Raw genomic sequence first — 72089 nt, forward strand, 5'->3', positions numbered from 1 at the left:
TCATATGTACTGCAACAGGTGTGTGGTGCCCAAGGCATGGACTGTAGACAAGTGTTGATACTGCAGTGCCATTCCTCCTTTCCAAAACACTGTACCCATTAACTACCACATAGGTAGAGATCTACCTAACAGTGAAGGTGTGGTAAGGGAACATGGGACACAGGTGGACAGTAGCCTCCACTTTGATGAAGAAAGTGCTGCACTACACCTGTAATCAGTCTGTGTGTTATGTATCATGACAACAGGTGTGTCATCTATAGAAATATAGGGTAGTGTTCCCCTCTACCCATCACAATGCCCTGTGTGGAATGTACCTCACATGACAACTGCACCAGGTGAAAAGGCCACAGACATACCTCCCAAAGGGTAATACTGGCCGCAAACAGATGCCATATGCAGACTGACTCACAAAACCACATCTACACTGTATTGCATACCGGCCACACAAAGGTGACCTCTGCCAGACATACAGAGGTATGTCACACCCATAGCTGGGTGACAGCCACCATGGCAACATATCACAATCCCTCCGGGATACACACTCCAGGGCCCTAAACCTTGTCAGGTCACTAAACAGCACATGCTGGAGGGATAGGTTCCCATCTCAGAGATATGCCATACACCGGAATAGACCACCTAGCAATAGCAAACAAGGCTCCTCATTAGCAGTTGTCATAAATACCCCTGATGATTGTCTGGGAGATTGGTAATACACCCCAGGGAACACCTCTGTGGTTCTGGATGGCAGGGGCAAGTGAAATCAAAGTACATGTGTGTCAAAGGCCAGGGTAGCATATGGCTAGGCTGCCATAGGCCCTAGGGCCAACAGCATATTACCTACCTATGACACTATGCACTCACACATGTACTCAATGCAATACCTGCTATGTGAGGTTGAATACGTGTAACGCTGAATATGTGCATGGTCTGTAAAAGTGTGATAGCTTAGTGTGAAGTTGTATCTGACATGGTAGTGTCTATCCTAGCTGTGAGGACAGGAAATGATGTGTAATGTACTGTTAGGCAAACATAGTAGTATGGCATATGATGTGACATAGTTCCTTGTTGACGAATGTGGTGTCTCATTGTAGGCTAAAGCAATACATGTATGCTTAGTGAGTGGTACTGCTGGTGAATACAACTCCCATATGAACTGTAGTACTACCAGAAGCTGTAGGCCTAAACAGCACAGTATGATGTGTAATCACATTGCTTGGAAACACTGTCATCTGTGTTTCCTGTAGTCTGCACAGAGGACACAACTCAGGCATAAGGGTGTAATTAGTGGCACGCAGTACTGTTTGGTACACAGGTAATGCTCATCTGTGTTGGCATACAGTGGGGTGTTGTATGTTTGTCTGATGTGTGTGTAATCATGCCTGTACAATGGCTGCAATCATATGTGTGTTACAGGGTACACATGCGTATCCAGCAACATATATACTCTGTTACGGCAGTATGCCACCTATAGTAACAATTGTACACATCTGTTAGGCAGGGCTATGGCATCAATGACTAGGGTGGTTGACTGGTACTACTGTACCTGTACTATACATCCATTGCAATGGATGACATCTCTGTTCGTGCATTGGTGTGATATACACCCCTGTCTTGAGGTTGTGCAATGTGTCACAAACAATGTGTCGGGTACTGTTGTATAGTGGTTTGATATATTGATTGTGCCAGGCACTGTTAGTTAGTTGTGGCCTGGGAACCAATACGTGGTATTGAACGTGTGTAACCCTGACAATAGGATGGTATATATGTCAGTAAAGTGATATCTGTGGTTAAAGGTGTAAAGTGTGCCACAGGACTCGCTCACACATATTGTTCATATCTTTTTCAGCCAGATGGCCCACCAACGCAATCCATCATACACAGCGGATGAGGAAGAGGTGATACTACAAAGCCTATTGCAGTAGTAAACAATGCTGTTCTCCAGAAGCAGCCAGCACCAGCAGGAGCAGACTGCACTGTGGCAGGAACTTGTTTGTCGAGTAAATGACATAGGCATGCATAACCGGACATATGAGCAGGTACGCCATCACTGCAATGATTTAATTAGACATGTCTGGTGGCATGCGTCTGATATCCAAAGACAACAGCATGCCACAGGTGGTGGGGTAGCCATTCATTCCCCCCTCACCAGAGTGGAGGAGCTGCTCCTAAGCATGGTGGCTCCTGGACAACAGCAACAGCAACCTCTGACATGTGTTGTCATGGAGGCCAGAGCCACCCAGCATGTCCACCCTGAGCAAGCAGGTAACATGCCCTATCTGTAGACGACAGTCAGCTGTATTGTTAGATTATGTCTACGTGAGATGTGTACTGTGAGTTTAGCAGTTCTGCTGCCTAGTGTTGTGCAATACTGATATTTCAAATAATATCTCTACACCTGTGACTGTTGACTGTTGTTATACTGCAGTTTAGCATACCCACTGTAGCAATGCCACAGTTGTGGCCACTGATTAACTCTCTCATATTCTCGTAGGTCCCTCTGGTGTGACAGCAGGTCAGCCGATCCATGCTGGTGAGTGTGTTATAACTGCAATGTTGGTAATGAAATATGCATGTCATAGGTGAGGTGTAGGCCATGTACAGGTAACACACCTACGCATAATGTATGCCGTGCATGTTTGCTGTAAGATGTTGCACAGCTCAGTAATGTCAGTAGCTGCCTCACTGACATGCAATACACAGAGCATAAGACACAGTTGTGGCAACCCTGTACTGCACATTGGATAGGCATAGTTGCAACACCTGTACACAACATAACACGTTTATCATATGCAGTACGCAAAGACATGCTACATATGGCATAACCACACACCCGCTGTAAGGTCACACCTCAGTATCCCACATGTCATCCACACACACATGATGTACCTCAGGGGTAGAGGCCTATCATGGGGCTGTGCAACACTCTTCAACACATAATACAGTCATGTTAGGCAATGCTCCCTATTGGGCACCTCATACACCCATGTACAAAGTGGCTGTGTAATAGTGAACATAGCCACGGCACTGCAGTTCAGGTACAGTATGCTAGGCGGTGGTCTGTCACACAGTAGTAGCCGTGAGTGACCACAAGATGCATGATGATGATGATGATGGCAAATGGTAGTACACCCCATCCAGTTACAGTGACCACAGTACTACACATAGCGGTCTTTGCTTTGCACCTCATTGTTGTGTGTGTGCAAACATATGCACCTATACACAATATGCATAGCATGTTGTGTGTGTGCTTACATAGGCCAGTATACACAATATGCACAGCTGTCGCCATCTGTACAAAGAGTCACATATATGTCCTGGAATGCTATTGGGTGTATAGGTCACATGACACACATTGGGTATGTGTGCTGTTTAGTTGCAGTCGTGTAGCATGCCATGTCATGGCTGGCACCGACATATCTGCAATATGTACCACACTCACCATAACCACTGTACAATGACCATGTCGAGCATTGGGATTCCTTCACATCTACATGCAACACTCATCCCATGTCTGTACATTGCATGCATTTGCTACACCTGTGCCCACTATTATTCGCTATGGACACAGACACTGTAAGCAGTCATGGCAATCTATGTGTCACACAGATAACACATGCAGTCATGGTATGTATACCATTGAGTGATGGTGCACAGGACATTGCAGAGCAGATAATACTTACACAGCAATGTTGTGTCCATGTACACATTGTGTTCCAGGGTGTAGTCAATCACTGAACAACTGCACACATGCATCAGAGCCATGTATAATGTCATTAAATAGGGCCGTCAACGCTTGAACTGCATGGTCTTGAGCAAGACATATTCTGCATGCTGACACGTGTGAGGTGACTGTTTGCCCTGTGATACTGTCACCCACCTTCACCCACTATTGTGTATGTGTTGGATTGCTGGTGTGTGTGTGTGTGTGTGTGTGTGTGTGTGTATGTGCTGCGGTGAGCAGTGTATTTGTGTTCATGTGTGCATGTGTGCACGTGCTCATGTGTGCACATGTGCATGTGTGCATGTGTGCATGTGCTCACGTGCTCATGTGTGCATGTGTGCATGTGTGCATGTGTGCATGTGCTCATGTGTGCATGTGTGCATGTGCTCATGTGCTCATGTGTGCATGTGTGCATGTGTGCATGTCTGCATGGGTTCATGTCTGCATGTGTTCATGTGTGCATGTGTGCATGTGCTCATGTGTGCATGTGTGCTAACATCATGTACAGATTGTGAAGTGTGTTTCCTGTCTTCCTTCCACAGGTGCTGAGTTAGGGGTGTCTGAATGCAGCAGAGGACCTGATGTCACTGCCACTAATAGTGGAGATGATGAGACATGTATTGTGGTAGAGGAAGGTCTGTCAGGGTCTGTCGTTGGTCCACCAGTTGACAGTACACAGTGTTCAACCCCATCTATGTGCACACTCATACTGCCAATACATCCCTCATCACCAATGGCCTTAGCTAAGACACAGCATACACTCGGCATTGACCAGGAGCATGTGGTACCCATGGCACATGCATCCCCTCACAGCAACCATAGCCAGATTACTGGAATGGTACCACATAGGCAGATGTCCATGGGGTTCTCTGGGGAGCACCACTGGTCATATTGCCCCTGGCAGACATGCCCCCAGAGGTATTACAACCTCCAGTATGTTCTGGGCTGTAATGCAGGCACAGGCACGTATGGAACGGTACACCCAACAGGGACTAAGGGCACAGAGGGCCCATTACACTGCTATCAATGACAGCATCTGTGACCTTCCTGGTGCCATACGGAATTACACTGAGGTCATTGATAGCTGTTGGAGGGACACATTAAATGTCCTCCACAATGTGTTACCCATGAGCCAGGACCATGTGGGATGGAGGGGAAGCCGATGCGGATGCATGCCAGCAACAGCATCAGCTGGCAGTCGTCGCGGACAGACCACGGATCACAGCCGCTCGCATAGTGGCAGTACCAGCCCCAGCAATGCTGGGGCTGGCCTGTCCATTGACCGTCCTACTAGTCCACGTGCACATGGCACTGGCCAGTCCCAGTAGGGACATGGGTCCAGTCATCATACCTCTGCCTCTGATGATAGCATCCAGTCAGGGTTGGTACCCGATACTGCCCGTAGCACCCCTGCCAGGCACAGGTACCATGTCCATGGCCAGAGACAGTGATCTGTACAGCCTAGCAGGTACAGTCTGTGGCTGTCCCACAACTGCCCGTATATGGCAGCCACATGGTGGAGTTGTGTGCATGCAGACACACACACATTAACCAAACAACTAGGACTCACACATACACAAACACATTACATCAACATTGGCCCATGCTGTACTGTTGTCCCTCACACACACACACACACACACACACACACACACACACACACACACACACACACACACACACACACACACAGACATGCCGATTGGATGGGTCAATGTCGGGCTCTGTCAAACCAACAACACACCTTGTGCATATGATGACACCTGTGCCACCTCCTGTCATTTGTCACATTGATGCAGGAATAGGCTAACATGGTTCTGATGCACAGGGTGACATTATAGCAGTGTAGCAATAGTAGCAGGTTGCCAACAGAAAAGTGTACTGATATCCTTGTAGGTATATCTGAGCAGGCATTATGCATCACAGATCTGATACTCATTGTAGCATTGTTTGCACCAGTGTTAGGCCTGAGTATGTATTGTCCACCCATGTGCCACTTGGCTGAAGTGTACAGTGTTGCCAGCATGTTTTAGTGAGTGGACAGTACATGTGTGATGTGTGCATTACAAATGAGCAGGTGTACATCTGTGAACATGGTGTGTGCGCACTGTCTGCATGTACGTGCATAGTGGACACGTGGGATGTGCGACACACCCTGTTGTACACATTGTTGACATCTTATGGTATCTTTCAATGGCCAGTATGCATTCTACTACAGATATGTACTAACATGGGTACACATGTGTGTATGACATGGGTTGACACTATGCTGTGGGTGATACTGCTGATATCTGTCAATGATCTGCAGTCTGGTAGTATACACCTCCTCAACAGCATGACTATAACCAATCATTAGATGATGTCCTGACAAATGACACACAGTTGTAGGGAACTCAGTAACAGTTGGATCCTTCTGGTACTATACTATAACAGTAACCAGTAGTATTGACCACCACACATTCCTGGGACCACACCTGTGTGGCATATAACCCTCTTAGGTACATGCAAACACACTAGGGATATGTTCATCCACATCTGGAAATGCATGCATTGGCCTACACTGCATTCCCTGGATGGGACGCATATCCTACACAAGGGTATCATACAGATAGATACCTGTTGTCCAATACATGCTGTATAGTCATAAGCCGACTATGGCATAGTCACCCACATTTACTAGACATACTATCCTGACAATACCACATAGGTGGTAGCCCTCAACATGTATATTTGGTACCAATGTGTACAGACAGACAAGTGCTATGTCATCTGTCCCTTGGTATCCACATATCCATAGGTATTGTGGGGTCCATCGGTGTTTCACATAACACATTAGGGGCCTGCATGCTTATCCATAGGGCTGTTGTACACCTATAATGACTGTCCATTACTGCCAGTCGTTGTTGTGTATGAACATGTGTGACATATACCTCAGGCAATTACCCTCACTCACAGTACTCTATAGTACGTGTCATGGGTGTGTGTGGCACAGATGACCTTGGCCACGGATCACTACAGTGGCCAGGCTTGTCGCATACATACATATGTGACCTATGATCTGAGAAGCAGCGGCACAATCTGTCAAAGGAAACAAATGTATTCATGTAGTATGCAGGCTTCGCACCTATGTACTGATTGAGGTCACATGTACACATATTCATTTGCCACATAGATACCCAATGTGTGCAATGCACATACTGTTTTAATCATATGTCATACCATAGTAAAAGCAAAACCCACATTGCATTGACCACCTGTGGCACAGAAACACACACTCAGTGTTTGCAGGATTCAAACCCCTACCTATGTTATGATACTAGAGAGATATGCATTAACACAGTGCACTATATGCTTTCCTGGGTGATTTCTGTTCTCCTGATATATTTGTAGGATGCTGACATCATCAGACATTCCAAAGAGGGACATACCTCTTTTACTGTGTTTTCCCAGTCTCCAAAAAGGCAACTCCTCTCAAAGGAAATTACACACGTATCCGCCCACACACACACTGTCAGTGTTTGCAAGATTCAAACCCCTACCTAACTATGTTATGATACTACAGAGATAGGCATTAACATGGCACACTATATGCTTTAGTGGGTGGCTTCTGTTCTCCTTGAATATTTGTAGGATGCTGACATCAGCAGACATTCCAAAGAGGGATGTACCTCTTTTAATGTCTATAATAAAACAAACAATAACTGGCAGTCCTTGGGTAAAACTCCGTATTGCAAGTCCAAAAAATTCAATAAATAAAATCAATTAACTCACTATGGAGCTACCACGGCACATAGATCTTTGAACACAAAGTCAACAACGTATCATAGTCCTCAAACACAAAGTGAATCTTCTGCATAAAAACACAGGTTTAATAATTAATAAACCTGTGTTTCTATGCAGAAGATTCACTTTGTGTTTGAGGACTATGATACGTTGTTGACTTTGTGTTCAAAGATATATATGCTGTGGTAGCTCCGTAGTGAGTTAATTGATTTTACCTCTTTTAATGTGTTTTTCCAGTCTCCAAAAAGGCTACTCCTCTCAAAGGAAATCACACATATACACACACTGTCAGTGCTTGCAGGTTTCAAACCCCTACCTAACTATGTTATGATACTAGAGAGATACACATTAACACAGTATGCTATATGCTTTACTGGGTAGTTTCTGTTCACCTGATATATTTGTAGGATGCTGACATCATCAGACATTCCAAAGAGGGATGTGCCTCTTTTAATGTGTTTTCCCAGTCTCCAAAAAGGCTACGCTTCTCAAAGGAAATCACACACATACACACCCCCCATACACACTGTCAGCAAGATTCAAACCCCTACTTAACTATGTTATGATATTAGAGAAATACACATTAGCACAGTGCGTTATTTGCTTTACTGTGGGGTCTCTATTCACCTGATATATTTGTAGGATGCTGACATCATCAGACATTCCAAAGAGGGATGTGCCTCTTTTAATGTGTTTTCCCAGTCTCCAAAAAGGCTACTCCTCTCAAGAGAAATCACACACCCCTCCCCCCACACACACAGTCAGCGCTTGTAGGATTCAAACCCCTACCTAACTATGTTCTGATATTAGAAAGATATGCCTTAACACGGCACGCTATATGCTTTACTGGATGGTTTCAGTTTTCCTGGTATATTTGTAGGATGCTGACATCATCAGACTGGACATGGGAATGTGTGTGCACTTTCTTTTATGCAATTCCAGGAATGATCCATGTGGGTTGGCAGGTATCAACAGCTTGAACAGGACCCTGTGAGTCCCACCTTGTGTGATCTATCTGTAGACACATTGACATCCCTTCATATGTCAGCACATATCTATGCACAGATTGATGGTTTTGTGGATACGACATGTGTCTGTGATGTTGATGAAGAGCTATGCGAAGTCTATGTGGGACAAGTGTAGCTCTGTTCAGTGATGTATGTCCTGGGTGGCTGCCTTGCAAATGGTGTAGCATGTTTGGGAACCATGATCTGCACATGAACATACCACAGTTGGTAGGGTTGTGTGTTTGTCAGCTTCCAATAGCTCTGTTTATGACTACAGCCATGATGCACTCCATAGCCTTGCAGATCAGACTTTATAGGCTCACTGCACTATACTTCCCATGGTGTGTTGTGCACCCACACTTGTGGGGAGTTCCATATGTTGCGGTAACACATATGATGGTTCCAAACCCTGTGGGCTGGGTGAGGCTCAACAGACTGTTCAGGTGCAGGGTCTGTTTATTCTGTATTGCAAGCATGACACATATTGGGAAACATTGTAGTCCAATTGCTGCCATGTTTTTGGCTTTGGGGGGAGCTGGTCAGCCATTCTACACGTGATATCTCCTGGTATGATGTCAGGGATTATCGTCAGTGGGAGGTGGTTATGTATATATGGGCCTGTCTGACAGGATGTCAGCATTGTCAGTAAGGTACAGTTGGCCCTGACTCAGGACATATATGAGTGTACATTACTATTTATGACATAGCTGAAGAACATGTCATGATTCTCAGTCTGGACTCCTTCTCAGCTACTCATTACAAAACACCAACAAACCTGAGCACTAATCCCGGTTATACTCTTTTACACACTTAACCCCTTACTGATCCTTTGTGATCAGGCTACAGAGTATGTCATCATAATATACTGACATGTCCAGGGGTCGGTTTCGTGTGTACTCTCCAGTCCAGCTAGTGAATACTGTGGTTATGGCACAATGTCACATCTGCCTCATGTACACAGACAACCCTCTCCTCCTCCCAACACACTCAGATGTATGTGAGAGATGCAACAATATTGACATACAGGAGGCTGAGCTCTCTCGACCCATGACTGGCATGGTCTATCAGGTGGTGAAGGTGACCACACACACCACATATCAGTCTCACATACACCGATAGCGACAGCAATCAAACCACATTATCACACATACACATACTTGGAGGCTCTACATACTCTCTGCCTAAGCAGCAGAGACCTCCAAAGCAGACACACAAACAACTGCTGCCCCACTACAATACCCAAATATCACATAGTTTACAATGTCAGTGTGCCACACAGTCACTGCCCTTGGGCTAAACAAAACACCTGATACACTTGTAATGGGTGACACTTAATGTCAGACACACTGACGTCCCACTCACTAGGCCAAACAAGGGAATAGTCACTTTGAGCTGTCTCTCAGGTGCCAGGATCTGCCACATAACACATGCACTCAGGTCACTGCAAAGCAAGTCCAGGACTGGCTCCATCATTGTCCATGCTGGTGCATACAACCTCTGATGTTCCTCCCTGGACCACATGACATGATACATAGAGGAATGCTCTGATCATGTAGCCCAGGCCAGTATGACCCTGACCTTGTCTAGCATCTTACACTCACCAAGTATGATGTCTCAGTATACCAACAAACTGATCACGTTTAACAGTTGGCTAACATATTGGTGTTATTCAAAGGGGATACAGTGTCTGTCAGCCTGGGGTGACATGCTCGACATGCCACGTAGCTTCCCTATGGACAGCTTGCACCTGTCACCCTTGGACTTTTGAATACTGGCTAAGGCACTTGCTGCTACCATACTGCCTTATTTAAGCGGGGCTCAAAAGACAGACCCACCTTCATAGACATTACAGAGTACATGACACTGAGGGTAATGCTGCTCAACACCAGATGTATTACCCTCACATTGACCACACTCAGGAATCTCCTCAGTATGGAGAATATCAATATCTGTGCACTAACAGACACATGGTTCAGGCTTCCACATACACACCAGCACTACCAGGTTATATTTTGTACCATGCTTTCTGACCACATAACTTGGAATGGCCAACACAAATAGGGGGAGTAGCCATATACATCACAGCTACACATACCTCAGGGTTGGTAGCACTGCACAAAGCATCACAGACCATACATATGCACCTAACATTGTGCAAATCTGCCTTTTGGTTTGTTGCCTGCTACAGACCACACTCACAAACTCAGCAACCACACTCATCTTTCTGGGGAACACTGGACAATATGACGGTCTCCCCAAATACCATTATATTGTGTGATGTCAAATACAGACACATTGACTGGGGATAGTACTCAGACCCCAACACCCTCGCCCAACAGTTACTACAATTTGTAAACTCATATGCTATGGCATAACCGGTCACTACACCCACAAGAGGGGACAACATATTGGACATGATCATCACCAACATGGGGACTCTATGTTCCACACCTGCGATATACCCCTCATTGGTAAGGACAGAACACACTTTATCTCACTGGACATCCATATCCCATCCCCACACCCATCCTGGGTAATCTTGGTGAACTTCCCAAAAGCAAATGTCACACTTCTCCATACCACGGTGGTATCCTTCAGAGACCCTGGGTCAGTGGTAAGTATGGCTCAGACTGCTGAATCCTTTACATACACAGTCTATGAACACCTAGTGGAATGCATGGATCATGCTATCCAAAATAACACCTGGACTCACTCCTCCAATGGCAGGGGACCTGTCTGGTGGACCCTGGCCATTAATATGCTATACAACAAAAGGAGGAAGCTACTACATGATAGAGCACAATCCCAGACAGGGAAGGCATCTGTGATCAGTGCTAGCAGACAACTACAATCACTCGTGTATTAATGTCAGGCCCGCTTCTAACTGACAATTGCACCAGACACATCAGACACTCACAAGGCCTTCTTCAGTTAATTCAGATACCTGGCTGGACACTCACTGATATGCTGTGTGTTACTGCATACTGACTGAACATACCCTGAACCCACAAACATTGCCAACATCCTGGCAAACAAGTTCAATGCAGATGTCTCCCCCCATCCCCCCTAAGGAGGTACTGTCCATCGCAACAGAGTGTAATCTCCCTGACATCACAAATAAACAGGTGAGTGCTGCACTCCCCACAGCGGACAACACAGCATCAATGAGACCAGACAGTGTCCCGGCCTGTGTTGTACACGATCTTCATGACAGACGTAACCCTCAAATTATGTCACTGTTCTATATCAGGGTTACTGCAGAATTTGTACCCACGGAATGGCGTACAGTGATAGTGGTCCCGCTCCACTGAATACTGCCATAACAGACCACAGACAATATCGGCCTATAGGGCTAACTAGCCTGTTCTGCAAAGCTATGGAGTGTATTGTAATGGGACTCATGCACATAGACACGGGAAACCTACAGACACTGGGTCCTACACATTACAGCATTGTTGTGGGCAGATCTTGCCTGTTGGACCTGTTTGTATTCTTTAAACAGTTACCAGGTCCATCAGTGTTGGGACAGTTGTCCACACAGCCTGCCTGGACCTTGCACAACCCTTCAACACAATACCCCTCATGGCCATTATGCATAGGCTCACAGGCATCAATATCGACAAATATCTCACATGATGGATTGCTACCTGGATCAGGGATAGCACCCACATGCTCAGTGTTGCAGGTGCCATGTCTGACTATACACCAGTTACACATGGCATCCCACAAGGCTCAGTCCTGGGACCTCTCTTGTTCAGTATATATTTGTGTGATGTACAGGCCATCACAGGAGGGATATGGCTGTCCATGTTCGCAGATGACTGCAAACTGGGTGCCATAATCAACTCTCCAGCTGGCACATGCATACTCATACAGGGTCTCACAGAGATAGGATGACTGGTGCCTGAGCCATGGCCTATGGCTACATGCCATTAGTTGCATAGTCATCCCCTTTGAGAATGACAACATGCCCACACATTACCACATAGGTAGTAATCCATTACATATGGTAGTAGTTGTTATGGGTTTGGGGACATGACCTGTCCGTACTCTCGCCTTTGACAATCACATTGCCAAAGTGGCTAGACAGTACTTCTATATAGCCCGCCATATCCCACATGGTTTCACATGTTGATCATGTGAGGTCATTGTGCCCCTATACTCATCACAACCATGCTTGGTTACTATGTCACATTTGGGTTGTACCTTACTTGACACCTGCAGTAACTGTAATGGCCACAAATGTTACTCATCAAGCAGATGTAGGGACTCACATGGATGCCCTGCACAGTTCAGATACAGTAACTCCAGCTCTACTCAGTCACTTACCACCTACACGGATGTGTTGCGTGCCTGTAGTTTAAGGCAATGTCCGACCCAGAATTAATGGACATTTTTATCATCTTTGCTTTCTCACTTTCTATGAACCGCTTAGGTATCTGCGGAACATATTTGATTATGACAGGGTTCCACTATATTATATACGTGTCCGTTGTCATATAAGTATGTGCACAGGGCAGATTGCTGGATAGTGAGAGGTTCCTGGGTTAACACATGCAACTGCCTGATATGTGTGGCCCACTGCTGTACTCCAACATGGCCTAAGTGTGTGAGCATGCCCAGTTCAGACTGTCAGTGTTCTGTTGCCTGACATTTGTCTCATGTATTCAAGTGTGTGAGCATGTCCAGTGTGACCTTTCAGTATGTTGCTGTCTGAGGTCCACTACATTTGTTGATGTATGTATGTGTACATGTCCAATATTAACATTTCTACTGTGTGTGTTGAAAGTCAGGTTCTATTCTTACTGCAGGACTCACCTTTGTGTCATAATTCAACAGGGATTATGCTGTGCCTGCAGGGTTTCCATGGAATACTTTGCATAGACTTATCAACATTTCTTCATACAGGTTAACCACTGCAATACTGTCATGGTTTAGTGGTTCAGTACTATGACTATAGTGTACAGTATCCTGGATTCAAAGACCATCACCGCTTATATTTTCATACTGAGCAGACCAGACTGCTTAAGGGCCAGTAGAGCAACTATGAGCATGTTGGCTTTTGTTCAGCTATGCCCTACTTAGACCCAGCTTGTCCAACATTGCTCAATATTAACCATCATTGCTGGATGTTGGCCAATATTACTCAACATTGACCACATTTGTACTAGTTGGTGTGTGCAATTTGGTTTACATATACTACATGGTGGCAAATGCTGTTTAGTACTGCTTTATATTGCTTAACACATGGCAATCATGCCTCAGGTGTTGATGCAGGGCTGCCTATGTCAGATGCACATACTACACTCCCTATACATGTCTGACTGCAGGTAGTGTCAATGTAGGCATCCCTTTTACTATATGTGCGGGTCAGAGAGAGGTATCATTTCCAGAGTTCCTACTGAGCCAGTGTATGTGCTATGCTTTGCCTCTTTGCCATGGCCAAAGCATACTGGGCACACCTCCTTCTGCCTACTGGGGCAGGCTCAGGTTGTTCCTCCTCCGAGTCACACTCTGCCTGTGATGGCCCTGGGTTGTCCAGCAGCATTTGCATCATCACCACAATCAGCATGTTGCATATGTCACCTTATAATAGCAATGGCAGCCCTTAACTAGTGGCGGCTGGTGACTTCAAATCAAAGGAGGGCTGCAGGAGACAGCTGAATGGGTGGGGTCAATGGGAAGGGGTGCGGTGAACTAGAAAGGGGAGGAGCTATGCTCAAAACCACAAAAAACTAAATATACTGCCCTGGGTGCCAAACCATCACTATGAGAGTCCAATCAAGACAAAATGAAGTGTAGAAGAATAAAAATATTTCAGTGCATTGGCTGCATGACAGCTTAATATCTAGATGGAAACAAAAAAGGTTGTGAGGCATGAAAAAATGAATTACTTTTTTTAAATACATTAATGGAATGCCAGTCAAAATCAAGTATAAGAAAAACAAGCAACACTCAATTCAAACCACTTCTTGCACTGCAGTTCTAATTATAATTTATATTCAGCTTTATTAAAGTACCAAGTAACATGCTGAAAGTAGAAATCTCTGATGCCCCCACTTGTAAAAATGTTCCTTATCCAAAAAAAGACCTGCTGCCTGACATCTACTTGTTTCATGGGGAAAACATGATCAAAGTAATAAATGAAAAGCAAACAAGAAATAAGCTCAAGATACATTGCTTAAAAGGATTACTGTACAGGTTATGGACCACACTAAAAGGATTACTGTACAGGTTATGGACCACACGATTGGCATTCTGTTTACGGGTAAAGCCTGCAGAGATGACTGGAAGTCTCCAAGTGTAATGAGACTCTTAAAATAATGTAATCCTGTCCTTTAATACAAATACTGGCATATGTGTTTCAATACCCAAGGCTTATAAATTATCTAGTTAAGTATTCTCTACATGGCAACAGAAAGGCTTTCAATGTTGGCAATTCTTTAACAGTATGCTTATTAAAGCTTACTTGCATCTTGCAATCTCAGCCAAGCTTAGCTAATGGTCATTAAAGTAATGCTATTTAAACACAGAGCAACAGGCACTTTGAGTAATAAGCATAAATCAACAGTACAAAAAATATGACAGAAACCAGACCATTCTGTAAAAATCAAAGACAGATGAAAAGCCACTCTAGTACTTGTGTCTACCTCGGATTGGGGGATACTCTGCACATTTACACTACATAACTACTCCTTGCCTTGCTTCGACACATCCAGAATCACTACATGGGGGAGTGGGGTGCAACAAGTATGTCACAGTTTGAAATGTCTCTGGCTGACTTGTGACGGCCCTGACACATTTGTCATACCTCTCAACCTCAGAGCAAGAAATCTGGACAAAGCCATACAAAGAAATGGGACAAAGGCCCAAAAATAAGGACAATTTTTAAAATATTGCTCTTATAAACTTAGAAAGATAATAGAGGTCTTGCATTAGTATGAATTTTCTGAATGGTATGAAATCTGAAACTCAAATGTCTGTCATTATTTTCTAACTTCAGTCTTTAATGATTTGTCACTAATTTGCCAAAAACACAATTTTATGAAAAATGGACCAAAAATGTGATGTAAAAATATAAAATAGCAACACAATACAGCTGTGAACCTGTCAAAGAAGGGATACTTTAATATTAGTACTGCTAACTTGAGCAGCTGACAAAATAAAAGAATCTACATGCATTTCTGAAATAAAAGTAATCTAACTGATTATTACAGTTATTTCTTAATTATAAACCCTCCATGTTTTCTTCCAAAATTGCTATTTTGCGGAGGGATCATTAGGGGAAGAGCAACATTTTGAGCCAAAATCAGGGACATTTGAGAGGTTTGGCTATGCCTAATTCTATAAAGCAATTTATTTGCATGTACCTCTCAACCTGTTAATGCAATAAATCTGGACAAGGTCAAATATATTGGGGGAACATATAAACAGTACTAAAAATTGCTCTTGTATAAACTGAGACAGTTGATAGAACAGGTCTTACTTTAGCATGCATTTTTCTGAAGGTTATGAAGTCTGAAACTCAGTGTGTCATTATTTAGTGACTTAATTCCTAAATTATTTGCCAGAAAATCACAAATTCTATGAGAAACAAACCAAAAATAAGAAGCAAAAAATCTATTCATTCTTTGAAAATCTAGACAGTTGGGAGGTATGGTTCAGCTGGGGCTGCCTGAGTTTGCTGCCCTTCCCCCTCACAAAACCATGGTCGAATGGAGCCTCCCTCTGCAGCCATTCCATTAATCCATTACTTGGCTATTTCACTCCATTTACCATAAACACTAACGTGCATACTGATTTACTTCTATGATGATTTCAACTTCATTTGAAAGTTTTATTTTGCATTTTACAGCACAAACACTAAGACATATGCTAAACAAACTTGGCATTAAAACTTCTCTGCCATTGAAACTCACATTCACTGAAACAACATTGAAACCCACATTCAAAGAAAATACATTTTACCCGTGGCAGATAAAGATTAATTCTGGGCTGTTTTCAAATCATAGGCCCCTTGCATATGAAACGTACATGTGCTCCTTGATACACCTTCCTATTGCTTTGAACATTTTTCCAGTAAACAATGAAGCAAAACGCATGCACCAATGACAAAACTGCCCAATTCAGAACATTTCCATCATAAAAGTCTACTCAAACTTCTACAGTCCACTATTATCAGTAAATATGCACAATTCTACAGTCCACCATTATCAGTAAATATGCACAATCTCTGAAGTAGTAAAAAAGTCATCTAAATAATTCCACATTAAATAAATCTGTAACGAAGAGGTTGCTGCTAGCAATCACCTTTATATTTCATGGTTTCATCGAAAAATAAAGTGTCTGATGCCCCTGAGGAATAAATTTCCTAAATTACATTAAAATAAGCTAGTAATATTGCAATAGGAAATGGATGACAAACTGATAACAGGCTCATAGTTAGTATCTTAACTTTCAGTACGGCAGCATTCAGCCCTTATGGGAGTAGAACCAACAACCTTCTGAATCAAAAGCAAGTACACAACCTGTTGTGCTATTAGCAATGTGTGCTGCCTTAACATAATCAGCACTAAACTTCTCTTCCCTTGCAGCTCTCAGCTTCTTGTAAAATCTACTCAATACTCAACTGCATCTCAACTTCGCAGCACAAGAAATCTGGAAAAAGCCAAATTTATCGGGGAGGGTCAAAAGGGCAAAAACCAGGGACACATTAAACATTGCTTGTATAATCTTGGAAAACTGCTAGAATAAAATGCTGTGTTACCACCATACATTTTACTGCCAATGTCCCTGTGCAAAGGAGTCAGAACAACATACCACTATGCCAAATCACCTGCTTTGTGAAAGAAAAATGCTGTGTTAGCACCATACATTTTACTGCCAAGGTCCCTGTGCAAAACAGTCAGAGCAACATACCACTACACCAAATCAGCTGTTTTGTGAAAGAGAGGAAGACTGAAACTTAAATGGCTATCATTTAATGAATTCAGTTCTCACCATAGCTGTCAACCTCTTAGCACAAAACACCTGGACAAACCCAGTAATGAGGGAATACAGCCCTCAAACATATTCAGTGAATTCAGTTCTTGCCATAGCTGTCAACCTTAGCACAAAAAACCTGGACAAAGCCAATAACAGGGTAATACAGTCCCAAAAATAAGGACAGATTTCAAATAGTCATCTTATAAACTTAGAAAATTGCTATAATAAAAGGTTGTGTTACTATATATTTATTGCTAGAATAAAAAGTTGTTTTACTCTGTATTTTCTGAAGAATATGAAGTCTGAAATTTAAATGCCTGTCAATTTCACTTCTGATGGAACAAAAACAATTTTCAGCAGAAGCCCAGGGAGAAATACTGTAGACACATGTTCTTTGTAAAATGGCAAGACACCAGAGCAAATCCACACAAACACAGGGATAAGACGCAGACTCCACACAAAAGGCACCCCAGCCAAGAATCAAACCAGAAAACCTATAGCTGTGAGGTAACAATACTGCCACTGCACCATCAAATATGTAAGGAATTAAACATTCAGAAACCTGAAGTCTGATTCAAAGATGGCTGCCATGCTGTAAACACTGCTAAACTGCAGCTCTTCAATTAACCCGAGGAAAATCTCTGATCTGAGTGGATATCAGGAGGTTTAAACATCAAATTGATGATAAAAAGTTGCATTTATACTGACCTAATCTAAAATCAGTTAAAAAAGTGAGAAAAAAAAGTATTTATCCATCAGGATTACAAGTGATTACTTTGCTCTGAAGAGAGAAACAAACAAAGGACCATGTGCTTTCTTTATTCTGCCTTTCTGCTTGGGGAAAGAAAAATCTTGCAACAAGGAAGAACCATGGAAACAACTACTACTAAGACAAAGTTGTCAGAACTACAGTCGCCAGTAAAGGATGGAACTGTGAAAAACAAAGGATTACTAGACAGCAGGAACAACAGAAACCAGAAACTAGATCCAGGACTGATCAGCCACTAAACATGGAGGATATCAAGCACGCTTTACTACCTATACAGGAAGCTCTAAAGGACTTGACCTCACAAATACAAACATTTGGAGTTTTATGCAATCAATTGCTTCAGAGAATGGACAAAACTGAGACCAGAATTTCTGAAATAGAGGACAAAATTGACATGCTGGAGAAAAATCAAAGGTATGTGATGTGGATGTACAAGCCATGCAAAATAAACTTATTGATTTAGAAGCAAGGTCTAGAAGAAATAATATTATTATAAGAGGAATCCCTGAAAACATCCAGTATGCAGAGCTAATACCAGCCATAACACAAATATTTGAAATACTGTTAAATGATGCTGATGGGGTGAAACAGATTGTAATAGAAAGGGCACACAGAGCTGAGAGAGGTACAAGCTTCTACTATGCCTAGACCTGTATATGTTAAGATATTGAACTTTCAAGATGTTAGCAAAATACTGTTTACTGCAAAAAAATGGTGGCTATGTTATGTGGAAAAATGTTAAAATATTTCTGGCTCAAGATTTACCATTACAAGTAAGGCAGGCTAGACAGTCTTTATCTGCTTACTGTAAATTTCTGATTGATAAACAAATTAAATTCCAGATGAAATACCCCAATATGCTTACATTTATGGTGGATGGCGCTAAATATTCTGTTTCCAATAAAAATCAGGCAAAAGAAGTGTTTCTGAAAGTTTTAAAGTTCTACCTGCATCAGAGGGCTGAAAAGAACTTCAATTGAGACTGGCATGTTCCTGTAGTCAGATCCAGCATGTATTTTACCTCAAGGCTTTTCTAATCCTTTGTTTCCTCACTAAACTGTTCAGGCCTCTGAAAAAGCAATAAAACTGTTTGTTTATGCTAATCTGAGGGTCTGCTGTCTGGTTTCCAGACTTTTATGGCCTCCAAGGTCTATTTCCATTGTGTGATAAACAGGAAATGCCTGGATTTCAACTGAGAGTGTAGATTTGGATGTAATACTTCTTGTGGTCCTGCTGTGAAAGAGGTCCCTTGTCGTGAGTATTTCTGATGGTTTCCTGGCTTGAAAAGACAAAGAGAACTGAAAATAATATGATAATGTTCTTTTATAACTAAATAACATTACAGTATGTACTTAAAGCACATAATAACATGTACTTTTACTGTTTTTTCTTCTTTATAGGTGTGAACCAAAATTGTTTTTTTACTATATGCAGTGAGTGGCAGGCACTGTGTAGGGTACAGATCTAAAATGTAGGATGTATTTTTTTTTTCTCTCTCCTCTCTTCTGTAAAATGTTTATGTACATAATGATTGCAACAAAACAGATACTTAAGGTAGGATAAAATAAGTACCCAATCTACTAAAACTTTCCTTTACACAGTAATAACCTTAGAAATGAGATTTGTTTAACTAATAGTTAAACCAAAGCTGTAGTTAAGTAGCGTGTTTGGTAGGGAATGTGTAGTTTAGACTTTGATGTAGATATGCTAGAATATATAGGTTGTATGTTTAGGAAATGTTTTAAATGTTATTACCTGAAGTTTTTCAATGTGTTGGTGTGTTTAACCTTGTTTATATTTTCTCTTATACAAGACCTATATAAATCCTGGTCCAGGGGTAAAGTGGGTAAGCACTGGTTAGGGACGGGATGTAGGAAATGCTTCCAGATTAGATATAGTGTACAGTCAATACATGTCAATTTCATAATTCCTCTCTTATATTGTTATTTGATACCAAGACCTGTGAATGTGGGAGTTGAACTCATGGAATGTTAAAGGGCTCCAGAACTTGAAGAAGAGAAAGCTGTTGCTACACATATTATTACAGGACAAAGCACTGTTTGTATTTCTACAGGAAACACATTTGATGAATGAACAATGGAATGATATTAGAAAAAAGAACTGGATTAGAGAGCTAGTGACATCAGAAGGTAAGACAAATAGTGCGGGAGTGGCTATAATTATCAAAACCCAATACAAAGATAGGATTTTAGACTCCAAAGTGGATCCAAATGGGCGATGGTGTTATGTGATTTTATCGGATAATGCATTTGATAAACCTATCCTACTTTTGAATATATATGCCCCATGCAATGATCAACACAGTTTCATAGCATCATTATATCCAATATTAACACAATATGATGGTTATTATTTTGTTGTGGGTGGGGACTGGAATACCTATCAAAATCCAAAGTTGGATAGGTCTTGTCCACAGAGAGCATTTAATAAGCAGGCGGGATAGCATTAAATGATTTTAAGGAAGATTTTCAATTATATGACCCTTTTCTTATTCACAAGATATTAATAATGCAAATAAATATACCTTCTATTCACCATGCCACAAAATGTGGGCTAGAATAGATTACTTTTGATATCTAAAGCACTAACGAATTTAGAACCAGTGGTGGTTATACATACTGCCATCTATCAGATCACTCAAAAATTTCTTAAAATTTTCTAAAGATTTAAAAGACACAAGAAGGCATAGGGTTATAATTGGTCACTCAACCCAAATCTTTTAAGTAAAAAGAGATAGCAGATGGAATTATAAAATATTTGAAAGAATTTACAGATAGCTTGAAGCTCCAAAAACATACCCCTGACATTGAATGGGCAACAGCTAAAGCTCAAATTAGAGGATTTCTTATACAAAAGCCTCATATTATAAGAAAATTCATAATAGTGATATTCAAAAACTAGAAATAAGAATAAAACAACTTGATAATGAGCTGATTCAGAATTTTAACGCTCAAACTGAGGAGGAAATGTTGAAGCTTCAAAGGGATCTCTTTTGCTTCATAATAATAAATTAACACTTCAAGAACATAGGTGTTTAGTGAAATATGCTAATAATGTTCAAATACCATCAAAAGCACTGGCAAGGATTATAAATCAATCAAAACAACTGGATATATTTCGAAATTCAGTATAACGACACAATATATTCTAAAACTGAGGATATTGTTGATGTTTTGGGAAAATCTATACTAAGGTGTATGAGGGGCAAACTGATAGGTCTCTACATAACCAGAATAAAAGTTTTCTGCAAAAATTAACTTTCCAGAATTAGAAGAGAGCCTGCAAAGTGACCTGATTAAACCTATTTCTAAAGAAGAAATAGTATATACAATTCAACATATGAAAGTACATAAGTCGCCAGGGCCTGATGGTATTACAGCTGAATTTTACAAAGAGTTTGCTGATAGTTTGGGAAAAGAATTGTCTCATGTATTTAATTATATAACTAAAAATAAAATTAGTGACCCCACCTCAATGCCAAAAACAATTTTCATACATAAAACCAATTCGATCCCCTTAACCCAGATAATTACAGACCAATAGCACTAATGAATGTGGATATGAAAATTTTAACATCAATTATAGCATCGAGACTAAAGAAGGTTTTGATATATCTAATTTCTAAGGAACAAGCTGGATTTATGGCAACTAGACAAACCAGCGATAACACACTTACACTGCATAATATGATGACGATGCTAAAAAACAACTTTAATATCTATGCTCTTATAATAGATGCCCAGAAAGCATTTGATAGAGTAGACATAAATTTTTGTTTGATGTGTTACCCTATTTTAACTTGCCCCAAGAATTCATTCAGATGCTACAAATATTATATAGTAATCCATACACTACGCTATACATCAATAGGACTTATTCTAACAGAATACAGATTAAAAATGGTACTCGTCAGGGTTGTCCCATGTCCCCCTTATTGTTTAACCTATATCTAGAACCCCTATTTTTATATATCAAGCAAAATTTGTATCATAATGCACCAATAATTTATAGGAATAAAATATTAATGTCAGCATTCACGATGATCTTATTATTTATTGTACAACCCCAATTTCAGACAGTGAAAAGATATTAAAGCTCATAAACGAATTTTCAGTAGTTTCTAATTATAAAATTAACTTACAGAAAACGAATATCTTCCCATTAAGAACCCCAAAGCCTTTTTCACTAATGGCCCTGCTGGGGAAGTTAACATGTAAAGAAAATATTAAATATTTGGGTATCAACTTCTAATGGATAATAAGGACTTTTATAACAATAATGTTAAACGAGTATGGGAACACATAATAGCTGATTGTGACAGATGGAAGAATTTAAAACTACCGGTATTAGCAAAAGTATCAATAGTGAAAATGAATATACTACCACGAATGTTATACATATTTAGGTCTGCCCAATTATCAATTTCAAAACAGTTTTTAAACAAATGCATAAAGATCTAGCTAAATTTATCTGGAACCCAAAAGAACTAGAATATCTTATGAGAAATTAATGACCCCTAAAACAAGAGGGGACTTGAGCTACCAAACTTTGAAGCATATTATTTGATTGTAAACGCTAATAAAATTTTAAGAATTGCTAATTATGATGTAACGAATACAACATGGATACCAACTTGGGTGGTCTTGAATCATAAGCATATTTTGGATAGGAAAATAAATCCTAAAGCATTGCCCTTTATGGACAAAATTAGTCTGATAAAATATGGGGTCATGGACCACATAATAACCTGTGTCTCATCTTTGCAAACTTTATTTCAGTCCGTAGATTTATTGCAATATATGATGGTTCTTCAACCTTTCCACAGGAATCCTAATTTTAAACTAAATAATCAGCTGATCGATCTCAGCAAATTTCCATTAATACTTAATCTGACTCTATTTGATGTTTTAATAAACTTGACTTATCGGCTTTACAAATTAGACAGGAAATGAATCTACCTAGAAGTTACATTGTTATAATGAGACAAGTTAAAGAACTTGCCTTGAGCTACTTTAGGAACTTTAAACCTGCAGCCGGATTTGTGGATAAGTGCTCTGAATTGTGGCAAGCTATCCAACAAGACACTAAATTTATAGCAACTGCATATAAATTAATTAAGGATTTGAAATTTCAGGACAAAATTTTGCTTTCAGAGTATTGGGTAAAAAGTAACAGTAACAGACAATCAGATATTAAAAGCAATTGATATAACTAGGAAATCAGTTTCTTTTCAAAAACTGATGTACACGCAATTGATGATTTGGAACAATGCATATTACACACATCTTAGATTACATAAATTTAACCCTAGGAATTCTCCAATTTGTCCATACTGTGCAGATCAAACAGCGGATCTTCTTCATATGTTCTGGAGTTGTAAATGCGTATATAAACTTTGGAACTCTCTTAAAGTACAACTGCAAAAGATGGGTTATCAAAGTTCTACACTGTCATGGGAATTTATGATTCTACACATTCCTCCAAGAGAGCTTTCCAGATCGCAAACTATTATTTGTATGAATATTTTTTTGCTGATGAAACTCTATATAGCCACAAATTGGCTAGAACCACATAAGACATCATGGAATGATTTTAAGCTTGTGGCTATAAAGCATATACTAGCACATAAATTACTTCTGAAACAAACTAACAAAAATATTAATAACCCGAAAATATGGGAAAAGGTCTTCAATATTATATTAGCATGATACTGATTTTAGGAATATATTAAATATAAGAAGCATTTCATGTAGATATTGTATAAATGGTTTGTAGTAGTTATAGTGTATTATGTGTGTGATGTTTATTGTATTTTTGTAATGTTTTTGGAAAATATATTTCAATAAAAATTTATTATGGAAAAAAAAAAAAGAAACCTGAAGTCTGAAATTCAAATGCCTGTCAACTTTATTTAACATTTGTTAATCAGGACAGTCTGACTTGGAACAAAAAACAATTTTCAGCAGAGGCCCAGGAAGAAATAATGCAGACATGTCTTTGTAACATGGGAGGACACAAAAGCAAACACACACAAACACAGGGAGAAGATACAGACCCCACCCCTGCCAAGAATCAAACCTGAAAACCTGCAGCTGTGGGGCAACAATGCTACCACTGCACCTTCAAATATCAAGCATTGCGACATTTACAAACCACAGATATTAGGAGGAACAGATCAGATCAAATATGAGGCAAAATTCTGCAATTTTTTTACAAATGGTGGTGGGTAGGGAATTCACCTCTTTAACACCTGCATACAAGGTACAAGGTTCAAGCCTGAGTTATTCCCTACCACACCACCATGAGAAAAACCCAAATCCAAATCCCTGTCCGAGTAAAGTACAAAAACCCGTCCGCGCAAACTGCATCAAACTCCAATCCACACCAGACCCTGCCCATCGCGAGATCGACGCCCGACGAGACTGCAGCAAATTCCAGACTGCTGACGTTGCAGTCTGACCCCGATGTGTTTTCCCACCGAGTTCCAGGACAGTCTATGCAGTTTAAAACTGCATAGACTTCTGGGAGCTCCGTTCTTCATGTTTTCCAGTCAGGACTGCTGCTGAGACAGTCTGCGCATGCTCCAGACTGTCTCACCAGTAGTCCGGACTAGTGCGTGAAAGTCCGCGATTTTTTTAATTTTTTTTTCTTTTTATTTCTTTATTTTTCTTTATTTTACAGTTGAGGGGGCTGCAGTTCAGCAGTCCAGTAGCACGGGCTGCCCCTGTGGGCCCTAACATTTTTTTGCCTCCGTACAGCTTTTTCAGTTTTCACTGATATTAGCTTACTGCAGTGTTGCAGTGTCTCTTGAGAGAAACATAATGGACTGTTGTTTGCAGTGTTTTAAGTGCTGGGCTGGGCTGGTCTAGTGTTCTGCTTGGGTAATTGCCTGATTCTGATTGTTTTCACCTGCTAGCTCTGCTAGTACTCCCTGGTAACTTCCCTACTATTTGGTGTGCTTCCTTTTTCCTTTCTGTTTCCTCAGGGGGGAGTGCCGTGCACACAAGCACAAACACGCGCACACCAGCTAACACGCGCGCACACATGCTTACATGGACTAAAACCTGCTTATTCTTGTTAAAAAGCATGCACACTGGTGCAAACACACTTACAACTGTTTATACAGCCTTACATATGCTTGCTCAAGCTTACACGTGCGCACACATGCTTACACTCAAGCACACTGTCTTACTCAGGTTTACTGGCGCTCACACACGCGCATGCACGCTCAGCAAGAAACTTTGGTGTTATCCACGGCATACACCTTCCATTTCTTGACTTTACCTGGCCTACCTGTTGACACACCTCTTTCAATAATATGTAATTGTCGGCTGACACATGACCCTTTGCTCCAATGAGCTTCACTCCTTTCATACATACCCCCCTCGTGATGTCACCTATCTTCTACTCTGTTACTCCCCTTATCTTACTCCTACACTCCACTGACTGTGCTCATTTCCTATGTAAACTTGCAATTCACTATCCTAACTCTCATTTGCATAGGATTGCCTACTAATGCTTGGTTACATCTCTTAGACTGAGCTTCTCCCCTTAGCAACCTCTACTCGGTGGTCATGTTGTCTTCAGCCTGCCATTCACTTGCATTGTAAATTCATTTTAGCTATAAAATCCACATTTGTGGATCTTAATTATTAATTTTCTGATTTTTAGCACTGTCCTATGGTTAAACCCTGGAGATCAGGATGAAAAAAAAAGTTATTTTATTTCTATTTTGCATCACTTCCCATTGCCAATGGCCGTATTTTTGGCCATTGGCATGCTTCCTCCTGTAAATGCATGCTTTTTTTGCAGCTGTCACGGCTCCGTTTTGCTATTTGCAGAACCGTACTCAGTTATCAACTGAGTACATTTCTGCAAATAACACTACTCCTACTCGGACAGGTTCGGGTTTCCTGGATCGCAAATTTACCTCATTTGCATAGCTTTCGCCTGCAATTGAGGTATTTTGCATATCCAAGCCCTGTCCGTGTAGGACTAGTTTAAGGAGCTCTGTTACACGCCTCTACCGGCTCTTCCTGGATTGCTCGGCGGATATGTTGGCTGCATGGAGTCTTACTTTACTCTTAGACTCCGTGCAAGCCTTCGTGAATCCGGTCCCCTGTTTTCTTAAGAAGTCTGAGATAGATAAAAGCAAATAAATGTCTTTCATGCTAACGTTCCTTGTTTATATTGTCATATTGGAGATACCCGAGCTTGTCTTGGTGGAGTTATTATTTTTCATGAGTTCTCCTTCCACCTATTCATTATTTGGGGTGTTTCTTCATGTTTTTGTTTTTGTTTTTCTTTCCCCTGTTTGCTGCTTATTTCACCACTTTAATCTGGTCAAAAAATACAATCACACACAACACACATAAGTTACTGGAAAAGCAATGGAACCCTTCACTTTTTGGACTCCATGTTTGCTTGGAAGTCTGCATCACACACCAATGAACAACAACAATGAAGGCAGTAAAGAGCTGCGGTTACCTCCACACAATGCCACTTAACTTCACTGGCTATGCCAGCACACAGCCACACATGCATTATAAAGAATTTGTGTCATTGCATTATCACTCTGTAATTTAAAGTATTTAAATGTATTAGATACATCTGGATTTAAACCCAGTACCATCTGGCCCCCAAAAGGAATGTATCAATGTATTAACATGTGCTGCCACAGATTCAATTAAGCAGCAAGTTTGTTTCATAGACTCAGTACTAACTGAGTAAAAATGAAAAAAAAACAGCAAACCAAAGACCAGGAAGGAACCAGACCACAAACTTATAAGCTTTTGTTCATTTAATAAAACACCACAAACTTCATCAGAATAAATACAAAAACTAGAAACCACCCTTTAAATACTTGTCATGTACAAAAACATCATCCAATGACAAAATACTTCAAATAAATTATTTAAATAGTGATTGTGATGTTATGAAAATTTAAAAAATGCACTACAAAATTTCTTAACATTGCATATGTATAAAACTATAAAAATGTATATATATATATATATATATATATATATATATATATATATATATATATATGTGTGTGTATGATAGTCAGTAATAACAAACTACTACACAGTGTTTCATCAAATAAAGCCCGTTTTCTGAACAGCTTTGCTCACTACATCAAAGCCTTAATAACTGAAGAAAACACTTAATGTTAATAGCTTCATTCAGTCCTGGAGGGTAGTCTGCTCTTAAAGCTATCTGCCATTCAGTTTCCCTACATTCTAATAAGGCTTTATCTAAGACAAAAAAAATTTAAATTTCTTAAAATTGTTACATAATAAAACATGTCGTGCCAGTACATTATTCCTGTCTTTGTTTCTCACTGCCAACACGTTCATAAATTTGATGAAACACTGTGTAGTAGTTTATTATTGACTATTATATATATATATATATATATATATATATATATATATATATATATATATATATATATATATATATATATATATGTATATATACATTTTTATGTTTTTATCCATATGCAATGTTAAAAAAATGTAGTGTATTTTTAAATTTTCATGACATCACAATGACTATTTTAATAATTTATTAGAAGTATTTTGTCATTGGATTTTTTTTGCATATGACAAGTACTTAAAGGGTGGACTTCAAGTTTTTGTATTTATTCTGATGAAGTGTGTGGTGTTTTATTAAACGAATTAAAGCTTATAATTTTGTGGTCTGGTTACTTACTGATCTTTAGTTTGCTGCTTTTTCATTTTTACTTTGTTCTTTGGAGTTGTTTAGCTGTTTTTGGTTAATTTTGAAGGTGTTTGGGCAGCATTATGGCAGAAAGTGAGCTTACACAGGACTGTTTATTGAACTTAACCATCCATTCATTGTTAGACAAATCCCTTGTGTGTAATGAATCTTTTATGGACAACATTATTGCTGCTATCCGTGAAGGCTTTTCTCTTTGTCATGGTAACCAAGGAGGAGAAGTTCAGCTACAGAGCAGTATTGCTAGTCGTGTGCTGACTTCAGTACAACAATCTCTAAGTCAGCTGGCTGCGTGAAACAAAGATGGAGATGCTTCTTCATTCAGTGGATCCAGTGATGGCGTTTCTCATCCTAATGGTGTTGTTTGGACTTCAGCTAGTAAAATTTCACATAAAGATGTGGTTTCTCATGTTTTTAGTGAGTTTGAAAACCTCTTTAAATTGGACAGTCATGAAATACAAGTAAGTGCCACTATTGAAAGTAGCTGCTCAAATGAGTTTGACATTTGCAAAAATGACATATTTCTTTAGAAAACCTTCCCTTAAAATTATTTTTTTGCAGTTAGAAGTGGCTTACTTAGAAGAATATTTAAGATTATGCTGCATACCTCATGGCTTAAGATAATTTAAATTCCCTAACTGTGTTCAACATGGGGACACTTTGTACCAGCAATTGACTGAACTTTTTAATGGCACTGGTGTCGCCCTGATGAAAATGCTGGTCGCCCATTATAAATGTAATATTACTAACTTCAAAACTGACATGGAAACTTTGGACATGAAAATTAGGGGGTCCAAATGTTTCCAGTGCTTTTCTACTTTATATGAAGGTATTTCCATTAAAGAAGATAGGCAGAGGGCAACCATTATTAATAGAAAACCAAGAAAACTGAAGAGCGACTTGGCTGCCTATAAAGACAAGACTGCCTATCCTTTACCTAAACATTTAACATCAGTACAAACTGTGAAACCAACTGGTGCATTTCATAGTACCAGTAGTCTTACAGAGGCAGTTGCTTCTACTTCTGTTTTTAGTCAGTGTGATGCTGGCAATATGAATGCTGTCAATAATTCTCCCAATGTTGATGCTGTTATGTCTGAATGGACCTTTTTTAGTTGACAAATCAGGGGTGGAGAGAACCCCAAGGTGGTTGAAAGAAGTTCAGGCCACACACAAGAAGGAACAAGGGAAGAAAGGGAACAACAGGAACAGAAACAACAACAAAAACTTAAACTTTTGTGTAGACACTTTAAATTTGTCTGATGTTAACTTAAAAGATGACACCTATAGGGTGTTACAACATGGTTTTACATTTATTCCTTCCAACAAAGTGAATGTAGTAAATTTGTTTGTGGATTTTAAGTTATATTTAAAGTTAAATTTGATGTTCATTTTTGATGGTTTGTCTACTTCTGTTTTACCCACAGAACAATGTAAATGCAGAAGTATTTATAATCCTGCCTTATGCTCTTCCTTACAAGTTTTTGGTACACTATCTGAACAGCATTTTTTGGACATTAGTACATGGTCCCAGAATACTGATAATCTTACTCGGAGAGAGGAAAGCATTAATTGACTCGGATACTAACAATGATCTGAGAGTAATGAAGGCAGATAAGGGTGGGGCCCTACTCATTATGCATACTGTGGACTATGAAAATGCTATGCTGCAACTTTTGAGTGACCATAGAAACTACAAGCAGGTCAATATAAATGAAGTTTTATTATATTTCAAGCGTATTGACACTTTATTATTTGATTTGTTTTGTCAAGGTAATATTGGACACTCAGTGTACATGTTCTTGCAGGTTGAACATCCGATGTTAGAGTTCTCTTTGGTATTCCTAAAGTCCATAAATGCAGAAGCGCCCCCCCCCTTTAGATCCATAGTGTCAGCAGCATACTCTAAGACTGAACCAATTTCTATTTGGTTAGATAAAATTTTGAACCCTATTGTTCAAAATTCCAGGTTTTATTTAAAAGATTCATGGGATCTATTAGAGTTGTTACTTGAATTTAATTTGGAAAATGTTGATATGTCAACTATATTTTTTGCAACACTTGGGGGGGGGTTCAGTAATCCTCCGTGTAAGACTAACTAAGTCTTACATGGAAACGGCAGCCTAAGAGTATGATGTCAGCACGCCATGCATATTCATGAGGGCTCACTGACTCAACTCTAAGGCTAACACGGACCATGTAGGAGTGCAGGGGGCATGTCAGACTGCCGAGCAGTTCAAATATCTATGCCCCTGCAAGTGCCTAAATCTGCAAATGTCAGCAGATATGAGCGAGTCTGCTCAAATGTGTATACCCCCAACACTACACTCACCCACATTCAAAACCCCTGTACAAATGAAATAAAATATAAAACATTTTTTTTTAAATTATTCCCGATATAGCTGCCCGTATTTGCACGTGTGTGCATGGGTGTGCCCACTGCTTAGCTACAGTTAGCAGTTTAGACATCGAAGAGGATAATAAACCACTTACATGCAACTTAAGCCAAATAGCAATAGCATAGTGGTAGAGCCTTTGCACAAAGAGGAGGCATTCCGGTTGAGTCCCACCATTCCATTTTCTGTAGGAAATATGTGCATAGAAATAATTCCTGACATTTACCTTTTAAATTTTATTAAAATGTTTTGAAATGGCCTATGTAGTAGTGAACGATATTTTAAATATATATAAGAAGGTGAAATGGTCATGCATACTAATGAATGCATAAATAACCTATCTTAAGCAATGTGAAGCACTGCTAAGCAATATTTACCAGTATTAAGCACATTTAAGAATAATTGCCCATAGCTAAGCACTGCTTTAAGTAGCACAATGGCTTTGCATGTAGCTCCACATTGCACCAACTTGCACAAACAAAACATGTTTGTGCGGAGCTGCGCACCGTGCCAACTAGCGCAACGTCGGGCAATGTCGGGCAATGTCGGGCAATGTAGAGCAATGTAGAGCAACGTTGGGCAAAGTAGAGCAAAGTCAGCTAAACATAGCCACACCTCCTAGCCAGTCAGGCCAGTAGTAAAATAAAAAGCAATAACAGGCTTTGAACCCGGGATACTGTGCATTACAATCACAGTACAGAACCACTAAGCCATGACAGCTTTTGCGCTTCATGCACTCTCAACAAACATATACATATTAATGAAAGCTTACTCAGTGCTAAGCAGGTGTGCACTCAGCTGAGAATTTTCAAAACCGGCCAATCACAAATAAGTGTGGGAAATGAGCCATATTTAAGCCCCATAGGTGGGAATAATCGCCATAACTGGTTGTAGCTCCCATCTGCAGTCAGAATGGCCGGTGCTGAAGATGGCTCTCATTTTCGAGCACAACGGTGGGACATTGAGGAGACAAAACTGATGGTTTGGCTCCTTGTCTATCATCATCATGATGCAAGACTCCTGCAGGGCCAGTTCCAAGGCACGGAGTACAAAGCGGAAACTTGGAACTGTCTAGCACATGATCTCACCAGTGCCACAGGCGTCCCTCGGACTGGTGAGCAGGTCAAACACCACCATGCAGACCTGAAGAGGCGGAAGCAGGACCAACTGAACCAATGGATACAGGAGGCCCATGGAAATGACAATGCTCCACTACTGAGTAGGTACCCATGGAATGGAGTATGGAAGAATTGCTATTGTTGTCTATATAATGGACAGGTATGTCTCAGTATCCCTTCATTTATTTCACAGCTGCAGGTGTCCATGCTGTGAATCAGCAAGTCTATGCAGATAGGCTGCTAAGGCTGCGCCACCAGGCAGGTTAGTAATTATTCTGCATGTATTGTTATATAAAATAAGTGAGATAGCCTGAAAAAGGGTGTTGTAACCCATTAATAAAGGTATAATATGTTTTGAATAAGTCATCTGCATGCACTGTAATATCAAATAAATGAGAGAGCCTCCAGAAAAGTGTGTAATGTAATTAATAAAGGTATAATTCCTGGAGTGTGTCTGTGTCACTTACTTCAAAATGTTGTTGTACTCTTGCATTATATAAATAGTACTGTTGTATCAACCGCTGTCAACCCACACTTGGCCAGGCCCATATAAAGTGGATGTAGAGAGTGCCAGTAGCTGGGAAGCATATATACAGTCCTCAACTGTTGTTTAATGGCTGGCATGCATAGGTAAATCTGGCACACGGGTAGCTTGTTAATGTGTTCCCCAGAAATGTCAGTGCGCTGCCAGAAATGTAGGGGGATGTAGAAATATAACCGATAATGTCAACTGAACACATCCAGATATGTAGATATATAAATATAAAATAAATATATAAATATGTAGCAGTAACATCTGCATCCTGGACAGTTTGTATGTCAGATACAGGTCAGGTATATAAGGAACTAGTCAAACCCATTTCACCACGTAATGGACTTTGCCTAGTGTAATAATACATGTAGGGGATATACACCTGCAGTCAGTAGGAATGTATTGTAAACTATAAGTATATATAAGATGTTAATGGAAGTATCTTTTTACACCCTACTGTATGTGCATAAACAATGCAATTCCACACCTCAATGGGTATGTCTAACCTCAAAACATTTGTTGGGACATATGTCCTATTGGTTTATAAATATCTGCATTTACTTTGATGCATGTGTCCTGTTAAAATACCACAATCTTTGTGGCCTGTTGCCACCAATCAATCCTGCATGCTGTTGGGATGTCCTCTGTTGTTCTATATATGCATGTGTTATGCTTGCTGTTCAACTGTTGGAACTCTGGTGTGTTGAGTTAATGGGAATATTACTGCATGCTGTTACAACTAATTTGGAATGCTGTTGGCTGTTACCAACCCATATTGTCATTAAACCTCCTAAACATAGAACGTATGGGAAGGCTGGTCCCAGTGGACCCACCTGTCCCACTTCAGCTGGTGATGGCACCTGGCACCAGCAGGTCCGGTGCCCAGCCTGGGACATCCTCCTCCATTGGCTCTGTGCCACCTTTGGGTGGAAGCACTGCAGGGAATGGGGCTCATTCCCCCCATGTAAGTGTGGCCAGAGGAGGGCCACCTATCACCCTCTGAATGGTCCAAGCTGTGGTACGTAGGGAGATCCAGCGTTCAGTCGCTGATCCTCTATGCCAGCTCGAGGCGAGAGTGGCACGACTCACGGGTGAGCCTGCCCCTCAAACGCAGCCCCCAGCACAGCCACCCTCTGGGCTGTGAAGGTGCAGTGATGACTGCCCATGGGTGGGGATCTCAGTTCCATTGTTGCCATCTGTGGGCTCATGGGCTTGCGATTTCCAAACATCCTTCCCTGTCAGTGGTGTTCACCCACCCCATGTGTCATATTCCGCCCCTGTATGCATCTTGTTTGTTTTGTCTGTTTACCTCCCCAACCTACCTCCACAAATATACCTACTTCCCCTACCCCACATTCCACTCTCACCTGTAAAAAAAAAAAAAAATGGGCAATCTGCTCCCACAAAAAAATTACGCCCCATACATAGCTGCCCATTTTGCACAAATGTCTGCTGGACACAGAAACTGAAATTTAATTGGCAGTACAACATACTTCGTTGTCCTCACCCCTCTATCAGGGGTGGAAGGTTTCAAATTTCCCTCCAAATTACTAGTATATGCACAGCTGTTGCTGTTAAAGAAATGGGCAGCTATGGACCTTCCCTACACCCGTCCTGCACATCCCGAGCTGTTTTCCCTACTGTCTTTCCCTCTTTGTGCCCCTTTTTCACCACTTTCCTATCTCCCCATTTTCTTTTCTTTCAAAGAAATGAGCGCGGGGGTTAGCGTGAGTAAGCACTTTTAAGCAGTAGTAAGCAGGTCTGCGCGAGTGTGCGCATGTGTGTGCTTAGCTAAGTATTGCTAAGCGTTGCACAAACCCATGCAAACCCGCTTACAACTGCTTAAAAGTGCCTTAGTCACCCTGCATATGAGGGGCCTTGTTCTGCTCAACAGCCACTGTCAGTCTCGAACCCCGGACCTTGGACACACTAGATGGCATGAAGTACCACTAGGCCACAGTAGATATAAAGCAGGTTGTTGCTGACATATACATATCATGCATCAGAATGTGTGAATGTCAAGGAAAGATAGGAATGCCATAACACAAAACCTGTTCTGTGGAACTTTACCAGCAGTTGTTGTGGAATTGCATTACATGACTGTGATAACAGAACCACACATTCTAGCAGTAAATAATTTTACAGCAGCACTCTACAACCCCCACACAGTATCTCACCCAAATGTACAAATTACCACTGTGTTCAAGGTACAGCAAGGATGTAGGTAGGCATACTCAGTACTGAAGTTGTCCAGTTATCATGAACATCCTGTGATAATGTCAACAAAATAAAAAGCACAAACTGTGCAGAAGTGAGTAAATTAATATCCACAGTACATCAGTTCCCAAACAGTTCATGTGCAAAATGAAAACATCTCAATAACTACGTATGTCTTCTTCTTCTTCTTCTTTCGGCTGCTCCCGTTAGGGGTCGCCACAGCAGATCAACTGTTTCCATTTCCTCCTGTCCTCTGCATCTTGCTCTGTCACACCAACCACCTGTATATCCTCTCTCACCACATCCATAAACTTTATCTTAGGCCTTCCTCTTTTCCTGTTACCTGGCAGCTTCATCCTTAGCATCTTTTTCCCAATATACTCTGCATCCCTCCTCAGCACATGGCCAAACCAACATAATCTTGCCTCTCTGGCTTTGTCTCCAAACCTTCCAACCTGGGCTGACCCTCTAATATACTTATTCCTAATCCTGTTCATCCTCGTCACACAGTGCAAATCTTAACATCTTCAACTCTGCCACGTCAAGCTCTGACTCCTGCCTTTTTGTCAATGCCACTGTCTCCAACCCGTATATCATAGCTAGTCTCACTACCCTCTTGTAGACCTTCCCTTTCACTCTTACTGGTACTCGTCTGTCACAAATTACTCCTGGCACTCTTCTCCACCCACACCATCCTGCCTGTACTCTCTTCTTCACCTCTCTTCCACACTCACCATTACTCTGAACTGTTGATCCCAAGTACTTAAACTCATTCACCTTCGCCACCTCTACTCCCTGCATCCTCACCATTCCTCTATCCTTCCTCTCATTCACACACATATATTCTGTCTTAGTCCTGCTGACCTTCATTCCTCTTCTCTCTACTGCATATCTCCACCTCTCCAGGGTCTCCTCCACCTGTTCTCTACTCTCACTACAGATCACAATGTCATCTGCAAGCATCATAATCCACGGGGACTCCTGTCTGATCTCGTCTGTCAACCTGTCCATCACCACTGCAAATAAGAAAGGGCTCAGAGCTGATCCTTGATGTAATCCCACCTCCACCTTAAATGCATCCATCACTCCCACCACAGACCTCACCGCTGTCACACTACCCTCGTACATATCTTGTACCACTCGTACATACTTCTCTGACACTCCTGACTTCCTCATACAATACCACAACTCCTCTCTAGGCACCCTGTCATATGCTTTCTCTAAATCCACAAAGATACAATGCAACTCCTTCTGACCTTCTCTATACTTCTCCATCAACACTCTCAGAGCAAACATCGCATCTGTAGTGCTCTTTCCTGGCATGAAACCATACTGCTGATCACTAATCATCACCTCCCTTTTTAACCTAGCTTCTACTACTCTTTCCCATAACTTCATGCTGTGACTGATCAGTTTAATCCCTCTGTAGTTACTACAGCTCTGCACATCACCCTTATTCTTAAAAAACTGTACCACAACACTTTTTCTCCATTCCTTAGGCATCCTCTCACTTTCCAAGATTTCATTAAACAATCTAGTTAAAAACTCCACTGCCATTTCACCTAAACACCTCCATGCTTCCACAGGTATGTCATCTGGACCAACAGTCTTTCCGTTCTTCATCCTCTTCATAGCTATCCTTACTTCCTCCTTGCTAATCCACTGCACTTCATGATTCACTATCCGCACATCATCCAACCTTCTCTCCCTCTCATTCTCTTCATTCATCAACCCCTCAAAGTACTCTTTCGATCTGCTCAACACACTCTCCTCACTTGTGAGTACGTTTCCCTCATTATCCTTTATCACCCTTAACTATGTATGCCAGCTAATTGTATACGTAGGAAAGAAAATACATACTCCCATGTATCTTGTGTTAGCATTTATAGGGGTGAGTACAGTTCTACACTGTCAACTGTGTACTGGAAGTGGCACAATTCAGGTCGGAGTACAACATTCAAATCACTGGCTACACCCCTAGCATCAGTTATGAGAAGTATACCAACATTCTGACTTACACAACAGTGTCCACAGCAAACAAGCATTGTCCCCACTTTGGAAAGCTGAAAGGTCTATGCCTACCTGACTTAGCAATTTATAGTAATGGGTTGCTATGACAGTGAGTACTGCAAGTACATACAGCAAGCTGCATACAATTGACAAATGGTGGCCACCAATTGGTGCAGAGGCCATCACATGCACATGTGCAGATGCCTACAAACGCAGGCTGTACTTGCTGTCCACACATGCAATCACTTCATTGCAAGTACAAAGGGAGAGAGAGAGAGAGAGAGAGAGATGTACAGCCGCAGCTGACAGCAGCAGAAAAACAGATCAACCAGAAATATATTTGAAGAAAATGTAATATCTAGCAAAAAAAAAGCTAAAAGAATATATTAAAAAAATATTGAAAAAGATATATTGCAAAAAAGTTTATTGAAAAGAAAAATATATAGCAAAGAAAAAATCATATTGAAAAAAAATATATAAAAAAATTATTTAAAAAAAATATATTGCATAGCAAAATATATTGAAAGAAAAAATATTGCAAAAGCAATAATACATTGAAAAGAAGTATAATCATACTGAAAAAATATATATCTTGAAGAAAATCATATGCTATAACAAGAAAAGCTTTTACAAAGCACACGAAACAGAGGAATACGAACACATACAAAGGTAAGGTGTGTAACAGCTATGTATTTACTGGCATGTAGTAGATGTTAATGAAGAGTACTCCACATAGTTTGAATCATCCATATGTGGCAGCAGTATGCAACTATGCACAGATGCCCTGCATAATACTGACATGGAGACATCAGTGTGAAGCTGTGTGCAGTGGGATATGACTGTGACATATGTAGTTCAGCATTAATTGTCAAACATCTGATCCATGTTATCTGTGTTCTGTACAGTAGTGTGTACAATGTTTGTCTGTGGGAGTAGCGCATATGGTTATATAAACATGGATGTCACAGAGTAACAAATGGCTGATAGTCATATTAATGTGTAGCTTAGCATTGGCAACAGCTGTACCAGGCTAGTATGTTAATCAAGCATTTGCAGCTATATATCCACCCTCCAATATTACTGTGTGCTCACATGTGACACCTGTTCATGTTGCAGCAAGGCCCAACAAGTCAGCTGTGAGGTACACGAACTTACAACAGTGTGTACCTTGTGTGTGTATGGCACACAGATACAGAGTGATCTGTCTGTGTCAGATATAGTAGCATCTGTACATGTGCATAGAGCAAGGGACATACTGCAATTGTTTGTGAAGGGTGGATATATATGTTGTTGAAGGTTGTTATGTGTACATGTCTATGTAGGTTGCAGTGTGTGGCAAACAAGACAGCATACAGTGCTGTTATATGACATGTGGTGGTTAAATGCCGTGTGTATGATTCATCAGGTTTGTAGTGTTGCAGCCAGTGAGGCCTGCTAAAGCTACATGGGCTGAGAACACCTTCAATGCATTCCGCACAACACTGTGCAATATAATGAAATAACGGTATACCTCACAACCTTTGCATAATTGATATACCCACCATGAAAGGTGGACTGTATATGTGCCAAAATGTATATCTACATGTACACCAATAGATGTTTATATGTGTGTGTGTGTGTGTGTGTGTGTGTGTGTGTGTGTGTGTGTGTGTATATATATATATATATATATATATATATATATATATATATATAGATAGATAGATATGTATGTATATATGTGTGTGTGTGTGTGTGTATACATATATATATATATATATATATATATATATATATATATATATATATATATATATATATATATATATATATATATATATATATATATATATTAGAGAGAGAGAGAGAGAGACAGGGTCATATTTACTGCAATAGATGCCTGGTGACAAAGCCATGGACCCAAACTTACTGTTGACACTGCATTGGCATACCTTCTTGCAAAGACTCTGTACCCATGAACTGCCACATAGGTGGTAGTCTACTTAACACCGAAGGTGTGATAAGAGACCATGGGACACAGCTGGACAGTAGTCACCCCTTTGATAATCACAGTGCCACACTATCCATGCCAACTGTCTACGTGGCACACATCATCACAAAATGTGTGTCATCCAGGGAAATATAGGTCAGTGTTCCTCTCTACTCATCACACATGAAGCCCATTATCGAGTACAATGCCCCATGTGGTATGTACCTCCCAAGACATCTACAGCAACTGGAAATGACACAGACATACCTCACAAAGAGTAATACTGGCCTCAAACAGATGCCCTATGTAGACCATTTCACAAACCCACAGCTAGACTGTGTTGCATACCGCCTACACAGAGGTGACCTCTGCCTAACATACTAAGCTAAACCCAGAGATGTTGGACATGCTCCATGTAGACAGATCACAATCCCTATGAGCTACATGCTCTAGGGACCTAAACCTTGTGACCTCAATAGACAGCACATGCTGGAAGGATAGATTCCTATCTCAGAGACATCCCATACTCTGGAACAAACCACCTATCAATAGCAAACAAAGCCCCTAATCAGCTGTCATCAGAAATAATGCTGATGAATGTATGGGAGATGGGAAATACACCCCGGGGAATCACTTCTGTGGCTCTGCTTGACAGGGCCACGTGAAACGTACTCACCTGTGTATCAAAGGCCAGGGTAGCGTATGTCTAGACTTCTATAGGCCCTAGCGCCAATTGCCTATTACCTATCTATGAAGCGATACACACACACATGTACTTGTTGCAATAATTGCTATGTGAGGTTGACTGAGTGTGATGGTGAATGTGTTGGTGAATGTGTCAGAGGTTCGGTATATGTGTGATAGTTTAGTGGGAAACTGTTTCTGTCATGGTATTATATGTCCTAGCTGTGATCCTAGCAAAAGATGTGTATACAATTGCTAGGCTGAATAAGCTGTATGCCATATGGTCTGATGTAGTCCCTTGTTGTCAACTGTGGTGCCCATTGTAGGCTAAAGCAGTACATGTATGCTTATTGAATGTTACTGCTGGTGAATCCAACACCTGTATGAACTGTAGTACTTACCTGAAGCTGTATACCTAAACAGCACAGTATGGTGTACGTCCACATGTATTGGAACCACTGTTTCATGTGTTCCTTGTAGTCCTCACAGATAACATACCTCAGGCATAAGGTCTCGTAACTACTGACACACAGTACTATAAAGTACACAAGTAAAGGTCACCTGGGTTGCCATACATATGTGTCTGGTATGTATGTCTGATGTGTGTGTGTTTATGCCTGTACCATGGTCTCGGTCATATGTGTGTTACAGGATATAACTGCGTATCTAGCAACATGTATAGTCTAGTACAGCAGTATGCCACCTATATTCACAAATGTGCACATATGTTAGGTAGGGGTCTGCCATCAACGACTAGTGTGGTATAGTGGACTTTACAATCATTAGAATGGATTACACTTTTCATGATGCATTAGCATGATATATACCTCCTGTGGCTAGGTTGTGCATTGTGTCACATACGGTGTGCCATATACTGTTGTATAGTATTACATACTGTTGTAACTTTGTTGCTGTGCGAAAGATGGTTTGATATATAGAGTGTGCCAGGCACTGTCAGGCAGTTGTGGGTTGAGAACTGATATGTGGTATTGAAAGTATGTATCTTCTGACAGCCAATAGGTTGCTATATATGGCAGTTAATTGATATCTGTACTTTACAAAGTTACGTGTGCCACATGACTTGCTCACACATATTGTTTCATTGTCTTCCAGGGTTATGTCCCACCATCGCAATCCCGCCTATAGCACGGCGAAGGAAGAAGTTATCACAGCCAGCCAGTTGCAGCAGTATGCCCTGCTGTTCTCCAGAACCAGCCAGTACCAGCATGAGCGTACTGCGCTGTGACAAGAGCTTGTCCATAGGGTAAATGACATAGGCATGCATAACCGGACATATGAGCAGGTACGCCATCACTGCAGTGATTTAATTAGACATGTCCGGCAGTGTGCATCTGATATCCGCAGACAACAGCTTGCCACAGGTGGGGGGTAGCCATCCATTCCCCCTCACCAGAGTGGAGGAGCTGCTCCTGAGCTCCTGGCCAACAACAACCCCAACAACTAACATTTGTCATCATGGAGGCCGGAGCTACCCAGCAAGTTGACATGGAGCATGCAGGTAACATGGCATAGCTGTAGACTACTGTTACCTCTATTGTTAGAGCATGCTTATATGAGATGTGTACTGTGTAATTAAATGATGTGGTGCCAAGTGTTATGCAATAGTAATAATTAGGAATGCAATCTGTAGGCCTGTGACTGTCAACCATTGTACTACTGTACGATTGCAAACACACAGTAGCAATGCCACAGTTGTTGCCACTGACAAAGTGTCTCATATCCTTGTAGGTCGCTCTGGTGTGACAGCAAGGCAGCAGACCCATGCTGGTGAATGTGTTCTACCTTTAATATTATCATTAAATGTGCATGTCATAGGTGAGGTGTAGGCCATGTACACGTAACACACCTATGCATAATGCATGCTGTGCATGTTTGCTGTGAGACTATGCACATCCCAGTAACATGGGTATCTGCCTAAAACACATACAGTACAAAGAGCATCCCAGACAATTGTGGCAACACTGAAGTGAACATTGGATGGGCAGAGTCGATACACATGCACACAACATACAGAACTTTGTCATAAGCGGTACACGTTAACATGCTACACATGGCGTATTCAGATGCCCGGTGTAAGGTCACACTAGTGTATCCCACATGTCATGCACTCAGCACACATAATATACCTGAAGGGTAGATGCCTCACATGTGGCTGTGCGACATCTTCGACACATAACACATTCATGGTAGGCAATGCCCCCTATTGTGCACCTTACAAACCCATGTAACAACTGGCTGTGAAATGGACAATGTAGCCATGGTATTGCAGTTCCAGTACAGCATGGTATGTGCTGGTCTGGCACACATTAGTAGCCTTGAGTGACCACATGATGCTGCATGATGATGGCTCATGGTAGTACACCCCATCCAGTTACAGTGACCACAGTACTACACAATGCATTACTTGCTATGCACCTCAATGTTGTGTGTGTGCAAACATAGGCACCTATACACAATATGCATAGCAATCACCATTTGTACAAAGTGACATATATATGTCTTGTAATGCTATTGAGTGCATAGGTCACATGACACACACTGTGTCTGTGTGATGTTTAATGTTGCAGTTGTGTTGTAGCATGCCATGTCATGTCTGGCACTCACATGTCCACAATATGTCCTACACTCACCATAACCACTGCACAATGGCCATGTTGAGCAATGGTATTCCATCAGGTAAACATGCACCACTCATCCTGTGTTTGTACATAGCATGCATGTGCTAAACCTGTGTCCACAATTATCTGCTAAAGACACAGATGCTCTAATCAGAAATGGATATCTATGTGACACACAGATACACATCCAGCCATGGTATGTATACCTGTGAGAGATGGTGCACAGGACATTGCAGAGCTTTTAATACTTGCACGGCAATGTCATGTCCATGTACACAGTGCATTCCAGGGTGAGGCCAATCACTGAACAACAACATGCATCAAAGACATGCATAGTGTTATTGGCAAGGGCTGTCAACACCCGCACTGCATGCTCTTGGGAAACACACGTCCTGCATGCTGACACGTGTGATATAACTGTTTGCCTTGTGATACTGTACCCCACCATCACCCGCTATTGAGTATGTTCTGGATTGCTGGTGGTGTGTGTGTGTGTTTGTGTGCATGTGTTCAAGTGTGCATGTGTGCATGTTTGCATGTGTGCATGTGTCCATGTGTGCATGTGTTCATGTGTACATGTGTGCATGTGCTCCTGTGCGCATGTGTGCATGTGTGCATGTGTTCATGTGTTCATCTGTTCACATGTTCATGTATGCTGACATCATGTACAGGTCGTAAAGTGTGTTTCCTGTGTTCCTCTCACAGGTGCTGACTTTGGGCTGGTTCACTGTAGCAGGGAAACTAATGTCACTGAACAAAACAGTGATACTGATGATAGGTGTGTTGAGGCACAGGAATGTTTGCCAGCGTCTGTCATTGGGCCACCAATTGACAGTACACAACTGTCCACCCCATCCATGCATACAGTCATACTGCCAATACATCCATCACCAATGCCCTTAGCTGAGGGACAGCGTACAGTTGGCATTGGCCAGGACAGTGTGGTATGCATGGCACATGCATCCCGACACAGCAGCCATACCCAGATGTCTGGAAGAGTACCACATAGGCAGATGTCCAGGGGTTCTCGTAGGAGCACTGCTGCTCATCATGCCACTGGCAGACGTGCCACAGGTCTGACAATGTCACACATGTTCCAGGCTGTCATGGAGGCACAAGCACATATGGAACAGTACACCAGACAGGGACTAAGGGTACAGAGGGCACATAACACCGCCATCATTGACAGTATCCATGACCTAGCAGGTGCCATCCGTAATTACACCGAGGTCACTGATAGACGTTGGGGAGAGACATTAGATATCCTCCACAATGTCATGTCCATGTGTCAAGACAGTGCGGGATGGTTAAGTCATCGACATGGATGTATTCCAGCAACATCAGCAGCTGGCAGTCACTGCAAATGTCCCTCAAGCCACAGCCACTCCCGTAGTGCCAGTACCAGCCCCAGCAATGTTGGAGGTAGGCTTTCCATAGAATGCCCTAGAAAACCACATGCACGTCGCTCTGGACAATCCCAGCAGGGACCTGTGTCCAGTATACATCCATCTACCTCTGGGGATAGTACCCAGTCTGGCTTAGTACATGATAGTGTCAGTAGCACCCCTGCCAGGCACAGGTACCATATCCATGGCCAGAGATGGTGATCTGTAAAGTCTCGCAGGTACAGTCTGTGGCTGTCCCACAAATATCCGTATATGACAGCTGCATGGTGGAACTGTGTGCATGCAGACACACACACATACTCCAGACACCTAGGGCTAACACATACCCACACACATTGCATCAACATTGGCCCATACCAGTATTCTTGCCCCTCACATACACACACACACACACACACACACACACACACACACACACACACACACACACACACATACATGTTGATTGGATGGCTCACTGTAGGCCTCTGGAAAACCAACAACACACCCTGTGCATATGATGAAATATGTGCCACCTCCTGTTATCTGTAACATCGATGCAGGAACAGGCTACATGATGCTGATGCACAGGGTGTCTTTATAGCAGTATAGCAATGTTAGCATGTTGTCAGCAGTAGAGTGTAATGATATGCTTGAAGGTGTAGCTGAGCAGGCATGATACATTAAAGCTATGATTGTCATTGTAGTGTTGTTTACACCAGTGTTAGTTCCAGTTGTGTATTGTCTGACTACGTGCCACTTGGCTGATGTGTGCAGTATTGGCAGCATGTCTTACAGAGTGGACAGTATGTGTGGGATGTGTGTAGCACAGATTTGCAGGTGTACAGTTGTGAACATGGTGGAGGTGCACTGTCTGCATGTATGTGCATAGTGGACACATGGGCAGGGTGACATGCTCTGTATTACACAGTAACACTCCATAGTTTCTATTGGTGGCCAGTATGCATTGTACTAAAAACATTTCGTAACCTGACTACACATGTGTGTATGACATGGTCTGACGCTGTGCTGTGGGTGATACAGTTACTATCATTGTTTTGCATTCTGGTAGTATACATCACTTCAACAGCCTGACCATAACCAATCATTAGATGATGTCTTGACAATTGACACACAGATGTAGGACACACAGCAACATTTGGATCCTTCAGGTACTATACTATGCCAGTAACCACTGGTATTCACCTGCACCCATTACTGACACCACTCCTGTTTGGCATATATCTCTCTTAGGTACAAGCAATCACAGTAGGGATATGTACGTCCATGTCTAGTAATGCATACTGTTGCCTATAATGCATTTTCCAGATGACACACACATTCTCCACAAGGGTATCATACAGACAGATGCCTGTTGTCAAACCCATGCTGTAAAGCTATAAGCCAAACTAAGCATAGTCATCCACCTTTACGGAACATATTATCCCCACAGTACCACATAGGTAGTAGCCACCAACATGATGAACAGGTAACGATGTGTACATGCAACCAAGTGTTACATCATCTCTCCTTTGTTTATCACATTTCCAATGGTATTTTGAAATCCCTCAGTGGATCACATAAGCAATAAGGGGTCTGCATGCATATCCACAAAGGTTGTTGTACACCTGTTATGAATAGTCATCATTGACAGACTTTGCTGCGTTTGAACAGGTCTGACATATACCTCAACCATAAACCCTCACTCACACATTCCAATAGGAACCATAATGAGTTTGTGTGACACAGATGACCTAGGCCAGGGATCACTGCAGTGGCTGGCCTTGTTACAAGCATACAGATGTGACCTAAGGTCTGGGAAGCAGCAGCATAGTCTGGCAAAGATGACAGCTGTGTTCTTGGAGAAAGCAGGGTTCCTACACATGCAATCATTGAGGTAACATGTACGTATATGTATTTGCCACACAGCTAGCTCACATGTGCAATGCATAATGATATGTCATACAGTAGTAAAAGCAAAACCCACAACACATTGACCAACAGTATCACACACATACATCACACACACTCACCAAGTGCAGGATTCAAACTCCTACCAAACTACTTCATGATACTAGAGGAGTACGCATTAACAAGACATGCTCTACACATTACTGGGAGTTATTTTTTCCACAGGTATATTTGTAGGATGGTGACATCATCAGACTTGGCAAAGGTTAGTTTACCACTTTTAAGGTGTTTTACTACTCTGATAAAAGGTTGCTCCTTCCCAAGGAGACCACACACAGTTGTCCAGTGCAGAATTCAAACCCCTACCTAACTACTTCATGATACTAGAGAAGTACGTTTTAACACGACGTGCTATACACATTACTGGGTGTTATTTTTTCCACAGGTATATTTGTAGGATGGTGACATCATTAGGCTTGACAAAGGTTAGTTTACTGATTTTAAGGTGTTTTACTACTCTCCTAAAAGGTAGCTCCTTCCCAAGGACACCACACACAAACACACAGTTGTCCAGTGCAGGATTCAAAACCCTACCTAATTACTTCATGATACTAGAAGAGTATGCCTTAACACAACACGCTATACACATTACTGGGTGTTATTTTTTCCACAGTTATATTTGTAGGATGTTGACATCATCGGACTTGACAAAGGTTAGTTTACTGCTTTTAAGGTGTTCTACTACTCTCCTAAAAGGTAGCTCTTTCCCGAGGAGACTACACACACACACAGTTGTCCAGCGCAAGATTCAAACCCCTACCTAACTATTTCATGATACTAGAGGAATACACATTAACATGGCATGCTATACACATTAATGGGAGTGCTTTTTGCCACAGTTATATTTGTAGGATGGTGACATCATCAGACCTGACAAAGGTTAGTTTACTGCTTTTAAGGTATTTTACTACTCTCCTGAAAGGTAGCTCCTTCCCAAGAAGACCACACACAAACACACAGTTGTCCAGTGCAGCATTCAAACCCCTACCTAAGTACTTCATGATACTAGAGAAGTACGCATTAATACAATGCGCTATACACATCACTGGGAGTTATTTTTTCCACAGGCATATTTGTAAGATGGTGACATCATCAGACTTGACAAAGGTTAATTTACCGCTTTTAAGGTGTTTTACTACTCTCCTAGAAGGTAGCTCCTTCCCACGGAGACCAAACACACACACAGTTGTCCAGTGCAAGATTCAAATCCCTACCTAACTACTTCATGATACTAAAGGAGTACGCATTAACATGGCACACTATACACATTACTGGGAGCTCTCTTTTCAACAGGTATATTTGTAGGATGGTGACATCATCAGACTAGACAAAGATTAGTTTACCACTTTTAAGGTGTTGTACTACTCTCCAAAATGGTTGCTCTTTGCCAAGGAGACTACACACAAACACTTTTTAAGTGCAGGATTCAAACCCCTACCTAGCTACTTAAAGATACTACAAGAATACACATTTACACACTGTGCAATACACATTACTGTGAATTATCCTTTCCACAGGTATATTTGTAGGATGGTGACATCATCAGACTATGCAAAGTGGGTTACATTAGGTGACATTAGATGGGCTACATTGAAGGAATGTCTAAACACGTTGGTCATGTGATCATCAAAGGGGAGTTTACTATCTACCTGTGTCCCCAGGGCCATAATGACTTTCTCCGTACATACTGGATTACTATCTATGTGGTAATTTGTGTGCACTTTGTTTTACCCAAAGGGGATGACTATGCATTCTTTGCCATTCAGCTTGAGGGTATTGTTTTGACACCAATAGTAATAGGTGACTCTATCGTCAGGCACACTGACGTCCCGCTCACCAGGCTGAACAAGGAGAAGGTCACGGTGAGCTGCCTATTGGGCGCTAGGATCTGCCACATAACACAAGCACTCAGGTCACTCCAAGGTAAGTACAAATATGACTCAGTCATTGTCCGTGCTGGTGTGAATGACCTGAGATGTACCTCCCTGGACTAGATGAAAAGAGACATAGAGGAGCTCTCTGAGCATGTAGCCCAGGCCGGTATGACCCTGACCTTGAGTAGCATCTTACCCTCACCAAGAATGATGCCACAATATGAAGACAAGATGATCAATTTCAACAATTGGCTTAAGTATTGGTGTCATTCAAAGGGGATCCAATGCCTGTCTGCCTGGGATGACATGCTCGACAAGCCACGATGCTTCGCATAAGGACGGCTTGCACCTGTCACCCCTGGGCTTTTGGATATTGGCAAAGGCTCTTGCCACCCCCATAGTGCCTTTTTTAGGCAAGGCTCAAAAGACATACCCACCTCCATAGGTATCACAAGGGATAAGAAACTAAGAGTAATGCTACTCAATGCCAGAAGTCTAAACCTCAAGATGCATGCACTCGAAACTCTCCTTAGCATGGAGAACATCGATATCTGTGCAGTAACAGAAACCTGGTTCAAGGCTCCCGAGAGCACCCCAGCACTACCAGGTTATACCTCATACCATGTTTTTTGGCCCCAAAATTTGGACCGAACCACAAAAGGAGGGGGAGTATCAATATTCGTCAAAGATACCCACACCTCCAGGTTGGTGGCACAACCCGAAGCATCAGAGACTATCCATGTGCAACTAACAGTGGGTAAAACTGCCTTCCAGTTTATAGCCTGCTACAGACCACCCTCCCAAACCCAGGAACCCCACTCGGCCTTCCTGAGAACACTGGAAAATATGAAGGTCTCTCCAAACACCATTATATTGGGCGACTTCAACTACCCTAACATAGACTGGGAGCATTACTCTAGCTCCAACACCCTAGCCCAAAGTTCCTAGAATTTATAAACTCAAATGCTATGGAACAACTTGTTGCCACTCCCACAAGAGGGAAAACATACTGGACCTGATCATCACCAACATGGGGACTCTATGCTCCAGACCAGAAGTGTATCCCTCACTGGTAAGATCAGACCATAAACTAATCTCACTAGATATTCACATCCCGACCCCAGCCCCTGCCCAGAAAACCACAGTGAAAAACTTCTCTAAAGCAAATTTCACACTCCTCAAAACCGAGGTGAAATCCTTCAAAGCCCCCGGGCCTGTGGAAAATACCGCAGAATCCTTTATAAACGCATTCTATGAACACCTTCAGGAATGCATGGATCATGCAATCCCAAATAAAACCAAGACCCAATCCTCCAAGGTTAGGCGTCCTGTCTGGTGGACCCCAGCCATAAACAAACTATACAATAGAAGGAGGAAGCTACTACATGATAGAGCAAAATCCCAAAAAGGGAAGGCATCTCTGATCAGTATTAGCAAAAAACTACGGGCACTCATAAAATCGTCTAAGGCCAGCTTCGAGAGAAAAATTGCACAGGACACTAAGGATAATCACAAGGCTTTCTTTAGTTATATTAGGAACCTGGGTGGGAATTCCCAGATATGCTCAGAATTAGTCCAAAATGACAAAAAAATACACCGGACCCACAGACATTGCCAACATCCTAGCTGACAGGTTCAGCACAAACTTCTCCCCCCTTCCCCATCAAAAGGCAAATATCTATCCCAGCAGAGTGCTGCCCCCCTGACATCTCAGATGCTCAGGTAAGAGCCGCCCTCTCCAAAGCAAAAAACACAGCATCAATGGGACCAAACGGTGTCCCGGGCTGCAGCCTACATGAACTCCAAGAAGAACTAAACCCAAACATAAAACTACTGTTCAATCTCAGCCTTACTACAGGATATGTACCCAAAGAGTGGCGTACAGCAACAGTGGTCCCTCTCCACAAAGGTGGTGCCTCAACGGATCCTGGAAACTATCGCCCCATAAGTCTGACTAGCTTGGTATGTAAAGCTGTGGAAAGGATCATCATGGACCTCATAAATAAAGATATTGGGGACCTACAGACACTGGATCCTACCCAGTTCGGCTTTGTTAAGGGCAGATCCTGCCTCTTAAACCTGGTCAATTTCTTTGAAACAGTCACCAAGGCCATTGACGAGGGGAAGGTGGTCCACACAGCCTACCTGTACCTTGCAAAAGCCTTCGATACAATACCCCACTCGGGCATTATAGATAAGCTCACCAGCTTAAATATAAACCCCTATGTCACTAGATGGGTTGCAAACTGGCTCAAGGACAGAACCCACATGGTTAGAATCGCTGGAGCCATGTCAGACGCCAAACCAGTTACAAGTGGCATCCCACAAGGCTCAGTCCTGGGACCTCTCTTGTTCGGTAGCTATTTCTTGGAGGTACAGGCTAACATGGAAGGACTGTGGCTAACCAAGTTCGCAGATGACTGCAAACTGGGTGCAATAATCGACTCTCCTGCCAATACAAGCATCCTACAAAAGGGCCTCATAGAAACAGACAACTGGTGCCAGAGCCTTGGCCTCAAGCTAAATGCCAAAAAGTGTATAGTCATCCCCTTTGGCAAAAACAAAGTGCCCACAAATTACCACATAGATGATAATCCATTAAGTAAGGAAGAAGTAATTAGGGACCTGGGTACCCAAGTTGATAGCAGTCTCTCATTTGACAACCACGTGGCCAAAGTGGTTAGAAAAACATTTTATATAGCCCACCTAATCAGAAGGGATTTACATCTAGATCAGGGGAGGTCATCGTGCCTCTTTACTCATCCCTCATCAGGCCCATAATTGAGTACAATGCCCCTGTTGGGATGTACCTTACCAGACACCTGCAGCAATTGGAAAGACCCCAAAAGTACCTCACCAAGAGGATCAAAGGGCTCAAACAGATGCCATATGCTGCCCAGTTAAAGAAACTCCAGCTCTACTCAGTGGCATACCACCTTTTCAGAGACGATCTGTGCCTGATGTATAAAGCCATGTCCAACCCAGAATTAATGGACATGCTGCACCTCAGAAAATCCAAATCCCATCGAGCTACGCGCTCGAGAGACTTGAACTTTAGCACTGAAATAAATAGGACATGCTGGAGGGACAGATTCATAACCCAGAGGCTCCCTTCACTCTGGAATAAAATCCCAGTCCAGGTTAGGCAGAGTCCCTCATTGACTCTCTTCAAGAGGAATCTTGATGAGTGGATGGGAGATGGTAGGTTTACCCCGGGTATCACTTCTGTGTCACTGTTAGACAGAGGCACAGTATACTAACCTCGAAAAAGGGCATAGCAAAATTCATTTAAAATGGGTGGTGAAAGCCAAACACATTCTGCCTAGGCTTATAAATGCCCTAGGGCAGATAGCCTAGTATGAACCTATGAACCTATGAACCTATGAACCAGGTATGTGTCTCTGTAAGACACTTCTGGAGGATGGCTGTGTCAGCTGTACAGTTGATTATGGACCACAGTTACCATTCATCTGCAAACCTGTTCAGCCATAGACCTCCCATGCTTGCCTGTACCTCTGAGCAGTATCTACTGAACAGGTGAAGTCCCAGGACCAAGACCTGTGGGATGCCATTTGTGACTGGCTTAGAGTTGCAAATGGCAACCGCAACTCTGAACATGTGTGTTTGATCTGTGAGCCACTTGGCCTCCCATCCTGTGACATAGCTGTTAATGTTCAAGCTGGTATGCTTGTCCATGATGACAGAGTGGGAATGGTGTAGTAAGCTCTTAGTGAGGTCCAGGTGGGGCTGTGTGGACTACTTTCACCTCCATCTATGTCCTTGGTAACTGTTTTAAATAAGTCAACTAGGTTTGGGAGCCAGGATCTGCCTTTAACAAGGCAAAGTTGTGTAGAGTCCAGTGTTTGGAGGTCTCCAATGTCTCAGTTTATGGGTTCCATGACAATTTGCTCAATAGCTCTGTAGACCCGGCTGAGTAGATATATTGGGCAATGGTTTCCAAGTTCTCTTTTGGAACACCCTTTGTGGAGCTGGATGACTGTTGGTGTATGCCATTCTTTGGGTACATAGCCTGTGGTACGCTTGAGTCTGGACAGTGAATGTAGGTGAGGGTGTGGTTCCTTATGGGCCTAGTGTAAGATGCAGCCTGGGACACCATCCAGTCACATTGATGCTATGTTATTAGCTTTGGTGAGGGCTGTCTTTACCTACATTTCCATGATGTCTGGGTCTCTGCTTCCTTCTGTGATGGACACAAGCCCTTTTGGGGGTGATGGGGGGAGTTTACACTGAAGTTGTCCCCCTGGATGGGGGCAATGAAAGTTGGTTTGGTGTATTTCTTTCCTTTTTTCAGTAGATGACAGCATATTTGGAAGTTGACACCTACATGTCTGGTATAGCTACCGAAGGCTTTGTGGTTGTTATTCTTACATCCCTTGGCTATTTGGCTTTAGAAACTGTCCTTGGATTATTTTATGAGCAACCATTGCTTCTTCCTGATAATGATCAGTGATGCCTTTCCTTTAGTGAAGTTGGATCTATCATGTGTTTGTTTTCTCCTTCTGTTGTCTAGCTTATTTATGGACAACAATCACCTGATTGTTGTCCTATTTTTGGAGGAGTGCATCTTGGTTTTATTTGTGATGTCTCATTCCATGCATCCCTGTAGATGCTCAAAGGATGCACTTGTAAATGATTCTGCAGATTGTATACCATTATCCTATAGTAAGAGGTCTTTGGAACGTTCCACTTTGGTCTTGGGAAGTGTGCAGTTTGCTTTTGCAAATGTCTTCACAGTGGTTTCATTGACTGGGTGGGGGGGCAGGATGTGGATGTCCAGTGTGATTACTTAATGATCTGATATTACCAGTGAGGAGTTTATCTCTGTTGTGGAACACTGGTACCCCATGTTGGTGATGATCATGTCCAGTATGTTGTCACCTCTAGTGGGCATGGTGACCAGCTGTTCCAGGGTGTTAGAGTTTTTTAACTCTAGGAAACACTTGGCAAAGGAAGTTGTACATGAGTAATTCACCCACTCAATGTTTGGGAAGTTGTAATTCCTCATATAATGGTGTTTGATAGGACCTTTATATTTGCCACTGTTCTCTGGAATAGTGAGTGAGGTTCCTGAGACAAGGTACGTGATCTGTAGCAGGCTACAATCTGATGGGCAGCTTTGTCCAATGTTAGTTGCACTTGCATGGTCTCCAAGACCTCATGCTGTGCCACTAACCTGAAGGTGTGGATATCCGTAAGGTAAATGGGTACACCCCTTCCTTTTGTATTTCACTCGTGGTTTTGGTTCCAAAGGTCAGAGGGATTGTGAATGTTTTACATGGAGCATATCCAACAGCTCTGTGTTTGACATAGCTTTGTATGTTTGGCAGTGAACACCTCTGAGTAGGCGATATGCAAGGGAGTACAGATGGAGCATTTTGCGATAGTCTGTGTATGGCATGTATTACAGGCTACTAATGCTCTTTGTGAGGTATTGCTGCTGGCTTTCCAGTTGTAGTAGTTGTCTTGTGAGGTACATAGCAACAGTGGCGTTGCACTCTATGATAGTTCTAGTGAGTGGTGAGTAGAGGGGAACAATGTCCTCTTCTATTCTGCATGTGACACATTTTCTGATGAGGTGTGCCACATAGGAGGGTTTCCTGACTACTGTGGGAATGTGATTATCACAGTTGTATCCACTGTCCACCTGTGACCCAGGGTCTCTTGTCACACTTTCAGTGTGAAATATACTACCACCTATGTTGTAGTTCTTGGCTATAGAGTTTTTAACAAAGGGGATGATAATGCACCTTTTGGCATTGAGCTACAGCCCATGGCTTTGACAACAGCCATCTGTCTCAGTGAGGCCCTTTTGTAGGATGTCCACAACCTTAGTGTTTACAATTATGGCTCCTAGTTTGCAGCCCTCTGGAAACTTCAGTAGCCACAGACCTTCCATGTTAATGTTTACTTCAGGGAAGTAGATACTACACAGCTTGGAAAGTTATCTAGTCCCATGGCTGCTGTGATACTGGCTTTGTAGAGTGTTTTTTACCTGTGCAGCTGTGATGACAGCAACTTTGCTGTCTTCCATTATAGAGATGTGCTCTTTCATGTGTGAGAGGAGGGTAAAGTTAACACTGATCCTATCTGCCAGGATGTTGGCAATATCAGTTGGTTCTATACATTTAGTGCCATTGAGCTGTAACTCAGAACTGATCTGAGTGTAACCATGACATGGACCTGTCTGTTGAGCAGAGATCTCCTGAGTAGACAGTATAACAGAGTACAGATTGGGTTACATTCAGTCTTGTTGCATGGGGCAACTATTTGAGGCCAGTAAGCCTCTTATTAAGGTACTTCATTGGTCTTTCTAGCTGCTGAACGTGCCTAGTCAGATTCATTGCAAGTGTGTTGTGGTACTCTCTGACAGGTCTGATGACTGCTGAGTAGTGGCAACCTCATTTGACCTACCTGCACAGCCCTTGGCAATTTTTGTGAACACATAGCATGATTTTCCGACCACTTTGTGAATGTGGTTCTGGAAGTAGAGATTACTATCCACATTTGTCCATAGATCCCTTATTATCACATCTGTATTTAGCCTAAGTGTGTGAGCATGCCCAGTATGACCTTTCAGTATGTTCCTGCCTGACATTTGCTTCATTTCTTTAATTGTGCGAGCATGCTCAGTATGACCTTTCAGTGTGATACTGAATGAAATCTACTACATTTGTTGGAGTGAGTGAGCACGCACAGTATGCACATTTATACTATATGTGTAGGGTAAATCAAGTTGTATTTTTACAGAAGGGCTCACCTTTGTGTCATAGATCAACAGGGATCATGCTGTGCCTGCAGGGCTTCCATGAGACACTTTGCATAGACTTATCAACATTTCTTCACACAGGGGGGACAGCTATTCTTTGTACATTTCTACCCGTGGGCACACCGGATTGTTACTGTGGGTGTACATAGGATGTGGGTTTCACCTGACACTTATACACATTTGCTATGCCTGCACTGCTATGTACAGGACACCATTTTAGTCTGTACTGTTGCCTATCGTACTGGCTTGAGGCATAATACTGTACTACAGATCTTAGTGTCCAATGTTATGTATATTAGCTTGCGACTTCATAGCCTACACAACCCACATCACGCCGCCTGGTCTGATGTTCTCTGTCTGCATAGGCGTGTGGGGGAGGTTACCCATTTGCCTCTTTAGGGGCATGATACAGCATTTCTTTGTGTTTGCATTAGTGTACAATTGTCCTGCTGTGTCTGTGCCACTAAAATGCTATCATGGCTTAGTGGTTCAGTACTGTGACTATAGTGCACAGTATCCTGGGTTCAAACCCTATCACTGCTTTTTATTTTCATGCTGGCCAGACCAGACTGCTTAAGGAACAGTATAGCAGATATGAGCATGTTTAACTGAATTTTCTCAACTTTCCCTGACCTTGCCCAACATTGCATGAGCAATTTTGTTTACATATACTAGATACTGGTAAAAGCTGCTTAGCACTGCTTTATATTGCTTAAAACATGGCAATCATGCCTCAGGTGGTGCTGCAGGGCTGCCTATGTCGGATGCACATACTACACTCCCTATACATGTTTGAAAACAGGTAATGTCAAGTTAGGCATCCCTTTTATTTTATGTGCGAGTCAGAGAGAGGTATCATTTCCAGGGTTCCTACTGAGCCAGTGTATGTGCTATGCATTGCCTCTTTGCCAAGGCCAAAGCATACTGGGCATGCCTCCTTCTGCCTACTGAGACAGGCTCAGGTTGTTCCTCCTCCGAGTCATGCTGTGCCTGTGCAGGCCTTGGCAATGGTTGGGGGGCTGTTTGGCCCTGCCCCATGCTGTTTCTGCTGCAGCTGTTTCTGCAGGGTCATATTCTGTAGCATGGCACATACCATGACAATTTGGGTACATGTAGTTGATGAGTACTGCAAGGCTCCACCAGATGTGTCCAGGCACCGGATCTGTGACTTGAGCATCCCAAACACACGCTCGATTACATTTCGTGTTTGGGCGTGTGCCTCATTATGGAGTTCTTGTTCAGGTGTGTGTGCATTTCTGATGGGGGTCATCAGCCATGGCTCCAGTGCATATCCAGCATCCCCCACTAGGTGACCATCAGGGATGTCCCCATTGGCAAATGTCTGGTACAGCTGTGACAGATGCCAGATATGGGAATCATGGTAGCTTCCAGGGCAGCCAGCACACACATTGCCAACATACTGGCTGACAGGTTCAGTGCAAACTTCTCCCCCCCCCCCAAAGGAGAGAGATATATACAGCAGCGCATTGCCCCCCAAACATCTCCGAGAACTGCTCTCTCCAAAGCAAACACAGCATCCATGGGACCTGATGGTGTCCCCGGCTGTGTGCTCCACTTAACTCAACGAATTAAACCCACAGCTAGGACAGCTGTTTAATCATAGTCTTACCTCTGCAACTGTGGTCCCACTTCACAAAGGCGTGCCTCCACCGACCCCTGGAAATTACCGCCATTAGCTTGACAAGCCTTATCTGCAAAGCCATGGAGAGGATCATAATGGACCTCATAAATAAAGACATAGGAATTTGCAGACTTTGGATCCATCCCAGTTTGGCTTTGTCAAAGGCAGATCATGCCTTCTAAACTTGGTTGACTTTTTGAAACAGTCACCAAAGCCATTGATGAGGGAAAGGCAGTCCATACAGCCTAGATACAATACCCCACTCGGGTATCATTGACCAAAACTCATCAGCTTAAATGTTAACCCATACATCACAAGATGGGTTGCAAACTGGCTGAGTGACAGAACCCACAGGGTCAGAGTTGCTGGCCATGTCAGACTCAAAGCCTGTCACAAGTGGTGTACCACAGGGCTCAGTCCTGGGCCCACTCTTGTTTGGCATCTACTTTTCCAGTACAAGCAAACACAGGAGGGTTATGGCTGACAAAGTTTGCAGATGACTGCAAACTGGGCGCATAATAGAAACACATCTGACACAGATATCCTTCAGAAGGGTCTCACAGAAACGGATAACTGGTGCCAGAGCCATGGCCTAAAGTTAAATGCCAAAAATGCATAGTCATAGAAAAACAAGGTTACCCTAGCTAGCAAATAGGTGGCAATCCACTGAGTACAGAAGAAGTTATCAGGGACCTGGGGACCCAGGTTGATAGTAGTCTGTCATTCGACACCCATGTAGCTAAAGTAGTTAGGAAGACCTTCTACATTGCCCACCTTATCATGAAGTGATTCTCATCTAGATCAAGGGAGGTCATAGTCTCCCTATACTCATCACTCATCAGACCAATGATTGAGTACAATGCCCCATTCGAAGTGTATCTGACCCGACACTTGCAGCAGCTGGAGAGGCCACAAAAGTTCCTCAACAAAAGGATAAAGGGTCTCAAACATCTGTCCTATGCTGCCCGACTGAAAGAACTCCAGCTCTATTCAGTCAACACGCGCTTCTCAGAGGTGACCTTTGCCTAACATACAAGGCCATGTCAAACCCAGATTTGATGAATATGCTTCACCTCAAAAATCTAGATCCGTCAGAGCCCACAAGGGCGGAGACTTAAACCTCGACACGGCTAATTAATAGGACGTGGCTGGGGATAGATTCATCACCCAAAGACTCCCTATGCTGTGGAATAAAATCCCGGTATATGAGGGCAGAGCACACCGCGGCCTTGTTGTTCAGAAATCTTGACCAATGGATGGGAGATCGCAGATATACCCCAGGGATTACCTCAGTGTCACTGCTCAACAGAGGCACAGCAAAATAATGGGTATAGTTCCCCATACTAAAGGGGTGGCGTAAGCCCACAAAACATACTAGGCTTGTAAATGCCCTCGGGCAGATAGCCTAGTATGAACCTATGAACCTATGAACCTATGTAGGCCCTACCCTGCTCACCAGCTGGTGCTTTGATGTGTATCTGCGTGCAGTCAATTGCACCCACTACCTCAGTGTATTCCGCTATTTGCTGGAAGAGATGCATATTGCTGGCCAATACCTCATGGGAATTGGGGAAATATACATGATCACTGACATGTGCTGACATGGCATTCAGGAACTGGTGCAGTACCCCGAATGCTGATGCCTGTGAAATCCCCATCATATCACCAGATGGTCTCTGGAAGGTACCTGTTGCTAGTATTCTTAGGCCAACGCATACCTTGGTTTCCACTGGGATGGGTTCCCCTCTGTTAGTTCTGTGTGTGAGGCGTGGCCTGCACAGCTCAACAATTTGCTGCAGGAGCTCTCTGTCCACTTTATAGTGCTCCACTATCTCCAGCTCATGTAGCCCCTGGTAGGTTACCCTGGGTCTGTACACTCTTCTCCATCTCCTCACTGTGGGTTGCTCAGCAACATTAGCAATGGCACCACACTCAGCATCTTGCACATGTTGCCTTATAACAGCAATGGCATCCCCTAACATTTTTATGTCTCAGTTTAAGCTTTTTAAGTTTTCACTTCTCTTTGTTGAATTAAGTGTTGCAGTGTTTCTGAGGAAAAACATGGGGGAATGTTGTTTGCAGAGTTTTAAGTGCTGGGCTGGGCTGGGCTAGTGTACTGCCTGGGTAATTGGCTGATTCTGATTGATTTCACCTGGCAGCTCTGCTAGTTCTCCTTGGTTAACTTCCTACTACTTATTTTCCTTCCTTTTCCCTTTCTGTTTCCACAGGGGACAGGGCCGCGCAAACAAGCGCAAACACACGCACATGAGCGCACACGCATGCACACAGTCTTACACAAGCTTACACAGGCTTAGGCGGGTGCACATTCGTGTATACAGGCTTAGACAGCCTTATACAGGCTTATACGGGCACACACACGTGCACACAGGCTTAGACGGGTTTACACAAGCGCACACGCATGTACACAGTGTAAGCAGCTTTGTGATAGCCACGGTGTACACCTTCGGTTTCTGGGTTTCAGTTTAGACAACTGTAGACACGCCTCTTTAAGTCCTGAGTAATTCACAGCAAACACATGTCACTCTGCTCCAATAAGCTTACAGCCTTTTTGATACATACCCCCTCATGATGTCACCGAGCTTCTACTCTGTTACTCCCCTAATCCTACTCTTACACTCTAGGGACATGGTTCACATAGCAGGAAAAATTGGGATTCACTATCCTTATACTCATTTGCATAGGATTGCCTACTAATGCTTGGTTACATCTCTCAGACTGAACTTCCCCCCTTAGCAACCATTACTCAGTAGCCATGTTGTCTTCAGCCTGCCATTCACTTGCATGGCAGATGAATATTTTGAATAAAATCCCTATTTGTGGCTTTTATTTTTTGTTTTTCTCGTTTTTAAGCACTGCACGTTTGCGCGGCGCTGCACTACGCTTAAACATCGGAGATCGAGGAAAAAAAATATTTTTTATTATTTTGCAACAGATAAAAATGCCAATGGCCATATATTTGGCCATTGTCATGCTTCCTCAACTGGATGCATCCTTTATATGGAGCTGTCATGGCTCCGTTTTGCTATTTGCAGAATGGTACTCAGTTGCCAACCAAGTACATTTCTACAAATAACACTACTCTTATTCGGACAGGATAGTGTTTCCTGGATCGCAAATTTACCTCATTTGCATAGCTTTCAGCAGCAAATGAGGTAATTTGCATAAATTAACACTGTCCGTGCCAGAGTCGTTTTAGGAGCTCTCTTGCACGCCCATGCCGGCTGTTCCTGGATCGCTCGGGAGACATGTTGGCTGGCTGGAGTCTTACTCTACTCTTAGACTCCATGCAATCCTTCGTGAATCCAGCCCTTGATGTCACTTCCCTCTATACAAGTATAGATCAAGAAGCTGGAATTGATTTATTTAGGGAATATTTGACTGGTCATACTAACTTTGACAATGACAAGATTAACACTTTGTGTGTTCTGATGGAAATGATTTTGGAAAGTAATTTTTTAAGTTTGGACCTAGTATTTTTCAGCAAATCTCTGGTGTGGCCATGGTTTCTAGAGTGGCTCCTTCTTTTGGCAATCTAGTTATGGCTATGTGGGAGATGAAATTTCTAGTGACTCATCCTTTGGCTAAGAATATTTTATTTTACAGGCATTACAGTGATGATTTTTTTTTTTTTTTTTTTTTTTTTTTTGTGGCAAGGGAACCTTGACAGTTTCCAGTTATTCTTGCAAGATCTGAATTGCTCAACCAGTTTTTTTGAACTTTACTCTGGGAAGGTTTGGGAAATAATAGACTTCCTGGATATTCATTTGGAACCACTTGATGACAGCTTTAGCTTCAGTAGTAGTATCCATAAGAAATCTACCTTTGTCAATCAATACCTGCACAGGGACTGTCTTCACCCCCAACATATGAAAAGAAGGGTTGTCAAGGGACAACTTATTAGGTTGAGTTATTTGACTAGTGAAGATTCTGTTTTTGAAGGTGAGGTCAACAAACTAACTGGATTTTTTTATAGCCAGGGGATATGAGTTGTTTTGGTTAGATAACATTGTTGCTGAAGTTATAACTCTCAGACAGTTCAGCTAGTCCCATATTGAGAGGCAATTTCAGTGTTGTAAGTAGGGTGAATCAAAACAACAAGGTTTTTGAGCTGCCCTTCCCATTTCCCATTTCAGATGGAATGGACATTATTAGGCGTGTTATTAAGGAAAATTGGAAGGTGTTGCTTGGACATTCTGAATTGGTAAAAGTCTTGGGTAATGAACCTTTGTTTACTTATAAAAAGGTTTGTAACATAAGACGTATACTTGAAAGTACTCCTAAGACATCACACAATGAGGTCAAAGACTCTGTTGGGACTTTTGCTTGTGGTCACTGCAGGCAATGTAGATACATAACCAATTCAAGTTCTGTTGAGTTGAAACATTCCAAGAAAGTTATCTGGGCAAAGGATAGGTTTACATGTGATTCTGTGGGTATTGTTTATCTCACAATATGTAATTCTTGTACCAGTTTTTTATGCTGGCAAGACCATCACTTCACTAAGTAGAAGGATTTACGGAAATGTGTTGGCAGTAAGAAACAAAGACAGGAATAATGCACTAGCACAACATGTTTTATTATGTAACAATTTTAAGAAATTTACATTTTTTGTTTTGGATAAAGTAGTTTGTGGTCCTTTGGTGGGTAAGTTTAGAGCCTTATAAGAATGTAGGGAAACTAAATGGCAGATAGCTTTAAGAGCAGACTACCCTCCAGGGCTAAATGAAACTATTAACATCAAGTGTTTTCTTCAGTTACAAAGGCTTTGATGTAGTGAGCGAAGCTGTTCACAAAATGGGCTTTATTTGATAAAACACGTGTAGTAGTTTGTTATTACTGACTATTATATATATACATTTATGTTTTTATACATATGCAATGTTAAAAATGTTGTACTGTATTTTTAAATTTTCATGACATCACAATGGCTATTTAAATTTATTTGAAGTATTTTGTCATTGGATGATTTTTTGCACGTGTTAAGTATTTAAAGGATGGTTTCAAACTTTTGTATTTATTCTGATGAAGTTTGTGGTGTTTTATTAAACAAACAAAAGCTTATAAGTGTTGTGGTCCGGTTCCTTCCTGGTCTTTGGTTTGCTGCTTTTTCATTTTTACTTTGTTCTTTGGAGTTGTTTAGCCATTTTCAGTACTAACTGATGGACTTTAGCAATGTGGCTTGCTTTTGTGGACTGCTTAGCTACATGGAAGCATGTGTATCTTGCATGTGTATAAACACTGCCAACTGTCATGCATCCCTGCTGCTTGTTGCTCTACGGAAATGTAGATGTTGTTTTGTATTACTGCTGCTTACTATCCATTTCCTATCTATGAGAAGAATTTACATGTGGCACCATTACAAACTGGGGACCTGCCAAGCACAGTAACCCTGGTGTCTTAATACTTCTTCCACACATATATCACCTACACTACAAAATGTAATATCAAATGCTATGTGATATGCTATGCACATCAATCTGGTAACACACAGAACTATAACTATTGACCCATATGCCTAAATACCCTTCTCTGCGATGCTAGGGAAGAATCAGCATATACCTTTTCCAAAGGGACATAGCTGTTTTTCAACACACTTGACCTGACCCATTTTCTTTTTTGTTAAGGGTAGATCTTGCTTATTGAACCTTGTGAACTTCTTTGATATTGACCAAAGAGACCTAGATGAAGGATAACATCACATACTGCCTATGTGGAGTTATCCAGGGCCTTTGACATTATTCCCCATTCATGTCTCATTGTGAAGATCCCTCATGTAGAAATTAAGCCATACAGTAGTGAATGGATAGCCAGCTGGCACACTGACAGAACACATCCTCTCAAAGTTGAGGTATGTGCCTCAATCACTACCCACTTACCATTAGAATATCACAAGGATCTCTGCTGGGCCCTCAACCATTTGCAAACTACTTCCCTGAAGCACAGGCAACAGTAGATGATCTGTGGTTTAACAAGATTGCAGATGGTTGTTAACTGGATGAACTCATATAGAGTCCCCCAATGATGGTAACATGAGATAGAAAGGGCTGACACACACAACTAATTGGTGCTAGACTCACAGACTGAACCTTAAAGTTTGCAATGTCTCATTTTACTTTTGTCAATGAAGGACACCTGCTAATTATGATATACATAGCACACCTCTAGGCTCAATCACGGTGTTGTGAGACTTGGTAATCAATCTACACTTTCATCACTGTGCCCATAGTGGTGACACCCACATTCAGCATTGCACACCTAATACATATGGACATCACACCCAAGATTAGGTTGGCCATACATCTGCTGTAGTCTACTCTTATCACACCACAAATTGAGTACAATGCTCCCTTCTGTCTGTAGCTCATCAGACACCTGCAGTAATTGGAGAAAACACAGGTTTGTGGCTGGAAGAATCCAATGTCACCAAACATGACATAAATGGAAAGACAGAAAGACCTTTAACTGCACTCAGTATCATGCAGGCTGATACATGACCTATGCCTGCCTACAGAGTAGTCTCAGACCATAGTCTACTGGAAATGTTGGACATCTGCAAATCAAATCAGACAAGAATAACTTGCCCCAGGGTTCTCAAAATAGCCTGTGACGTAAACAGAACATGCTGGATAAAGTGATATCACCCAGAAATTCACACTCCTACATAATAGGCTCTCCCTGCATGTGAAGCAGTGCTCCTCAATCACTCTGTTCAAGTGCAACCTTGAGTACTGGCTGGGTGATTATAACATCCCCTCTGGGGTGGCACCTATGTCACTCATGGTCAGCGCCAGTTGGTGCTGCTCACAAAATTACTCTGCTAACAATGATATGTAACTATGCTCAGTAAGGGAACTTGTGTTTTTTCAGAGCTAGGCTTCTAAACACCCTAGGGCCATTAGGCTAGTAGCCTCCTATGAACCTATGGCATCTATATTATATTATTGTATGATTAAAATAGTGAATGCTGTTTCATCATACCGATAATGTCTAAACCACAAAATATCGAACACACGGAACAGTGAATTTTTTCCACAAAAATAAATAAATAAATAAATAAAATGAAATAAAAACACTTAAACACAAAGATAATATTCCAACTTCAAGGTCACACCATAGTGGAAGAAATAGACAGCCCACTGAATTGTTTTCCCTGGGAAAAAATTTTATGTTCTGTGTCTTCGCTTTTTTGCCATTTCAACAGTATAAGATTGACTAAATAGCTTTCGCTATTTAGTCCATTCAATACGCGAATAGAGACCTAACCTATGCAGGCCTCCCCAAAATATTGTCTCCCATATGGCTGCTGATGTCGTTTACTATAAGTTGACCTGCACTTTTGTAAAAGCGAGTCTTGTGTTGGGGCACTGGCATAAAATACTGTGCTCTCTAGTCTGTTGCAGTCAACTATGTATGTGTTTGCATGTGTGCATGCGTGTTTGTGTGTGTGTGTGTGTGTGTGTGTGTGTGTGTGTGTGTGTGTGTGTGTGTGTGTGTGTGTGTCTGTGTGTGTGTCTAGACAGAAGAGCTGAAGTGTGTATCCCACAGTTACTGCTCCAGTGCCATGGATTGACAGTATTTTGATTCTTGCAGATGCCTACACATCCATTTCATGCAGCCCACCCAACATGTTGTCTCCCACATGGTCTGCTGATGTCATATACTATAAGATGACCTGCACTCTTGTGAAAGTCAGACGTGCTGTGATGCTTCTATAAAGTGCTGTGTTCTGTTGTCTTTGTAATTAGATAGGTAAAGGATCTGTTGTTACTGCAGTCAACTCTGTGTGTGTGTTTGTGTGTGTGTGTGTGTGTGTGTGTGTGTGTGTGTGTGTGTGTGTGTGTGTGTGTTCTTGCTTGACATTATATAGAGCATTTTACACCAGTATATGGGACACTATTATATTCTCCTCTACAGACATTGCTGATGTCATCAGCTATAAAGTGTTGTTTGAGACATTCCAAGTCAGACTTGTGCAGTAGCACTTGTGTAACGAACTGAGTTCTGTAGTTTGTGTACTTAGATAGGTAGGGTTTTAATTCTCACTGCAGTCAACTTGGTGCATGTTTGTGTGCATGTGTGAGCTCTTGCTTGACATTATAGACAGCATTTTACACCATCATGTGGGACACTGTAATATTCTCCTCAACAGGCACTGCTGATGTTATCAGATATAAATTGTTGTCTGAGACACTCCAAGCGAGACTTGTGCTGTGGCACTTGTGTAAAGTACTATGCTCTGTAGTCTGCATACTTAGATAGGTAGGGTTTCTCTTTTCACTGCAGTCAACTGTATGTGTGAACTCTTGCTTGACATTACAGAGAGCATTTTATACCAGTATATGGTACACTGTTATATTCGCTACAGACATTGCTGATGTCATTAGCTATAAAGTGTTGTCTAAGACATTCCAAGTCAGACTTTGTGCAGTGGCACTTGGGTAAATTACTGAGTTATGTAGTCTGTGTGCTTAGGTAGGATTTTAATTCTCACTGCAGTCAACTGGGTGCATGTTTGTGCATGTGTGAGCTCTTGCTTGACATTACAGACAGCATTTTACACCACCATGTGGGACACTGTTATATTCTCTTCAACAGGCAATGCTGATGTTATCAACTATAAATTGTTGTCTGAGACACTCCAAGTGAGACTTGTGCTGTGACACTTGTGTAAAGTACTGTGTTCTGTAGCCTGCATAACTAGATAGGTAGGGTTTTTCTTCTCACTGCAGTCAACGGTGTATGTGTGAACTCTTACTTGACATTACATAAAGCATTTTATACCAGTATATGGGACACTGTTATATTCTCCTCAACAGGCACTGCTGATGTCATCAGCTACAAAGTGTTGTCCAAGACACTACAAGTTAGACTTGTGCTGTGGAACTTGTGTAAAGTTCTGACTTCTGTATTCTGTGTACTTGGATAAGTAGAGGTCCTATTCTCACTGCAGTCAACTGTGTGTGTGTGTGTGTGTGTGTGTGTGTGTGTGTGTGTGTGTGTGTGTGTGTGTGTGTGTGTGTGTGTGTGTGTGTGTGTGTGTGTGTGTGTGTGTGTTAGCTCTTGCTTGACATTACAAAGAACATTTTACACTAGCATGTGGGACACCGTCATATTCTCCTCAGCAGACACTGCTGATGCTATCAGCTATAAAGTGTTGTCTGAGACACTCCAAGTCAAACTTGTGCCATGACGCTTTATAACACCCTTATCAAACCACAATTCTGAGTAAATTGAGTTTTACTATTAATCTTACTACGAGTATTACTCGTGTGTTTAGGTGCTTAGTTGGTCGGTTAACTAATACTGGACCAGTCGAACCCTAAGGGTTAACATCTTGTCTACACTTGAACAACAGCAAGAATTAACAACAATTCACGTTGTACACTACTCTACTTCCCTACTTGTCTGTTATCATTACGCAGAAGCCTGTTTTGCTGTTACAATATTATAATTTTATTAAACAGTTGAGTTTGTCAACCTATCACTGTTTGTTATACAGGGGGTAGGTACCTAGTTGCTTTAGGAACAGGCAGGTTCTGGTATTACCGTTGACACTAGTATTCTTATTTTACTTAGTTTGTACATGTGCACGGTCTAGTGCAAAGTGATGGTCTAACGACTTGTTTAGAATTTACACATTAACATTTGTACTCTTGTATACCTGTATACTTACCTCATATACATCTTTTATATACATTTTTAAAAATCGGGTATATTAGTATGTTTGTAAACTAGTAATCTATTGAAAGAGGGCCGCTTTCTATAGGCGCAAACAGGTATTGTAAGTGTACCCTCATCATAAGTAAATTACAGGTTAAACATACCTTTCATACTCTACTTTTAACATGTTACTTGAAAAGTTTTTAACAATTTTAAAATGGTCTTATTTGTCGCGTTTTGATGTTTGAGCACAGCATTTGTGAATGTTCGGTTCAGTTTTTTACTTTAACAAACCGGACCGGATATTCTTTTTCTTTCTTGCTAGCAGCTTATTATGAGTTTCACAGGTGTACTTAATGAATGAACATGTGTTAATTGATGGGTGTTTAAATGTAAACCCCTTGAGTGTTTCACTGTTTTTGCTTTGAAGAAGTTCAGTATAAACTTGTCGAAAAGTGTATGTTATTAATCGCACTTCAGCTTTTACTCAATAAAAGACAGCTTACAACAGCTACTCCGTTGAGAGCGTCCTGTTTCCTTTAGTGTTTATATGTGTCATGGCGCTTGCATACGGTATTGAGGTTTGTAGTCTGTGTACTTAGATAGGTTGGGGTTCTATTCTCACTGCAGTTGACTGGGTCTGTGTGTGTGTGTGTGTGTGTGTGTGTGTGTGTGTGTGTGTGTGTGTGTGTGTGTGTGTGTGTGAGCTCTTGCTTGAACATTTACACCAACATGTGGGACACTGTTCTATTCTCCTCAACATACACTGCTGATGTTATTGGCTATGTAACATTGTTGAATATGCAGTATTCCTACCAGGGCTGGGTCGGACACTGGCCTGGAGGCCAGGCTAAAGTCATCTCATCCTTTACCATTCAGAATTCATGGAGTATGGCTTTTAAATCTATCCACATACATCATGGCATGGTTTGAAGGCCATGTGTTTTCTTGCTGAGAAAGCTCTGTAGTCTCTCCAGCTGCTGCACGTATGTGGTGAGGTACATGCAAAAGAGAGCATTGTACTCTATTAGTGTTTTGATGAGGTTTGATTACAGTGCTGTCATACAATCTTAGGATCTGAGTATCGTGGAATAACTTATGATGTGCACAACATAGGCTTTCAAGACCAGTGTGGACTCTTTGTGGTCGAAGTTCAGATTGCTATCTACATGTGTTCCCAGTGCTTGCATTACTGGCTTTCAGCATAGCAGGGCTGTTGCCAATGCTGTGATTAACATGGAATTCCTCTTTTCAGATGTACAACATAAGGAAAAGCACATTTCTGAATTTATCTGTAGAGCATGCACTGTTGTCACTATTCATTTGTCTGTGTTAGTTCTTCCAGTACGATGTTATTATCATTGGTGTCTCAATGACTGCACCCAATATGCAAGAGTCAGCAAACCTGGTAAGTAAAAGGCCATATACTTCAGCCTGTACTGTCCAGAAATATAGTTCAAACAGTGAAGGGCCAACCACAGATCCCTGGGCTTTGCCAGTGGTGACAGCTCTACTGGTACAGGTTGATTCACCAACTTTCACAGTATGTGTTATGTTGGCGAGCTAGTTGGTTACCCATTTACTGATGTAGGGGTTAATCCCCAGCTGGGAGGGTTTCTCAAATATACCTGCACAGGGGATTGTGTCAAACTCTAGCCCAAGTCCTGATAGGCATTATGCACTGTTTTGCCTTCATCCAAGCCTATCACATGAAATCAATGTGCTATGACAACATCACAGATCTCCAGTAGTATGACTCAGCACATACACCTTCCTAATACAGTTGAATACACACTTCATCACACCCGCCACATGGACTATGTTCTCATAGAAAGGTGTACATCAACATGCATCCATCTGAGTTCTGGTGACAGCACCTGATGCATCTATGTATAGAGACATCCTGACTCTCCTCATCTGCAAAGTAGTCCAACATGTCATCATGCATCATGGACCTCTTCTATATGTACACTAGTAATGTTATGGCTGTGTGCAATAGACCTGTGTGAGTTGTTAATGCTGCATCATGCCTTTTACATCTGATAGATGTCTTCAAAGAAGTCATTGAGGTTATGCATGATGACAACAATATCATCTTGTGGAACTTGGCCAGGTCGAGGCATTTGACACAAATCCACACAGACATATTTAATCAACACTATTATATGTGGCCATAAAGAGCTATATCACCAAATAGGTAGACCAGTGTATCACATACATGACAGCTCACTATGCTGAAATGTGTTACGTGACCTATATCAAAGGTCCAGTGATCAGGTCCATACATCAGAGCTGTCCCCTAGGTCCTTTCCTCTCCATTAGTTAAGTGATGGACATCACAGATGACATATACATCCTGTGTCCAAACAACTACCAGAAGGAATACATATTGTGTGCAGTTATTGACTCCAACTGTGATATTAGTATAATACAGACAGTGTCAACACATGCCAAAAGATGCTGCCACAGCCATGATAACACCTGCATTGACAAGAAGCATGGGGGGGGGGTTTGTTATGTCAGGAAACAAACACACCACACAAGTATAATGCAGACACCACACCCTATAATCAGACCAAGGAGCATGTGATCTGTGTGCTGCTGTAGATGGTAAGTGGTGTATCCACAAGCATGTGGTCACAGTGCTGACTACTCCCTTGAATGTAAAGCAAGTACTGGGTATGTGAAGGACATCCACATCAAGGCCATAATACTATCATGCTTCCCAGCCTTCATCACACCAGCAAATGTGTACAGTGCACCCTTCATGTACCTGCCTACACATCTTCCTGCAGTGCGTTACTGAAGTCTACCACCTTTGTCACAGTGAGCTGTCACCCAGCTTATTGACCATCCCTAGGTATTTTTTTGTGCCATATACATGACTGTCTCATGATGTGGAACATCAATCAAACTGTTACACCAGATGCATATGTGCTACCTGTACTGCTGATGCACAACTACATACATAGGTCCTTGACAACATTAGTGGCTTGTATATTATTTGTGACAGTGAGGATTGTGCCATATATATATATATATATATATATATATATATATATATATATAGATATGTGTGTGTGTGTGTGTGTGTGTGTGTGTGTGTGTGTGTGTGTGTGCCATGCACACAATTCAAGCCTATATTGCTCACAACGTTGCATACAGGTATAACAGTGCCCCCCCTATCACCTCCAGAAGATGCTACAGTGCCAGGAAAGTGTGTGTGTGGCTCCCCACATAGAATGCAGATGTATCATAATAGTTGTTCAAGTGTATGTGTGCAGACTCATCTCTTATCACTCTAAATCACATATGTTATGTCAGAGGCTTGGGAAAACTGGTGGTATTATTCTGATACTGACCATTATTGTGGATGGTTCTTGCGATGTTTTCCATGAGCTTTTATCTGTACCCACCTTGCTGGAAACTTCTGCTACAAGTATACTCAAATTCAGACATATCAATTTGCACAGCTTCACAATATGCACCCTACCCCAATTGTATGTCAGATTAGTAACAGGGTTGCCTGAACTTCTCTAGCACGAGTGATTAGTTGAAAGAGCAGGGGCCAGCAGCACTGGGTAGTAATTCGAGCTTCTAGTTTCTTCAATCTTTTCTGGTATTTAAACACTGTGTCTGCATGGAGTTCTGCTTTTTTTTTAACCAGGCTATGGAGTGGTGATTCATCACTGGGACAAAGCAAAAATTTCCTAAGGCTCCTTGAGCGGAATAAGTTATTACATTTATTTCATTGAATTGCACTTCTTAACACCTATAATTCTACTATACAGATAATCTACTACATTTTGCACTGTTATAACTTTTGTTACTGTTTCACCTGATTTGTGTACTGTTTTATACTATTTTAACTGTATTTTTCATTGTTATATAGTGTTTCTTTATTGTAATTGCATTTTTATTGAATTACTTAACTGTAAACTGCCTTTTTATACTGATATTTGTATTTTCTGTTTATGATTGCTCTATCTGTACTTTTCTGCACATTATTTGTGAGGTTTCTCTAATAGTCTGGATAGAGGCCTGCTGTTAACCAGCCTGGTTGCTTTGTTTAGTGTGTTTTCTGTTTCTAGCAGCCATATTCTGCTGATAGTGTATTGTCTTCTCTGTTAGTGGCAGTGACAGGATTGCTTGGCCTTCTCTAACAGAACTGATTGGTTGAAAGAGCAGGGGCCAACAGGACTGGGTAGTAATTTGAGCGTCTAGGCTCTTCCATCTTTTCTGGTATTTAAACACTGTGTCTGCAGGGAGTTGTGTTTGTTTTTTACCAGGATGTGGAGTGGTGATTCATCACTGGGACAAAGTAGAAATTCCATAAGACTCCTAGAGCAGACTGCATTATTCCTTACATTTATTTCATTGAATTGCACTTCTTAATGCTTATAATTGTGCTATACAGATAATCTACTACATTTTTCACTGTTATAAAGCTTTTTTTTACTGTTTCACTGCTTTGTGTACTGTTTTATACTGTTTTAACTGTATTTTTCATTACAAAATAGTGTTTCATTACTGTAATTGCATTTTTACTAAATTACTTAACTGTAGCTGGAATAAAAAAAGCTGAACCATGACAAAGTAAAATCTTCTTTTTAAATACAAAATGGTGAGCACTTTCGCAATGGTAACCATTGCTTCATCAGACAGTTCATTCAAAACATAACCATAGTAATTAATTGATTGTTGAGTGCTGAATTAACTTTGAGTGGTAGGATTGGTTGTTTTAGTAATGAATTAAAGTATTTAAATACTGTTGCTGTTTGAATGAACTGTCTGATGAAGCAATGTTTACCACTGCAAAATCACTCACCATTTTGTATTAAAAAAGATTTTACTTTGTCATGGTTCAGCTTCTTTAGTCCAGCTACCTTCCTACTGGGCACCTGTGTTTCAGCATTTTCAACTTCTGGGCTGGTTTGCATTTATTTGTAAATTACTTAACTGTATACTGCTTTTTCATACTGAGAGCTGTATTTTCTGTTTGTTCCCCACCCTTCTTCCCTGTTGGCGTCTTGTTCTTATACTTGGTGGCTTTGCTGTTGCCCACCCCTTCTGTAAATTTGATCTGGGACACTCCTCCAAGTCTAGTGCCACTAGTTAATTCTACCTAATACAGAGAGAACATTTGAGAAGGCCAACCCACTTAGATCCTTAACTTTGAATTATCTTTACTTACCTTTACTAAAAAAAAAAAAAAATTGCTACAGTCTCCTTGTGTTCTGACTGAGTATGCTTCTCAGCTGATAAGTATATTTTTTGACACTTTTTAACTGTTCAGAGTTGAATAAAACAATAATTGAATTCAGTTCAGAATACAGTTTGAATAAAATGCATTTATTTAAACTATATTTGCTTTAATATTGTTACACACTCAAGTGTGCTAGCTTGCACTGCACTTGAATTGCTTTTAGTGCTGTTTTAGCTGCTTTACTGTAAAAAAATTGTAAGCTTGTTTCCTGCCTTTCCTGTAACTAGTCTAGTCCAGATACAAATTTGCTATATCCAGGACTGTTTGTAAGCTTCTGAGCCCCGCAAGCCTTTCTGTGTTGTAATGAAGCCATTCTATCTTGTCAATGGGAGTGGTAAGCACTAGGTAGCCTATCTACCACAAGAGGAGTGTTTTTGGCCTAGAAATTGTAGTTTATTGACCATTTGGGCAGTTTTTCCATCTCTTTCAACTTTCTGGTCTAAAAGCCCACGCTGGGTTAAAAGCCTGCATTTGCAATTGTTTCCCACCTTTCCTATAACTAGTCTAGTCCAGATACAGATTTGCTGTATCCAGGACTGTTTGTAAGCTTCTGAGAGGTGCCAAAGTTTGCTCTTCATTTTTTTTCCTTAGATCTGCTAGTTGTCTCTTCTCTTGCACTTTTACTAGCTTATTATTCTAGCATTTTACCAGGCTTCTTGTAGAAATTATTGTAGCACACAAAAGTGCTACCAGCACTAATATTTCTACAAGAAAACAGCTCTAGGACGTATTATTAATGCCTACCCCTCCAGGCATGTCTAAAGGTCAGTTCCCTGTGCTTTCTCCTGTTAACCTGGTGAACTTGGACATCCTGGCCTGCTACTTCTATTATTGAATTTCTTGACTTTTTGAACTCAACTACTGATTTTTTAAAATTTACATACAAGTTTGACAATTCCAGAATTGATTATTTGGATGTAAGGTTAGATAAGATTAGTGGGGGCTTGAAGTCTTCGATTCATCTGAAAAACACTTTTAGTAACTCTTACCTTCCTTATATTAGTGATCACCCTTGGAAACAAGAAAGAAACATTGTGAAAGGTCAGATGGTCAGAGTGGCAAGAATGACCTCAGAAAGAAGTGCTTTCTTATTAGAAATTGAACTTATTTCTGGCCTGTTTCGTTTAAGGGGTTACCCAGAGAATTTAATTAGAGGGATGGGGTGTAAAGTATCACCTTATTTTGGGTAAACCACTGGAGAATGTGAATGTGGATGCGCCTACTGGTGAACAAGCTTTTAAAAGGGCTTTAGTGTTACAACACAGTAGTGTATCCAAAGAAGTTAAGGATTTAGTTGGGAGAAATTGGAAAATGTTGAAACACAATAAGGACATTGTACACAAGGTGGGTGAGAGCCCCAATTTTGTTTTTAAAACTGGAACAAACTTAAAAAAGTTATTTGAAAGGAAAAACTACCAGGATAGAAGTCAAGAGGATCAGGGGACAAGAAAATGTGGTAGGTGTGGATACTGTAAATATATAATAGAGGATGCATATGTTACCCTAAATAACTATGAGAACAGTAAGATTTACTTTAGGAAGGGTAACTGTGTTACCAGAGGTATAGTATATTTGGCTTATGTAAAGACTGTTCCAGTTTTTACATAGGGAAATCAGAGAGGGCACTCAACAAATGGATTTATGAGCACCTTTATAGTATTAGAAAGGGGAACTTGAACAATGCATTGTATAGACACTTACAAACAGAACCCAAACATTTAGGTTTTTTATTTGGAATAATTGAACAAGTACGTATAGACCCTAGGGGGGGAGACTGGGAGAACTGGTTAAGTTGCAGGGAGACCTATTGACAACTAAAATTAAATGCAACCCAGCCCCCTGATTGAATGACCACATTTCCATTAAACCTTACTTAATTAAAAGAGCG

This window comes from Protopterus annectens, chromosome 4.part0 (genome assembly GCF_019279795.1).
Source record: "Protopterus annectens isolate FY-2018-M chromosome 4.part0, PAN1.0, whole genome shotgun sequence".
In the NCBI taxonomy this organism is placed as follows: domain Eukaryota; kingdom Metazoa; phylum Chordata; order Ceratodontiformes; family Protopteridae; genus Protopterus; species Protopterus annectens.